The following is a 67,579-nucleotide window of genomic DNA, read 5'->3' on the forward strand; positions in this document are numbered from 1 at the left end:
CCATCTTTATTCCTGGAAGGCAAACCCTGACTCTGCAGCCTCATGGTGGTGCCTGGCTACACCTTTCCCCAGTTTAATAACCAGAATCGTAATGTGAACAGTGCTACGGGTTGACCTTGAGGAGTGGTGCTCTTCGTGGAAATTACAGCCGAGCAAACGACACTGCAGTGCACTAGATTTTGACTAATTGATAGTTCTTCTGTGTTTTGTTTATTTTGGTTGGGCCATTACAACTCTTCTTGGCGACTTTATTTGTTACGGGCTGCCTTCCCATCATAGTGTAATATTTGCAGGCTTGAATACGCAGTAAATAAGATGGACCCAGGCCTGCACAAAGCCTGTATTGAATTGGAGGTCCCCGAGACTTCGTGTACATTTGAGAAGGAGATATCAGTCCCTGACCTGTAATGATTGGACCCACTGCTTTTACTGAGGCCATAACAAGTTTAATGATTTAAATCATATGAAAATTATTACATGGAATGTTATAAGATTTAAAGACATCTGTTACATTGACTTTTGACTGATTAATTTATAAGTAATGAACTAGACTTGTTAAGGGTCTTCGAAACCGGTCTCCCAGGATTGGAGAACATACAATTAGGGGATATAGAATTTAGTTATTAGGGTAGGAAAGATGGGTATGTACAGTAGCATCAATTAGGTGTCCCTCGCCCCACCACCTACTCTCTAGGTTTTCAGAAACACCCTTTTTGGTATTCTCATTGAAAAATACTCCTTTTGGGATTAAAAAAAAAAAATCGGAAAAAAGATTGCTCCTCCCAACCCCTAGATTCTTAAACATAAATCCCCCCCAACATTTCGTTATTTACAGCCATTGGTTATATAGGTAGGCATTAAGAGTCCTGGTTAAGCAGGAAGTTTTAAGTCTTGTTTAGGTGAGGAATGTGTTAATAATAGAATTGCATTTGCTCATTTTGATCAAAAGTGCAAGGTTGCCTAATAGATACCATCTATCATAGGACAATCTAGCTGAAACACTTGTAATTCAGGTAAATGCTGTTACAGGAATGAATGCACAACATCCCCGGTATAAATATAAACAAATTCCATAGAAGCATTAGAATTTTAGATAGCAGGTGAGGCAGAAACCGCCTGGTCTTGCTGCTATTAAAACGCAAGTAGCCAACCATAATATATAGAAGAAAGGTTAAAGAAAAAGAGAGAAAGATTTGCAAAGAATCAAATCAGAGGGGTGCTACAAGACCATTGCTGCACCTTTCCCCATGGAACGAGCATCGTGTTGCACCTCCCAAAAGGGTCCTCGACTCAACAGAAAGAATATGGTTTATTTCATGATATATGTAGTTTCAAACCAAATACATATACCCGGGAAAATGCTGCTAAAACGCAAAATTTGAGTAGGAAAAGCTAACTAGAGATTATTCTCCGTGGTAATGGAGGCCAAGTACAGAAATAATACAGTTTATTTTAAAATATATATAATTTCAAACCAGATACATATACCTGAAAAAAAGACTGCTAAAACACAAATTTCAGTGGGGTAAAACTAACTAGAGATCATTCTTCGTGAAAATAGAGGCTGGGTAAAAAAAACGTATTTACATAGGAACAAAGTGCCTAGTTGACACGAACAGTTTCACCAATCATCAATAGAAGGGGAACTGAATATAGCCTAGAAAAGAAAAAGAGATTAATGAGCCGTTCTAGCTGAATGGTTAGCGCCCTGAACTTGTAATCTTGAGAACAGGGGTTCGAGTACTGGTGTCGCTAGCTATTTGGTGTGTAACGGGAATCAATGGTATGACTCTGTAAGTTCAGCCAGAATCAACCAAGCTTTTAAATGGATACCTGGAGAAATTTGAGGGGAAAATACAGGATGCGTCGGATGATTTGCCCCCAACCACGCATTGCAATCCCTGCAGAAGGCAGTGAATCAGGAGATCGGTACCTGCGCAACGCAGACCATTGCTCAGCATGCAAAAAGTTTTGATTTGAAATCGAGGTGATTAAGAGTTGAGTAGAATACTAGTACGAGAAATAATCAAATTATACAGAAGATCATATGGTAACGAAACGATTGCTATAGAATTTATCGAATTTTAAATTTTTAATCATACATTGTAAATTTTTTAATTCTAGTTTTTATGTTTTCTTAATTTAAATCCTTGAACAAAAAACTGTTCCCACGAAAATTACGAAAACCTTGATTCCTCCTATCAGTGAAAAAACGAAAACGCCAAATACTGTATTTTGATTCAACACGACAATAAACTACTCCTACGCGTAAAGCATTAAGGTGCACAAAACCAAAGGATAAATTTCAAACTTCCATAATTCTACGAGACACTGAAAGTAAAGTTTTCAAGTTTTGCACGGGAAAAGTTTTTAAGAATCTAAATACTATCTGTTGGTTTTTAAAGTCATTATTCCCACGACAAATATGAAAATGGATTATTATGAAAAATATGAAATTTTACATGCTATATTTGTTTTTGGGCATGACAATATAAGATGTAAACTGTCTGTATTGGGAACAGCAATTTTTTTAGAAGCTTGAAATTTTCTAGACAATACGAATATCTCAGAGGCCCGTCATGAATTTTGGCAGATAAGACCCAAAACTATTGTTGCAAAAAATTACGTGGGCATATTCCACAAAAGGGAATATACCCACGAACAGAAATATTATCTTTAGATACTGATAAGATTTTTACAAAAATCAGTCCTATTATAAGCTGAAAAGTTTCTGGCGCCCGATGCTTACGACATACTATACAATATTTCACACTTTTATTATCAACATACAACGATTTCTTTGCAATTACTGCAAAATCTGGATTTCCAGACAGGTTCTCTATCTGCAATTCAGTCATTAACAACGTATAACGAGGGACCGTCATGACAATTCATGGAAAAGAGCAAAAAATAAGCCACGATAAAAATGCAGCGAAAAATGGTAGTATAAGCACGATTCACAAAAACAGATAAATCCATGGCTATTTGCAAACATCAGCACTGCCATAGTACTCAGTGTGCTTTTTAATTCAGCACGACTTGTGAACGCCAGGGTTTTATGGGGTAGTTTTACCTTTCTACTATTTCTACCATAAACTACCATAATTTGCTATAAGCGTACTATTCTTCGAAATTTATGATTTTTCGTCTCCAGGGTCACCAGTTCACGAAAATGTAGGGAGGGGAAACAAGTTTTTCATGAAGATACAAGAAAAGTAATTTTTCAAAACCTACCGAGGGGGAAGAGTTTTTTTTTTCATATTTTTCAGTGAAAATACCATAAAACGTGTTTTTCAAAGGGGAGGAGAATTAATCAAGGGGAAATTGTCCCTCCGCCCTACCAAGTTGGCACTCTCGTCTCCATCAATCTTATAATTGTTGTTACAATCAACTTAATACAGTCAACTACAGCTTATCAAGGTAACATACTACTGGTGTAACCAAAGTCTTTGAAAAGAAATTAGAAGCCGGCTTTCGATGCCTTTTAACCAGCTTTCGATACTATGGTGTAACCGAAGTTTTTGAAAAGAAACTAGAAGCCAGCTTTCGATGTCGAGTTAATGACAATTTAGGCGCATCTGGTCTCGCACATTTAGTTTCGTCATTTAACCCAAAACCTGTTGAAAGCTAAAATCAAAAGCTAACAGCTTTCCACCTGCGGACCAGAAGTTTTATAAAAAGCACATAGACATGAGCACTAGCCTTTAAATGAGCCTTTCTAACATTACTCTAAGACCTTGCGGTTGTCTGCTAGCCTTGGCGAAAAAAAAGGAGACATCAGTGCTCCTCATGCAAAAAAAACATGCAAAAAAGCATTTTAAGATGGAGGGAGGTGGAGGCACAAAACCTCCCGTTAAGGTTTTTTTTTACCCAAGTCTTACGCTTTTCATTTCGGTTCACCACCACTTTTTAGGGATTTCAAACTTTTTTCCAAAATTACTGAAAATTTGTTTTCAGAATAAACTTTTACGATAAAGATAAACTTACATAATAACCATAAATCCTGAAACACTTTCGACTTAAAAATTTTCCGCACTGGACAGCTTTTTTCAAAACTGATTTTTAAACTTTCGGTTACCATGGGGCGGAGTCTGCTCTTTAGTAAGTTCAACCTGAAAGTGGTCTGGTGGTCAAAAGTAGAAACAGCAAGTAGGTTACACCTTTTTAATAACGGTAATTATGAAAATAAAAAAGAAGAAAGGTTCTGTTCTCTAATTATATCATATTCTAGCGGCCGAGCATCCTGGTAATACGCACAAAATTATGGGTTCGAATTCGTCTAATGACAGATTTTGGATAGCAAATAGTCACTATTTTTATGAAGGGACTTGATAATAAAAATTCCTATGCATAAAACTGTTTTAAATCTATTTTCTTTATATTAGTTAGGGATTCAAGAGTTTCTTGTTTATATGGCGAGAATAGAAGAATTATAGTCCTGTACCCCTTCTTTTGATATACCCCTCAATCCTTCACAGATCTCGTTGGAGGAAATTGTCAGTTTAAGATGAACTAAGCTGAAAACATGAACTTTAATAGGTAACTTTAAATCATCATTTAAGCCTTTAGAATGAAATTCAGCTGTTTAATTTTTTTATCCCAACTTATAGTTCCTTAGTGAATTCTAAACATATTACGTTTCAAACAGCTCATGGTAACGACCTATCAATAATGAGCATCACGTGCTAATAAAACTAAAATAAAAAGTAACAAAAAAACTAAAAAAAGGAGTTTAAATAAAAAATTTAAATATTCAATTAAAAAATATAAAAATATTCCACGTTTTTGCAGATAGGAACATGAAACCTCCACAGTAGAAATCTCTGATATGCCAAATCTGATGGCATGACTTTCATTAAGATCACTTGACCTTTTGGGGGTGTTTTCCCCATTTTCTGAAAACCAGCAAAAAAAATTCAGGCTCTTAGCTCGTGAGTATTCTCAACCATGGACATAGGTTAGGGTAAGTACGCACACGGACATTTTCTCAAATTCATCAAAACAACAGAAACATGAAAATTGAAAGAAAACTAGAGGATTGAGAAAACTATTTTGGCAAGATTTGGCCAAATATTTTGGCAAGAGGGCTCTTTCCTAGCATATCTGCTTGTAGGATGTGTATAACGGCTGAATCGGTAAAATTTTCAACTTTCTAGCGGGTGACTTAGCAATATATGAAGTGCAAAAATATATTGAGAGAAAACTATGAGACTGCCAGGCAATTTAAAGCTGCACAAAAACTATAATGGCTTCCTAGTTTCAGAGGCCATAATGGCACACGGTGACGATGCACGTAGCCCATACAAAATAAACAGTTATTTTGTTAACCGACCATTATTTTGAAGTTTCATTTAACTGAGTTAATTCATTTGAAACTTTATAAAATTATGTAGTGCATAATTGCTACGCACGCTCCTTCTCCATCCCAATCTACTCAAAGCCTCTCTCTTTACACTCTCCCAGGAAGTTCTTATTTCCTTTAAATCTTTCTTTATGACATCCTCCCACCCCAGACGAAGACGACCTCCTTTCCATTTAGCCCTAGACGGTTGGCCAAAAAGGACAATCCTCGGCACTCTGTCATCCTTCATCCACAGGACGTGCCCTAGCAATCTCAACCTATCTCTCATTATAGCCCTAGAAAGCGGGATTGAACCACATTTTTCGTACAGCCTACTGTTTGAAATACAGTCAGTCAGTCGTGTACTCAAACCGATCCGTTGGCAAATTATTTTGGAAACATCTAGCAAATCTTCACTATCCATTAAAAAATGCTATTTTATTTTTATGTTCTAGGAACGGGAGAGGGCTGCGTACTTCCAATTAACAGTTTTCAACAATGAAGATTTTAGTGGTGTATTAATTTTATTTCAATTTGACATTATTTTGAGAGGTTTCAAGATCTCTTGAGGGGGTCTCTAAGTAAACAGTTAGTTGCAAAATACGGAAATAGTTTCCTCGTCACACACATTTCTGGTATGACTGAGGGGGCATTACAACACTATCTTCCAATATAGACGCCCGTACAGCTTACTCTCAGACAAGTTTAAGCATATATATACAACTCTTTTTTAGTCCGATTACAAAGAGGGTGAGTATACTCAACCGCGGACATAGGTTATGGTAAGTATGTACAAGTCAAGCACACGTGCAAGACATTTTTTTCAAATTTGTCAAAGCAATGAAGACAGGTAAATTGAAAGAAAACTGCACATAACTGGGGGATTGTGAAAACTACTTTGACAAGAGGGCTTCTTACTACATATCTGCTTGTAGGAGGTGTATAACGGCCGAATCAAAAGGTTTATCAGCTTTCAAGGGGACGACTTTACAATACATAACCTATTTTATTTCTCAAAGAAATGATCTCACTTTTGAGTCATAAGTCATGCCAAAAGTTCTCGGCAAGCGGTGGGGGGGGGGGCGACCATGAGCTTTGTTTTACCAGTATTTGAACGGGACTATATGTCATTTTTCTATTTGTATGTATTTTTTAATATGTTCTTGTCTCGTTCCCAGGGGGAGGGACATTATGGGTTACACGAAAAAAACTTTTAAAGACGTATCAAATTTTGTTTATATCCATTTTTACGAGTCGAACAAACATTTCGGGATGGGTGAAGGGGTTCGACCCCACTAGCCCTCCTTCTATATGCTAATCCCTCATCTTTTATTTAGAAGTCATGGGATTGGTATCAATAACGAACTTACCGTTGGAAAGGAATTATTTGCGTCTGTAGCATTTTCCTCCTTCTTTTTCTTTCTCTTTGGGGAAAAAAATTTCAATGGAGATGTTCCCGGGCACGAAACAGGGAAAAACTTTGGCAACTGCACAGGAGATTCAGGTCTCTTTAGTTTTTCTTCTTCACTTACTATCCTAGGAGATGCAAACTCTTCCCTCCGAGGGTCCGTGTTTGATTGCTTTGAAAGTTCATCCAAGCCCTGAAAAAAAATGTAATCAAAATATTTATTGATTAATAATTTTTTTTAAGACAATTTGATCAATATATTATATGAAATATATAATCAATAAATTTTGATAATTTATTGATTGATTAATAATTAAAAAAAATAAATCGATATATTTATGCCTGCATAAGACCCTAACTCAAATTAGGCATAAGAAAAACAGAAACCAAGGTCAGAAGACCAAGTTGACAATTAGATAAAAAAAAAGATAGATAGACAGATAGATTGGAAGAAAAATTAATAAGCGAAAACGAAGAGAGTTCCAAAAATTCATGAAAAATGATATTTAATAGAAATAGCCACTTCGCCTTTTTTCATTGACGTTCGGCATAAAGATTCTGAATAGACCAGTAGTTTTACAGCTAGTTGCATGAACTTATATTTTATGGAGTTGCTAAACCTTTACTTCAAAGAAACCTTCTTTTAATGTTGTTTCCTCTTTCGCTTTGATTAAATGTTTCCCTAATGTGCAAATATATACCCAGAATTGCATCCTGAATCTAAATATAACATTCATTTGCATGCCAAAGCTGCCCCAGAGGCCGTGACTGAAGGTGCGGCCGTGGCTGAGGGGATGTCATGGCTGGGGCTTTTTTACTTATGCTTGAGTCGGGACGGGGTACCGTAATTAATTTTGTCCCAAACGCCACCAACCCTAGGAACGGCTCTGATTACAAGTGCTCAAATAAGGAAAAACCTCTATATATGTCAATTATCCCTGGGCAACCCCGTACCTGAATGTACGGTAGGGATAATAGGCGGCTTTAACGGAATAAACTTCTCATGAAGACTACTTTGGATTATGTGTACGTGATCAAACAAGGCTATTTTTCAAGTATCACCTTACTTATTCCAATTCCAGGTGGTTAAAGTTATCAGTCTGCCTACATATTTATTTATTTTATCACTTTATATTCATTATATAAAGATAATCATTAACACAACAGTAACCCCCCATTTAGAAGCAGAAATTTCTTTTAGTCTTATTACTTTTTTTGTTTTATATCATTTTTCTTCAATTTTTTTTATTAATATCTTCAGGGCAGGTTAGGGGAGTCCCACAGAAGAAAATATTTTTCGTCTGTGGGGTGGAGAAATAGCGTGTGCAGCTGTTTTGGTCCCAGGTTGTAATATGGTTGTCTTAATGCTGGTTATTAAAGTAGTAGTAGTAGTAGTTGGCTGATGTAAACTGTAATGGAAGTAACAACTGTTGAATGACGGGCCGCATCTTTTTTCCTCTTTTTTTCTAAGTTTTATTACGATTATATCATGTTATCTTTCTTTTCTCTCGTCCAATCCTGATTCCCAGTCCTGAAGAATTTCAAAGAATCTGAATCATTAAATCAAAACAGCTGTGAGCGACACATAAAAAATGCACTAAACGTCACTGTTGTAGTTTCAACTTTTCTTCTCAAACTCAAATCAAGCTCAAACAATTTTATTATCAAACGCCTTACACGGTCATGTCCACCAGTGGCAATTGTCGTCAAATTAAAAGATTAAGAACTAAACATATAATAATAAACAGCCATAGCCATCGTCATACAAATTCATACGCAAATGAACAAAAAATATTAACTAAATAATTGAATACGAAATAAAATAAATAGAGCCAAACTAAAACCTGCAATATTCAAAATTCTAACTTTCTGGATAAAAAAGTTCAAATTAGTTTTTTTTTTTATTAAAAAATGAATAAAAGGAATAATAAACATATATATATATATATATATATATATATATATATATATATATATATATATATATATATATATATATATATATATATATATATATATATATATATATATATATATATATATATATATATATATATATATATATATATATATATATATATATATATATATATATATATATATAAGATTTATTGCTGAGAAACGGCTATCACAAGCCCAAAAGGGCCGAATTCGCACTTTAGCGTCAAATAAAGCGAAAAAAGAACAACAAAAACAAACAATCAAACAACAACAGAAAATTATAAAAGGGTCAATGTCAAATACGTAAAAATGTTAAAAACAAATAAACTCATAAAATTAGAAGGCCAATGTCAGGTCAGCAAAAATGCCAAAAAAACGAAAACTCGTAAAATTAACAAGGAGATAACGTACAATTAAAACAAAAACATAATTTAGTTAGTGACAAAAACCATAAATAAAAAACCTCCAAATTTGTAAAATGGGCATTAAAATTAATAACTATGAGGTAAAACGTGAGTGAGGGGGGGGGGGCTGCGGAGATTCACTGATTGAAAATGCCAACTATGTAAGGGATAAAAGTTCTTCTATATCTTTCAGTGCAAACTCTTATAGGGGCAAGAAGGGGGATTTTTGTTGACACAACGCGGGAGGCGGGGTCGAAGGAGTGAATATTGACCAGGGAAAAGGGAAGTTGATCGAGGGTTATGAAGGTCATTGTTAGCAAAACGCAAGGTAATTTTTGCTCTCCTTTCTTTAAGGGTGACAAGATTAGCTCTCTTAAGAAGGGAAATATAAGGTACTTTACCCTCATTGAAGATAATTCTTAGGCACCTTTTTTGGACTGCCTCTATTCTGTTCAACCATTCAATGGAAATGCCTGGATGCCAAACTGGATAGGCTTACTCATGGTTTGAGCGTACAAATGAGAAGAAAATCTTCAAACAGTGCGATTTAGGACATTTAAATTTTTTAAGGAGTTTAGGAAGGGAAAATGCGGCATCTGCACGCTTTAAAATATCATTAATGTGGCAATCTCATTTTAAGTCGCTAGAGATGGTAACGCCCAGTAATTTCATAGTGGTAACGGACTTTTCAGGGGGGATTGGACAGGACAAAGAAGGGGGAGTATATCATTTTTTTAGAATTACTGTATTTAGCTGAATTTATGGAAATTGATTGTTATAGCCGTCCGTCCTCAGAGCTTTGTTTCTTCTTACTTGTTAAATGATTAAATGTTGTATTGTTTTTTTTTGTTTTTTTTTTTGTGGTAGTAATGGTAGTCATGGCTGTAGTAGCCAAGGCAAGGAGTAGTTGTGGTATTATTAGTATCGGAAACAGGAATGAAACCGTTAACACTTGCATACCGTAAACAATTTAGATAATTAGAAGAAGTCTAGGAGAGACAGAATTGAAAAACAAAGAGAACTAACCTCACTGAAGAAGCTTAGCCGGCTTACACTCGTTGCCATCAGACTGGAAGGTCGTGGACTTTCAACGCTATTCCGTGTTCTGGCCGGTGAGAAGTGGAAAGAGTGTCTGAGAACAACTTCTGCTGCACGTTTAACTGACTTCAAGTTCTCATTTCTTAAGGGTTCTGTGAAGCTATCGTCTTTCAATAAGGTTCTGCTCTTCTCATATACCTAAAACGTGAATTGTAGCTCAAATTTAACAAAATTTGGGTTTGAAACTTGAAAATACGTTAGAAATAATAATTCAGTATTTTCACTCACTATACAAAACTGTATAGGAGCAGAATAGGAAAAGAAACAAAGACAAACAAAAAATGCAAAAGCAGAACAAGCAAAATTGCAAAAAATAGCACAAAGGAAAGACTACGAATAAAGAAATAATGAAAAAGCGAAGATCAAGACTTGGGGAAAACACAGAGACTGAGTTTTTATATAAGTGTAAATTTGAAAGCTGCATCCCCTAGCAGTTCCTTCAGCTAAGTCTATCGAGGGGTTCCCACTCTCCGTCACGTGGTGTACATATTGGAGTGTCACTTGCTCCACCACGCAAGACACGCTTCGCGTCACGCACGGGCCCATTCCTGCCACATCACATCTCCTCCGCTACAGCCACGTGCAGTACGTGCCGTATAGTCTACACGATTTTTCAATGTGGGCAACCTTTCAAATTATACTGACAGAGAGCGCATTCTACTCTTCAAAATTTAAACCCACCAGCGGACCCACTGAAGTGCCCATTCGAACAGCCTCCCTGCCCAGTTTTTTTTTTTTTTTTTTTTTTTTTTTTTTTTTTTTTTTTTTTTAGTTTACCAGTTCTGAAAATTTAATTGGCTTGTTTTTGGGTTTCAGAGAATAAAATACATAAAATTTTTTTTTTTGCATTATAATTTTCGAGTTGCCAAGTTATGATATTTTTAAATATTAGGAGCTTAATGGTGTTAATTCACCGAAATTGCGGAGAGGGGAATGTATTGTTTCTCAAGAGGCAAATAAATATTTTTGAAAACTAGTGGGAGGGCAATGTTTTTTTTTTATTATTACTTTTATTTCAATGAAAGTACCAAAAGTGCCATTTTTTAACGGAAATACCTAAAACGATATTTCTTCAAAACTAGGGGAAGGACAAAAAAGCCTTCGGGAAATGCCCCCTTCCCACAATTGGTGCAAATGATGGAGACTGCAGTGCAAACATCTTCTCCTAATAATTACTGAAACAAAAATAATCCAGAAACACGAATGAGAATGGCATAATGATTGCGTCATGGGAGGTAGGAGAGAGGGAGGGGGTGAGCACGTTTATGTACCGGGGTAACAATCTTACACATGGCTTCTTCTGGACAAAACACTGGAATAACAAAAAAGTAGTGCCATTCGATTCCCATAACATGCACAGAGACAAGGTGAAAACACTACTCAATTACCTTTTCTTATGATCTTACCAAGTATAATATTAAATTCACTCGCAAATGCCCCCCCCCCTAATAGTGCTAGGTCCAACATATATCCCTAGGAATATATATAAAAAAATGGGTTGGAGGTGCCCGGACAAAAAGTAAGTAAAGCGACCCCTCCCGACTCAAATATAAGCAAAAAGCCGGATCAAAGTAACAATTTCGTCAAAGTGGGCAACCCCCCAGACACGGCGCCCCTTCAGCCTTCCAACCTTCCAATAATGGAAGGCTTCCATTATTATCCACTTTTTTAAATCATTTCAAATAATCTTTTGGTAAATTACACACTCACTCACACATGGAGATAAATTCCAGACTGACTAAACTGAAGTAAACTGATAAAAACCTGTAAAGTCTGGTTAATGCTAATGAAATAAAACAAAATATGATGAAAATATAATAGTTTAGAAACAAATTTCGGCTGTATATTTGCACATCAGGGGATGGAGAGGGGGGGGGGGTAAAGCATAGCATAAATTAAATACGTAACCTAAACTAACCTAGGTACCTTTTTCGCCCCTTCGACCCCAAAAACTAAATTTTGAATATTGTAAACGGAGAGATAAACCACTGTTTGTAATGCTCGGCAATCGGCATGAACTCTCCTTCGATGGAATCTGTTTGACTAGTTTCTTTTATCATCTTCCGGATATGAAATATCGCGTGTCTTACAGCTGATAGAACAGTACCAATTTGGGCTATATATTTTCACATCCGGGGGGGGGGGGGGTAAATAAAGTATAGCGATTCTGCATGCAAAATGTTTTAACTATGATTATTCTGGGTAAATTTTTACCAAATCATATTATTGAGTTTCAAATAAAGTGAATATACGATTCGATGCCTTTTTTTATGATGATTAAGAATATAAAAATAATTTATATAGGAAATGAATTTTAGCCCCCCCCCTATATATGTCAATTCAGGATATATATTTGCACATATGGGGGTGGGGGTTAGGTTAGGTTAGGGGGGAAATCCATTTCCGATAGAAATAATTGTTATATTCGTAATCAGCATAAAAAAAGGCATCGAATGGTGTATTCACTTTATTCCTAACTCAATAATATGATTTGGTAGAAATTTACCTTATTCTGTTTTTTTAACATGTTTCCTGTTCTCCAGTTACTTTTCTAGGTAAATACCCCTGCCTGTATCCGAAATCTCAGTTAACAAAGATTTGTTTTGGCAAAGAGCGTGTCTGAATTTCGGAAGGAAGTATTTTATAAATAGAAATATTTTATATATTGCTCGTTCTTACAAGTCCCATATGGTCTAGTGGCTAGGATAGCTGGCTTTCACCCAGCAGGCCCGGGTTCGATTCCCGGTATGGGAAAATTTTTGAGAATTGAGATTAGAATCTACTAAACGGTTAAAAAATGTTTTTCTTTTCTGGACACCTATTCCAGAGATGTTAATTTGACAGTAATATGGATTTCTACTAAATAGAAACCTGAAGAAAGAAGTATTAGACGGGAAATATAAGCACTGTTACAAAATGCTACGTAAATAGTTTACAGCAGACCCAAACGCAATAACTTATCGATTGAGACAGGATTCATGTCTCATTTTCATTCTGTCTTACCCTGTCTTACCCTGTCACAGGAATATAACACTCAACAAAGCGTAAAAAAAGAAAATTATATAAAACTAGGGAGAACCACAGAGTTTCCTAGTAGGAAACCTGGTCAACTATTCCTGCCCCCCTCCCTTACCAGACATGCTACTTAACAAACACGAACGTAATAAATATCCTTCTAAGGTTTAGTAAATCATGAGAATTTTTTACTATATTTTGTTGTCAAATAGATAGAAACAAGAATAGACCAAAGAAAGGCTTTTTGTTTGACAAATTGGCATTTGACTTTTGGTAGCTAAAGAGCGTTTACAGAAGACAAAATAATACACAGATGTAAGTTAAAGTGGCGGTAGTTAAGTCAGAATTTCATATATACTATTTAATCTGATTATATCAGATTTGTACAAACAAATCCTAGCTTTTGTGTTTCAAAACTGGCACAAGAAGAGTTTGGCACTGATATAAGATAACCCACCCCTCCTTCCTAGGGGGCGCCAATTAACCAAAATGTAGTGGGGACAAGGACTTGCTTGTTTGTTTTTTTTATGAAGATACGAAAAAGGTTTTTCTTTCAACATCAAGAGCTTTTTTAGTTTCTTTCAGTATTTTTGAAACAAAATAACAAAACAAATATATTCTTCAAAATTCAACGGGGAGGGGGGGGGGGGGAATTGCACCCCTTCTTTCCATCGGGACTGGTACTCCCTCCCCCGTTTCCGCATCGTCATCAGGAATTCCAAAATTCCTGTATTTGAAGTTTACACTCTTTGGGCCAGTACTAAGGAAAAAATCAACTATTCTTTAATCAAAACACTGAAGTTTTCAGGTTTTGGACATAAAATAGGTCTTTGGTTACGCGAATTAATTATTTAAGTTTTATAACTAATGATGGTAGCTAGTAAACATCTGGAAAAGCCAACAATACTCCACGCTCTGTTTTGGCTCGTAAACATGGCACTTAGACCAACAACTGATTCGCATGGCCGAAATCCGACTTCCCAAGACCATTCTTCAGTAGCAGCCGCGAAGCTATAAAAAAAAGAGGACATCCCAAAAACAAACTAAGACGCAGCTACCAAGCTGATACACAAAATATCAACGCCTCACTTCAGCTCGACTGGAAATACATATGGACGGTCGAATCGATGAGAGATGACTAGCGACTCTTCTTCGATTTCCTAAGCACCGCTGGAGGCACAGGAGAAGGTTTAAAAAGGTTAAGAAGGTTTAATAACCGAATTTAAATACAAACCCTAGAAGAAGAAAAAACGCGGGAAATATAATCTCTGGTAAAATAAGTTTCTTCTAGAGAGGTTTTAAAGAAATAAACAATGAGCATAAAAAGAGCATAAAAATGAGCAAAATCTCTGATATTTCGCTCAAAAATTATTGCCATCTTTCGTCAACTTATATCCTAAGAAAAGCAGATTGAGAGTTACTGAACAAAGAAGAACGGAAAACGAAAAACAACCAAGCTCATAAACAATTAGAGAGAAAGGATGACAGGAAGCAAGAGCAAGAAAGAGAGAGCGAGAGGCGAATTTTAAAGAGAGTGAGATTGTTTTGGAAAATTTAGGACGATTATTACAAAAACAATTTTATAATGCTTAAGGCTAGTCGTATGCACTAAAGAAAAATTCTAGGGATCCCAATCAAGGTTTCCATTAATGTTGCTTGACCCCTCAGATGCACGCGGGAGCAAGTTCTTTCTACTTGTAGCATTGTCAACGGCTGTACCTGATTGGGTTGTTGTGACCCAAAATTAATTAAATTAGTTTACTTTCAGTCCCTATCCCAACAAAATTTTATTAATTGAATTCAAAAAGGGACTTACTTGATCAATAGCAATTTGTATTTGTTTAATCCATTCAATGGCATCTTCAGACTTTTCTGGGAGGAATATTAGAGTCTCGTCTTTGCATTGTACCTGTAGAGTAGACGAATTGAAAATAAAACTAAAGAGTTGAAGAAAAACATGCGTGGCTTCATAGTTGCGTTAGGGCGGACCTTTCATGAGTTTGCCTAACCAGAACCGTGACTGCAAACGGCGATGCAGGGCGACCATGAGGAGTGGCGCCCCTCGAGGAAAGTATGCCCTAGTAGCTGACAAGGCATTTGCACAAGATTCTGATTGATGGGTAGTTCTTGTGGGCTTTGTTTATTTCGGTGGGCTTTTTTGAGCTGTTTGTTTCGGAGCTAAAAAATAGGAGGAGGATTTGTTGGATATTTTCAGAGGGATTGTCTACAGATTCTTTGGAAACCCGTCTGACCTACCATATTTGAAACACTAAGCTGTACGAAAAATTTGTCTACCGCTATAATGAGGAAAACGTTGAGATGGCTAGGACACGTTCTACGGGTGAAGCATGAAATATTGCCAAAGATCATCCTTTTGGCAAACCATCTAGGTCCAAACAAGAAGCATGTCATCCCCGAATGGGGTGGAAGGAGATCGTAAGGAAAGAATTAAGGGAAGAACATCTTGGCAGGGTGCAAAGAGGGAGGTTTAGAATAGATTAGGACGGAGGAGGAGCGTGTGTAGCTGTGTTGACCTCAGGCGGCTTGGCGGTGACGTGAGCTATTAGTAGTAGCATATTTACTTGGGAATATTTTGCATTGAAGAATCTTAGTTAAAACTGACTTTACAACTTTCTTCTAAGATCAATTTTTCAAATCCTGCATCTAATAAATGGTGCTATTGTTCTTCCAGTAAGACTTGAGAATTTATATTCCTCTACAATTACTCTATATTCAAATCATAATGTTGTTATGTTATTTATAATATTAAATAATTCTGAATACTATGCATCTTAAGAATACTGAGCTTTTCAGAATATTGTAATTACACTTGAAGCAAAATCAAGCGTTTGAGGGAAAATTAATTTTTCACTAAAATATCAATGGCAGCGAAATGAAATCAGATTTTTACATCTAATTAAATGAAAACTTCCGCTGTCTTATAGAAACAGCCTTATAGCAGCGTTAAAAAAACGATAAGTGAACTACATGATATAACAAATTGCAGGATAAATCACAAAAATCTTCAGTTTTTCGGGGAGGGGCTTGAGCCCTATTTCCCTGGCAGTAATTACCTAGATAGCTACCTGCAGATAAGGAAACATGTTAAGAAAATAATTCTTACTTCATAATATGCAGAATAATCATAGTTAAGACATTTTGCATGCAGCCTCGCTACACTTTACCCTCCCCCTAATGTGCAAACACATAGCCCAAATTACAAATTTTTCAATGCATTATGCCACCTGTAACTCGTTTTTCCAGTTTTTGTTCCATCACATTTGATTCAATTTACAGGTGGCCTACACGAGTTGAAACAACTGAAACGCTTTCTGAGAATAAATAGGAAATATATAATTTGGGCTATATATTTGCACATTAGGGGGGGGAGGGGTAAAGTATAGCGAGGGTATATACAAAATGTGTTAACTATGATTTTTCTGCATATTATGAAGCAGGAATTGTTTTCTTAACATGTTATAATATATGCACATACCGTAATTTTTCTATTCCATTATTATTATTTATATTGTATTATTTATATCATATTTAGTTCATTTTATTGTGTGTTACATTTTCTTGACGTGTGACATCCGCGGCTAGAGATGTGCTATTATGGCAATAAAGAGTATTTATTTATTTACTTATTCCACACAAATAAAACAATTTACATATTACAATAATTTATTATATTTTGTTATAGAAAGTCAGCACTTTATAATTAATTAAGTCCAGCTTAAGTAACCTACGCAAGCTAAATATAGGATATATCATAACCAAGACTGTACCCAGGATTTTGTTTTGGAGGGGGTGTTACTCAAAGATTTTTTTTCGGGGGCGGGGGGGGGGTTACACGAAAAAACTTCAAAAAACGCATACAAAATTTGATTATATCCATTTTTGTTACGTTTTTTACGAGCTAAAAGAAAATTTAGGGAGGGGTTCAAACCCCCCCCCCTCTGGGTACGGCCTTGATCATAACCTATAGGGTATATAACTTTGAATTATTTGTCAAAATAAAAAAGTTTCTTGATCAGCAGAGATTAGATCGAACACTTTATTTTGTCTTTGAAAGACCACACAAACATCAATAAAGATAAACATAACTGTCACACAGAATTCAAAACCATGATTTTTACATTTTTTTAGAGATTAGAGGGACTGTATTGTATGAGATTGCAAGGGGAGGAGGTACAAAATAATGCTTTCTCTGGTAGAAATTTCACGGGAGGTTTTCGGATCGACTTTATGGGAGAATTTCTTTCAAATCTACTTTTGACTCTTTGTAATGTCAACTAAGCTCTTAAAAAAGATTATTTGATAGATAAAATATATATTATAAAGTTAAATATATATATATATGCATGTATTATAAAATATGTTATATTATTTTATATACCATATTTAATTTATGTAAATATTCACACTTTTCTGTGTTTATTAATGTCATACATTATACATATATATATTATTATTCAATACATTAGCTTAAAATAAACATATTACAACAAAAAATAATATAAAAATATTTAGCAAAGTAAAAAGTAAAGTGATATATTCAAACAACAAAATGTAGCTGATTTTATTTATCATGTCTTACAAAGGATACAGAAAAGATCTTTAGTAATAAATTTGTTTACTTAAATCCCCTTAAATCTAATGCTAAACTTGATAAAACAAACATTCGTTACACCTAAGTAGCTTCTGAAATAATTACGAGTTGTCCTACGGACAAAATACCAAAATTAAGCTTAAATTTAATTACAAAATTCAAAGTTAAATTTAATATTAAGATTGAGTTTAAAACTTACGTTATGTGAAAAAAAATTGACTAACTTTGACAGTTTTTAAATATCAATGAATGACATTATCATTCAGTATTGCATTTCAAAACAATTTAAGTGGTTAGTGTTTTTTCTTTCCTTTTTTGAAATCTGACAAGTAAACTTGTCGACTCGGATTTCTTCTTCTTACCTTGAATATTGATCCAGCATGTTTCTCAACTGTGCACTCTTTCAGGGGCAATAAACAACAACATTCAAGGCAATTATTCTGCTTCTTCTTAGCATACATTAGAACATCATTGAAAAGGTATAAATACCTCTCCTGCTTACCACAGCCAGTCTTAGAAATCTGAAAATAAGCACAATTTCAGTTCACAGTACCAGTTTTAGACTCAGCCCTCTGATATTTCTATGTTACTTTGTTATGTGACTATGTTACTTTTTTCTTTTATATTTCTTTATTCTTTCAATCACATTCTTTATTTTTCAGGCTCGGTCGAATCAGCCTGTGAACAGGTCATAAATAACAAGTCTGTCTAGCAAAAGGCATAAAAGAAAAATGTACTATACATGATGACAGGAAAAAAAATATTAGTTTACCCTCTGCACCCAAATTCCTAAACAGCCTAACCCCCCCCCACCCTCAAAAAAGGAAAGTAGAACGTTCAGTTTCAATCCAAGCCCTGACACAGAACGGGTATACTTACCAAGTTACGTATAAAATCCATCCATTTTTAATGAAACATACTGACTACACTCAATTTCTGCAATGAGATATACTGGCTTGCCTTTAGGCATAAAAAGAAAGCAAAAAAACATAGTCTCTTGTGAAAATCCCAAAACCAACTGACTGATCTAATCAAAGAGCAGGGACGTCTTTATGGGAGGGGGACAGTTGCCCCTCCCCACCCGAATAATTTTGAGAAAAAAATATTATACAGCCCATGCCCCTTGACTATCCAGATATGGACCGCTATTACCCCCCCCCCCCCCTTTAAAAATGCTGGAGCTACGCCCCTATCACAGAAGATGGGTAAGGTATAACAGTGGAAACTAACGCTAGGGTCCACAAAAAATATCAACACTATCTACTGTTTGGCAACACTTGGCATTTTTAGAAAGATCTATAAACGTTTTTTCACGCTAATTTCAAAAACTAAACAAATTAAATTAATCATTCTTATCGTTGCATTGATCATTTTTTAGATTTGTGTTTTTAAATATCACTGAGTCAACTTGAAGGATGTAGTCAGGTGACAACAAGAACACAACATACAACCAAGCAAAACAAGAATACAACATAAATACAAAAAGAAAACAGACCAAGTGCCGAGGTCTTAATACTTTTGTATCTCACCTTGTCTTTTAAACTTTTAATGAATTTGGAAATGAATATCCTTGAAACGGTTTTTTTTCTCGGAGGGGTTTGATTTTACGGATTGTTATTAATACTCTTCTTTAAAAGAGAATCATATACTCATCAGTTGATAAGTTTTATTCAATCCACAAAATGTGACAACGATCCTTCACTGAAGTTTCTTATAAAAAGTTTCTTTTTAGGAGGTGAGGAGTTATAGAATGTAGCAACAATTCCTCATTGAATCTAATAGAAGAAGAAGAAGAATATAATTTTGTTTTAAAAATTTCTATCACAGTATGGTTGCCAAATTTAAATTTTACGTCAAAAAAGCACTAGTATATATATATATATATATATATATATATATATATATATATATATATATATATATATATATATATATATACACATATATATATATTATTCCCCCTCCCCTCTACCCCTTTCCCTGCAGAAGGAAAAAATTGTTGGTGACTTCAGTTTAAATAATCCTGTTGCTGCTCCAGTCGCGATAGGGGGCAAGAAATTCCAAAATAAACCTTTTTCCCGGGAGTTTCACGGCAAACGTTACGTATTTCCTTCCTTCCTGTACAGCAACGCCGAAAGTTTAAATCTAGAGAAATTTACTGAACTTCAGACCACGGCTCAAATTGTTGGCTCTTCAGTTATCTGTGCTTCCAAGGTCCACTGGCAAGATCTTAATTTATTGAGGGTTCCTAGCTTTTCTTCTTTTATTAAACTTTGGCCTGATGACCATCCTCTTGGGAAAAAAGGAGGAGGAATTATGACCCTCGTGCACGAATATTTTAAACCTCAGCTTTTAATTATACCTTTTTTTGAATATAATTATTAATTTATTGGGGAAAAACCCAAATAAAAGCGACTCCCTAGGCCGCTCTCTGCCATAGCAGTGTGCGTTTTCTATTATTCCCCTGGTCAGCCAGCTGCGGCAAGATAGGCTTTTTGGGAGAAGCTGCAGGAATCGACAGATTACGTCCAGAGAACTCGCCCATATTTTGGAGTAGTAGTGCTAGGAGATGCTAACGAACTCGATAGCAAATCGCTGGCCAGGTCACTTAACCTTAAAATTCTAGTCGATTTCCCAACAACTAAGAGAAATACTTCTTTGGATGTAATCCTGACAAATCTTTCGGAATATTACCAGAATCCAAGTAAACTAGCACCACTTGGTGGAAGTTACCGTTATATGTTACAGTGGAACCCCTTGGAAAAAGTAAAAATTAAATATTCAGTAACCAAAGTTAATTCAAGGCCGATCACTGACCATGGTTTGCTACAATTAGGTGACTGGATAACGGGAGAAAACTGGGTCGCGGTCTCTTCAGCTAAAGACTTGGTCCCAAGTAAAAGAATTCCATAATAAGGTAAACTCAAAATTTCTCGAGTGCTTTCCCGAAGGTAAGACTAAATTTTTTTCTAGTGATAAACCATACGTAAATTCAAAAATAAAGCAACTGATAAAACATAAATTGTACCTAATACGAGAGGTCAAGAGAACCAAGCAAAACAGTTGGCAAACCAAATAAAATGGAAAATCAAAAAGGCACAAGCAAATTACTATGAAAATGAAGTTGACCATCTTTTGGAGTCCAAGCCGTCGCAGTTTTTCAGTAAAGTCTGACTGGCAAAAGTTCTCAACCAGTTGACTTCATGAAGGAGGAGCCTCTAGAGAAAACTCCGAATGGTTTAAATGCCCATTTTGCTTCAATTGTGCAATCTTACCCCCTCTTCCACTTGAGGATCCTCCAGTAAATTTAACTACTCCTTCAGATGATATTTTAATTGCTGATACTTCATCGGCAATTATAATCCGTAAACTCTCTTCGTTAAAAAGAACTTCCGTTGCCCCTTTTGACATTCCAGTTACTCTCATTAAAGCATTTTCTAAAGAATTATCAGTTCCCCTTCAGATAATTTTCAATAGTATAATAAAAACAGGATTTTTTCCAAAGAAATTGAAGAAAGGGTTTATTACCCCCATTCCAAAGAAAGGAGCAGCTAATGATTTCTCTGGTGTCCGGCCGATCACAATTACGTCAGTTTTTAGCAGAATATACGAAAGCTTTGTTGCCGCATGGCTGAAAAAATATCTTTTGAAAGTAACTGATCGAAAGCAATTTGGTAACATCCCTAAGTGTTCGACAGCTGATTACCTCGTTAATTTAATTGATTTTATTTTAAAACACCTGGATGAACCGGGAAAATGGATAAATTTCATTGCAATTGATTTCAGAAAAGCATTTGACCTTGTTGATCATAAAATCCTTTTAGAAAAAATGGCAGAAAAAAATATACCCAGCTTTATTATCAAAATCATCAAGAGCTTCTAAACAAATAGAGAGCAAACTGTGAAGTTTAAAGACCAATTTTCCACTCCTCTGCCAGTTTTTTGTGGAATTCCACAAGGAACTGTGATCGGGCCGCTGGGCTTCCTCCTCATGATAAATGAAATCGCTGCTAAGCTGGAGGACAGATGGATATACGTTGACGACTTGTCCTTAACAGAGGTCGTATCTGAGGATTCGAAGAGCAATGCTGCTAGTTTCGTCGACCAAGTTACCTCAGAGGCGGCTGAACTAAACATGGTCGTGAATAACGACAAATGCTCGGTCACGACATTTTCTTTTCTTCGGAATACTCAACCGTCTTTCGAACTTCCTATCGCTTCCGAGCTAATAAGTCATACAATAACTTTACTTGGTGTGGTGATTTCTTCTGACCACTCATGGCAGGAGAATACAAAAACAATTGTAAAAAAAGCTAAAGACGCAATCCAAATGCTAAAAACACTGAAAAAATTTCGAGTTCCTAAGGACAAGCTGAAACTAATATTTTGCACTTTCATCTGCCCCTTAGTTAAACATGCTTGTCAGGTTTGGCACTTTGCCCTTACCCAGGATGAAAGTGATAAAATAGAACAAGTTCAGAAGAGATCACTGCAAATCTTTTAGGACGTTTACCCTCTACCTTACTCCTTTTACCTAAGAGAATTTAAACTTGAATCCCTTTCTTCCCGCCGAGAAAAATTATGCTAAAGATTTGGCTCCTCCCTCCTCCACCATCCCATCTACCGATGATTCCTTCCCCAACATTTTGTCCCTATAAGATTTTGTCCCCCCAGGAAACTGGCTGAGAAGGTTCCAAAACTGACCCCAGTTCACTGTAACACCATATGCTACAGTAAAAGCTTTGTGCCAAGCTTTGTGAAATATTACAATGATCTCTAGTGTTTTTATTCTTACTTTATTTTATCCCACAGTATATATAATATAGCAGTATGACCTTTCCCTATCTCAACCATTATAAAAACCCTGACCGAGGTGCGAGTGCTCCAGAGAACGTATAAACATAAGCGACATAAGATCTTTTCACGGGTAGACAAGTCAGATCTCTGTTGAACGCGAAACTTGGCTTCAATGTTGGAACACTAATTTTGAAGAAACTAATTTTGAATTAATTTATTCCAATACATACATGAAAATCGGTAATTGGTAGTGCAATGTTATTGTTAGATGTTTTTAGGAATTAAAAACAGGTTTCGAAGTCTCAAGTTGGTTTCAAAGGCATTTTGAGAAAGTTTCTGCCAAAATACGCGTTCCAGGGTAATTGGACCGCTAATGGCAGATCAAATGAGAGGAGCTGTTTGTACGCGCCGATATATATATATATATATATATATATATATATATATATATATATATATATATATATATATATATATATATATATATATATATATATATATATATATATATATATATATATATATATAATATAAATTAGCAAACAATAATTAGAACCCAAGTCCTAATATTGGTCTCAATCAGGAGCCCTTATCGTTATCTAAATTCACAAAGTGCAAAGATTTTTAAACAGAGGTGTTTATTGTATAAAGTTCAGGAAAGGTCTGCCCATTTCATACGAAAACATTGATTGAAAACGAAACTAGTCTTATCTCGGCTCTCCGCCAAATCAGGTAATTAGCCTTTTCAAGTTACACAGGAACTACAAACAGAGAAAATAAATATCACGACGTGAAAAAAAAATGACACCCGATCCAGGGGCAGATCCAGAGGAGGGAGGCGAGGAATGCCCCCTACCATAGTCTGATTGTGTGTAGTTTATCAAACTACCGCAAGTTTTTATCGATTAAAACTGATCATAGCGCCAGTTATTGGCCCACTCTATTTTGCCCCCCCCCCCCCCCCGAAAAAAATAATCCTGGATCCACCCCTGAAACCATCACACCTATTCCACCAGTTATTAGAAGAAGAAAAAAAATTCCTTATTTTCACGAATTTCATCAACCCCCGCCCCCATTTTTATAAAATCCTAAATAGGCCAATCAGTTGAGTCCACTGTATATAAATAATATATTAATTCATAATTCGTATATAAATTAAGTAATACCTGTGACATGGGACAGTTTGCAAACCACTTGGCCGGCTCACCAAGTTTTTTTCTGCTTTCGGAATTACGAATAATGTAATTTCTAACCATTTCTCATTGATTGACGCATATACACTAACCCGCTAATGCATAAATAAGTGGGAGGAGCTTTTTGTTCGCACCGAGAATGAAGAGCCAGAAATCATCTGCGGTAAACTTACTGCCTAATTATATAAACTGTGATTTTATCCTGACGAAGTTTTATCAGACAATTTTATTTTGCTATTTATGACTAAGAGACATCATATTTGGGCTTTGCCCACAAGAGCTATGTCTTGTTTTTGAATTAAATGAATTTGGATTTGAATAAATATATATATATATATATATATATATATATATATATATATATATATATATATATATATATTTTATATATTTTATATATATATATATATATATATATATATATATATATATATATATATATATATATATATATATATATATATATATATATATATATATATATATATATATATATATATATATATATATAAATATATATATATATATATATATATATATATATATATATATAATATATATATATATATATATATATATATATATATATATATATATATATATATATATATATATATATATATATACACACACACACACACACACACATATATATATATATATATATATATATATATATATATATATATATATCATCGAAAGAACTTGAATTTCACGTCGAACATAATTCATTGTAAAAAAAAAAATAGTCAACACTTACCATAGTTAAAAAGTCAAAAATAAAAATAAATAGATAACAATAAAATTAATGAAAATTAATAAAAAAATATGATGGGTCGAAATTTAGTTAAAAATTCAAAAAGTCAAAAAGAAAAAATAAATAGATAACAATAAAATTAATGACTAATTTTCCTGGCTATTATATAACTAAAAAAAAACTCGGAACAAAACTCTTCCGATGTCTTTCATGTTTAGCGGGGATAAGAGTCAGTTTGGGAACTTTTTGGGATTCTATACGGGGCAGTCTGTTGCGGGCGGGAAGGTAGGGTTCGGGGATGATGGAACGTAATCCAGGAACAGACAGGGTCTTGGTACCGAAACGAAGGCACAGGAGGTTTCTTCTCTCGGCCAACGTGGTGAGCTTGAACTTACCTAGTAGATAATGATACGGAACCTTCCTTTCACTATTTATGATTCTAAGTGCATGTTTTTGGACATTTTTCAATTTTATAAACATGCTCTGAAGAAAGACCAAAATGCCACATTGGACAAGCAAACTCCAGTATTGGCCGAATAAAAGAACAATAAAGTTGGAGAAGATCCTTAGGGGGACAAGAAAATTTTAACAAATGTTTTAGAAGGGAAACCGAGGGGGAAGCTTGTTTGAGGATGTTTTGAACAGGGGCATCTCACTTCAAGTCAGCAGTAATTGTCACCCCAATTAGTTTAATACATGTGACGGATATTTTGGGAGGAATGGGGTTTGTAAAAGCAGTGGATGATTTTAAAAAATTAATTGTTATAACAGACGATTTATTAGCGTTAACTTTTATCTCCGAGCCAAAAACCTCCAGTGCGATGTCGTCAAGTTATGTCATAGTTGCATTTTTAATACTTAGTCGACAAACCTCAAGTGCAGACAAATCGTCCACATACTTCTCTCAATTTGTGTGGTCAGTCTTGGGACTATTAATCAATATAAGTAATATAATGGGACACTTCAGGGTTCCCTGGGGGACCCCACAAAAGATAGGAAGGGGATCGGATTAAACATTTCTAAATTTAAGCACTCAAGAACGATTTGTTAAAAAGGAGGCAACAATTCTAACTAGAAAGGGACTCACTTGAAACCCCGTCAGCAGTTTATTTACAAGGCTATTGTGGTCAATTAGGTCGAACGCTTTCTAGAGATTAATTAATATAAGATTCAACTAAGTATCAGGGTTTTCAAGATTTTTCAGAATGGTGTCAAGAAGACTAACAAGGTAATGTGAAGTAGATGTCTCCTTCAGGTTACCAAACTGTTGTAAATCAATAAGTTCAAGAATCAATTGGCTAAGAAACCTTCGTACACTTTTGAAAAAACTGGGGTTAATGTGATTGGTCGTACTCCAGTAAAATCGTTCAGGCCTCCCTTCTTTTGGATTGGAGTAAAGTAGCCCAGCTAATGATGGCTTCTCCTTCCAAAGCATGTCATTTGAGAATGGCAGCGTTTAGTTAAAAGCTGAGTCTAAGAAGCGGAGGGGTTTCCTTTTAGAAAGTTTCTAAAACATCGTTTCTTCTCCTCACAAAAGCATAATATTTGCGACCTGAGTTCTTAAATAATTAAAGAAGTCATTATTTCTGAAGCAACCCGAATGTCAGCTAATCGAAACAACAATAATACGAGGAACAATCAAGGGCTCCGAAAAACAAAACTGATTGGGGGGGGGGGTTAAAATTTTTCGATTTTGTTTTCTTAAACAAAGATACAAAACAAAGTATTTTTCAGAATTTAGGGGGAAGAATGTAATTTGACTTTTTGCCACTTTTCTTCAATGGAAATACCAAAAGGGCTAGGGCAATTTTTCAAAATCTATCGGGTAATTGCCTCCATCCCACAACTGGAGCGCCTGGTACAAATTGTGACATCTGCACTGACTTTACGATACTTTTTGTGAAAGCCTATGTAATTTAAGCATTGATGAATCAAATCTGATGTCATATCCAAATGCCCAGCGGGTGATTTCGAGAAGCCAGGCATATGTATTGAATGATATAAGATTTCTAGTGAATAAATAGAATAAAATAAAAAAATTCACTTACTTTGAGGACTTTCCCTTCACAGACGATTTTTCTTCCAGGAGCAATAATCTGGGGACCGTCATCCTGTAGTCGTTTTTGTAGTTCAACCATTCTCTTAATATCGTCGAGCCGACATATCGACAAATTTAAATGATTAGCTACAGTCTCGATGTTGCTAAGAGCGGCTATAATACAGAGGAAGAAAGATTAACTAAGAATTGAGGGGTACAGTTACCAAAATAACAAACGGCCAAAAGTTCCAAAAACATGAGCAGTTTCTTTTCTTCAGGATTGCTTTATTTCTTACTTTTAATACGTTTTAGAATATCAAAAATAAGACTATTTCAATGCGGAACAAATTAGGTATGTTTTTAAGAAAATATATATAAAACAACTCGTGGTAAGGCACAGTAAGTAAGGAGCGACTCGGCCCCATAGTAACTGTGAACAACTAAAAAAACGGAATTTTGTCATAAATTAATGCATCAAAAGAATTGTATTTTTACACTGATTGCAAATACATGATATTCATTAGGTTTAATGTTACTCACTAAAAGCTAAGCGCCTAAGAAAATTTGCCTGATTTTCGAAAAAGGGGGAAAACACCCCCAAAAAGTCAAGCCATTTAATGAAAATCACACCATCAGATATAGCCTATCAGAGGACCCTGCTATAGATGTTTCAGGCTCCCGTCTAAAGAAAATGGGAATTTTGTATTTTTGGCCAAAAGAAAGGTCACATATGCTTGTTTGTTTTTTCCCATGGGTGAGGGGAGAGGGCTGATTCGAACGTAAGATATTCCAGTGCTTTTTATCAAGTGACGAAAAAGATTGGAGCGCAACTAACCCCCCTCCCACGCCCCTTTTTCCGCAAAGACATCCCATAGCTACTTGATTCAGCTTAGTTAAAAGGTCCAACAACTATGCCATTGGGGATGACATGACCCCCCCCCCCTAGTCCCTGGGGAAAGGGCTGTAAGTTATACAATTTGCCCATTGTTTACATTTTCCGGCATGGGTGATCGTATCGAGCCAATGGTCTGATAAGTTTGGGAGAGGGCTCATTCAAACGTAAATTAGATATTCTAGTGCCTTTTTTAAGTGACGAAAAAGATTGGAGCGAATTAGCCGCCCTCTCATACCCCTTTTCCCTCAAAGACATCCGATCAAAATTTTCATACAGCTACTGGATTCAATTTAGTTAAAAGGTCCAACAACTATACCATTGGGGAAGAGATGACCCCCCCCCCTAGACCCTGGTGAAATGGTTGTAAGTTATACAATTTGCCTATTGTTAAAATTTTCCCCAATGGGTGATCATATCGAGCCAATGGTCTGATAAGTTTGGGAGAGGGCTCATTCAAACGTAAATTAGATATTCTAGTGCCTTTTTTAAGTGACGAAAAAGATTGGAGCGCAACTAACCCCCCTCCCACGCCCCTTTTTCCTCAAAGACATCCGATCAAAATTTTTATATAGCTACTTCATTCAGCTTAGTTAAAAGTTCAAACAACTATGCCATTGGGGATGACATGACCCCCCCCCCCTCTAGCCCCTGGGGAAAGGGTTGTAAGTTATACAATGTGCCCTTTGTTTACATTTTCCCCCATGGGTGATCATATCGAGCTAATGGTCTTAGAAGTTTGGGAGAGGGCTCATTCAAACCTATATTAGATATTCTAGTGCCTTTTTTAAGTGACGAAAAAGATTGGAGGGCAATTAACCCCCCTCCCTCATGCCCCTTTAACCTCAAAGACATCCGATCAAAATTTTACTATAGCTACTTGATTCAGCTTAGTTAAAAGGTCCAATAACTGTGCCATTGGGGATGATATGACCTTCCCCCCCTATCCCTGGGGAAACGGCTGTAAGCTATACAATTTGACCATTGTTTACATTTTCCCCCATGGGTGATTATATCGAGGCAATGGTCTTAGAAGTTTGGAAGAGGGCTCATTCAAACGTAAATTAGATATTCTAGTGTCTTTTTAAAGTGACCAAAAAGATTGAAGCGCAGCAACTAGCCCCCCTCCCAGGCCCCTTTTTCCTCAAAGACATCCGACCAAAATTTTCATTTAGATACTTGATTCAGCTAAGTTAAAAGGTCCAACAACTATGCCATTGGGGATGACATGACCCCCCCCCCCCTAGCCCCTGGGGAAAGGGATGTAAGTTATACAATTTGCCCATTGTTTACATTTTCCCCCATGGGTGATTATATCGAGGCAATGGTCTTAGAAGTTTGGGAGAGGGCTCATTCAAACGTAAATTAGATATTCTGGTGCCTTTTTTAAGTGATTTAATTATAAAAATTTCCACAAAATAAGTTTTTCAAAGAAAAGTAATGAACTCCATTAAACAAAAAATGAGCAAAAATAAAATCAAATAATCTACATATCGTGAGATTATCACAAATCAGCATCTATAAATAAATGAAACCCAAAACGAACAGAAATTACAATAAATAACCGAGTCAAACTCAAAACGAGCAGAAATTAACATAAGTTGGGCTCAAAATAAAAAAAAAGAACATAAATTGCACTTTACTGAGAAAAATATAAATATTTTTACTTTTATAACTTTAATAAATCAAATAATATTAACATTTTGATTGCTAAATATCAGTATATGTATAAATAACAATGTACATTCATTTGTATTTTTTTCAATGAAGTGCAAATTACGTTCTGGCCTTTGAAAGGCATAGGGGTTTTGAGCCCAACTTATGTTAATTTATGCTCGTTTTGAGTTTGACTCGGTTATTTATTGTAATTTCTGTTCGTTTTGGGTTTCATTCATTTATCAATTCTGATTTGTGGTAGTTTCACGCTTGGTGGATTATTTGATTTTATTTTTGCTCATTTTTTATTTAATGAAGTTCTTTACTTTTCTTTGAAAAACTTATTTTGTGAAAATTTTTTTTTAATTAATTTTTGTTCGTTTTATATTGACTAGTCTTTGCAGGGAAAAAGAAAATAATACTTTAAATCATTTCGTTTTTTTAAGAATTTATAGTTTGGCCTGCTATTTGTATGCTGGAGAAAAATATTCAGCAATTTTTAACAACATACATTCTTTTAAAAATCTGGACAAGAACAGTAGTGCTTAATTTAGTTTCATACCTTCTGTAGGTGACCCGAAATGGAAAACTTTATATCATTTGCAAAAAAAATCTGTTTACTTTATTTGATAACTAAGATACACTTACGCTATTTTGATTTGGTTAAATTTTAAACGCAGAAGTAGCCCCGAAAGTTTTAACATAACACCCTCAGTCGTCCTTGGGATACTGCTGAGATACCTTATTGGGAATTAGCATTAACACAGTGCATTTTGATTTAATCTTATGGCGACATTTAGCTTTTGAGCATAAAGGCAAATGGGAGGGTAGGCGTGGGAGGGGGATTAGTTTCCCTCCAACTACTTTCGACTATTAAAAAGGGCATCAGCCCTTTCTATTTTCAATCGAATGAGCCCTTTTCGAAGTTCCTACGACAACTCCTTCGATACAAAGTGCGCTGGTCTAAACAACAACAACAACAACAAAAAATATAGTAAACATCGATGTTTACTATAAAGATGTCAATCCTTCCAATCACTTTCGACTATTAAAAAGGACACTAGACCTTTCAATTTCCAATCGAATGAGCCCTTTTTGAGTTTCTACGACAACAAATTCTATAAACACCTTATATGCCCCCAGGGCATAAATTACAACCTTTACCCTAAGGGCTGTGAGAGTGGTTGTCATCCTCTAAGACCTAATATTCAGAATTTCCAACTACGTTAAACAAATTGGCTATCTCAAAACTTTGATTGGATGTATCTGGGAAAATGGTGGGCGTGAGAGGGGCGTTAGTTGCTCTCCAATCACTTTCAACTATTAAAAAAGGCACTATTAGCCCTTTCAATTTCCAATCAAATGAGCCCTTTTGAAGTTTTGACAACAACGCTTTCAATAAAAACCTAATATGCCCCCAGGGCATAACTTAAAACCCATGCCCTGAGAGCTGGGGAGGGGGGGGGTTGTCATCCTCAAAGACCTAATTTCTAGAACTTTCTGCAACGTTGAACAAAATGGCTATCTGAAAATTCTGATTGTATGTGTTTGGGGAAATGATGGGCGTGAGAGGGGGGGTTAGTTACCCTTTAATCAGTTTCGATTATTAAAAATGGCAATAACCCTTTCAATATACAGTCTAATGTGTCGCCTTTCAAGTCCCTATGATAAATGTAACTATAAAAACTTTGTATGCCCCCAAGGCATACTTTACAACCTTTGCCCTGGGGGCTAAAGGGGGTTTGCTACTCTTAGATACACAACTTTTAGAACATTACTATACGTCGTCCAATATGGATAATCCATAAGCTCCATTTGAGTGTTTTTGGTGAAATGGTGGGCGTGAAGGGGGTTAATTACTCTCCACTCACTTTCAACTATTAAAAAGGGCAATTTCAATTTCCTATCAAATGAGCCCCTTTTGAAATTTCTACATCAACTATCTATATAAACTTTATATGCCCCCAGGGCATAACTTACAACCCTTGCACTGAGGGCACAGATGGGGATATCATCCTAAAAGACCTAATTTCAAGAACTTTCGATTACGTTGAACAAAATGGATATCTCAAAATTTTGATTGGATGTCTTTGAGGAAATAGTGGGCGTGAGAGGGGGGTTAGTTGCCCTTCAATCAATTTCGACTATTATAAGGGCACTAGCCTTTTCAATTTTCAATCGAATGAGCCCTTCTTCAAGTTTCTGCAACAAAGATTTCAATAAAAACTTATATGCCCCCAGGGAATAACTTATAACCCTAGCCCTGAAGACTGTGGGGGGAGTGTTCTAATCAAAGTTATAATTTACTGAATTTTAAACTGCGTGGAACAAAATGGCTATCTCAAAATTTTCATTGGATGAGTCTGGGGAAATGGTGGGCGTGGAAGGGGTGTTAGTTGCCTTCCAATCACTTTCGACTATTAAAAAAGAAGGGCGCTAGCTATTTCAATGTCCAATCAAACGAGCCCTTTTTGAAGTTTTTACGACAAGGCGTTCTATAAAAAGCCCTATGTACACCAATGGGATAGCTTAAAACCCTTGCCATGAGGGCTGTGGGGGGTTGTCCTCCTGAAATACCTAATTCCCAGAAATTCCCACTACGTGGAACAAAATGGCTATCTCAAAATTTTAATTGGATGCTTTTGGGGAAAAGGTGGCCGTTAGAGGGGGGTTAGTTGCCCTCCAATCACTTTCGACTATTACAAAGGGCACTAGCCCTTTCAATTTCCAATCGAATGAGCCTGTTTTTGAAGTTTCTACGACAACATTTTCTATAAAAACCTTATATAACCCTAGGGCATTACTTACAACCCGTATCCTGATGGCTATAGTGGAGTTTCCTCCTCAGAAACATTATTTATATTTGAAAATTGACTACGCTAAACAAAATAGTTATTTCAAATTTTGATTGAACGTGTTTGGGGTAATTGTGAGTGTTGAAGGGGCGTTGGGTGCCTGCCAATCACTTTTGACTATTAAAAAGGGGACAAGCCACTCCAATTTCCAATTGAATGAGCCCTTTTCAAAGTTTCTACGACAACTTTTTCGATACGAAGTGCCCTGCTCTAAAGGAAAAAAACAATGAAAAATACATTGTGCCAACATTGTTCTTATATGCCCTCAGGGCATAACTTAAAACCCTTGGGCCGAGGGTTGTGGGGGAGTGTCCTCCTCAAAAACATATATTCTATGTGGAAATCAACTACGCTGAACAAAATGGCTATCTAAAAATTTTGATTGGATGTGTTTTGGGGGATGATGGGCGTGGGGGGGGGGGGGGTAGTTGCCTTCCAATCACTTTCGACAATTAAAAAGGACACTAGCCACTCCAATTTCCAATCGAATGAGCCCTTTTCGAAGTTTCTATGATAGCTCATTCGATACGAAGTGCCCGGGTATGAAAAAAAAATAAAATAATACATTGTGCAAACATCGTTCTTTACTTAGGCAGCGCTATTGCGCTGCCTATGACGAAAAAGATTGGAGCGCAACTAGCCCCCCTCCCACCCCCCCCCTTTTTCCTCAAAGACATCCGATCAAAATTTTCATATAGCTACTTGATTCAGCTTAGTTAAAAGGTCCAACAACTATGCCATTGGGGATGACATGACCCCCCCCTAGCCCCTGGGAAAAGGGCTTTAAGTTATACGATTTGCCCATTGGTTACATTTTCCCCCATGGGTGATCATATCGAGCCAATGGTCTTAGAAGTTTGGGAGAGGGCTCATTCAAACGTAAATTATATATTCTAGTGCCTTTTTTAAGTGACGAAAAAGATTGGAGCGCAACTAACCCCCCTCCCACGCCCCTTTTTCCTCAAAGACATCCGATCAAAATTTTCATACAGCTACTGGATTCAGCTTAGTTAAAAGGTCCAATAACTATGCCTTCGGGGATTATATGACCCCCCCCCCCACAACCCCTGGGGAAGGGCCGTAAGTTACGCAATTTCCCCATTGTTTACACATAGTATCTGTCATCACAAAATATACACATTTTTTGGGGAGGAATTTTTTGAGGGAGGGGGGATTTTCCATGGGGCAAATTTTCTGTGGGCAAGGAGGTTTCCGAGGGGAATTTTCTAGGGCAAATTTTAAACAGGGTGGGAGGGGGATATCCCGGCATGCTTTAAAAAATGATTAGAAATTAAGGACTTTAAGACTTTTGCAACACACCGCAGGGCCGACGCAAGGACCTTAGTAGTCAAGAAACATCGTTAATCCGATAGAAGGCAATTTACTTTAAGACTTTAGCGTAAAGAGGCAGGATTGAAGAAGGGGCAGCCCCCCTCATATACGGAATAATTTCTTTTTGTTGTAAGTTTTAATGTTGCTCCTCACTTTCAGTTGAAAAAACAATTTTCTTTTTTTATTTAATACATATCCAGGTCAAAGTGAACTTGTCTAAGACCAAAATAATGCCTGTGGACAAGGCATCCTCCAGCCTCCCGACATCTATAGAAGTGTGTGGCCAGAATGTTGAGATAGTCAAGCAGTTCATCTGCCTTGGATCAATTGTCTGCTCAAATAGAAATCTAGATGCAGAGATATCAGCAAGGTTGGAAAAGGCGAATGCCGCCTTCCGAGAACAATAAATCAGAAACCCCAGATGATCCGGCTGACGAAAGCACGAATCTACTCTGCCTCGGCAGCTAGGGTTATGCTGTACTCGTCAGACACTTGACCTATGACTCAGACACAGATGATCAAGGTAGATGCTGTCGAGACGAAACACTTCCGCAAAATCGAACGCGTTTGATGTTTTGGTAGAGAACCCAGAGATTGTCCGGTCTTTTGAATTGTCATCCTTGTCTGAGCATCTCAAGTCTTCTTCGCTGTGTTGACACGGTCATCTACCCCACCTGCTAACACACACGCCCGCTCGACTCATCTTCAACTTCAATCCAACTACAAATAGGTGGAAACACCCCAGAGGTAAGCCACGCACAAGATGGGCGGACGTCATCCGCGGTCGACTCTCTCTATCAGGAACGTCAACCCCGACGAGGATCCAACCCTAGCCCAGGACAGAACACTCTGGGGACGATAAACGGCACTGACGTCTGGTTCCCTTTACGCTGACAACGTTGCCAAGCAAGAATTTTAAGTCAAAGTAATTCAAGTCAGGTCTATGTAAATGAGGATAGACGGTAAACTATTTCAGGCAGATTGCGCATACAGAAGGGAAATAGAAAAGGTAATAGACCATTACAATTTTATAGGTACACTAATCTTATTATAATCAATTCAGTATTTTATTATAAAATAGCCCTTAAGTATTGTGAATAAGCCATGAAACAGTTTCTTAAAATCTAGTAGCCTTTACGCCAGTCAATAATCATTTCACAGTTGTCATGTGATATGGTAATTCCACCCTAGTTCCTGGTTTAGAAATTAGAATCCAAATTTGTCATTTGAATTCTGCATCACGCAAGGTTTTCATGTTATTAAATTTTAATAGGTACTCCCAAAATTTTTGGGGTGTCTGCGAGACAATCTGCGACACAATTTCCGATGTAGGTAGAATTTGTGGTAAAATCTGAATCAGGCTTTACAAATGCTGTGCTAAATACCAATCTAAATTTCAAGGTTCGGATTCCAGTAGGCACTTGAAATAGTAATAGACACAAATAGAGTTACGTAATAGATACAGCTCCAGCAATCTTAAAGTACTAAAGACAAGGCCGTATCCAAGGGGAGGGGGGTAGTTAGTTTGACCCCCCTCCTCCCGAAATGTTTGTGACTCGAAAAACCTCTCGGACTCGTTAGCCCCCCCCCCCAAAAAAAAAAAATCCAGGATATGGCCAAGACTAAGGACATCAAAATAAAAAGAATTTTGGCCCTGGATCCATCTTAGGTTAATTCAGGCCTGAAAACCACGATTTACTTTTCTTTTGGTTGTTTCAAAACTATGAAGCTTTTGGGCAGTACCGCATTCTCGACAGTGTTGCCACGTTGAACAGTGGAAACAAAGATAAAGATGCAGATAAAATTTGAGAGCGCCTTTCGTACGTAAAAATTCGATCATTAACGATCTCTTGATTCTAAGTATTATATCACCTTCAAAGATCTTTAATGATCTATGTGGAGTTTCACCTAATATTGTTGATTCAATAAACAGTGGAGACCCAAATGTGATCCCTGTAAAAGCGTTAGTTTTATTTCCTGATGATACTAGTCTTACGGTATGCGCGAGAACTGAAAAAGAGTTGATCCAAGCAGTTGAACATTATATAAGTTTGATTGAAAAGTGGACTAGGTTGAATAAGCTGAAAATAAATTTTAAGAAGTCTAATTTTGTGTTGTTTGCTCGTTCTAAAACTTATTATCCTTGGATGGATAAGTTGAGGTGTGGAAATTCGTTTATTAATAGAGTGCACTCGACTAGTTATTTAGGCTTTATTGCGGATGAGACACTTAGTTTTTCAGATCATATAAATTTTATAACATCTAAAATTGCCCGTAATGTTGGATTTATTAGGAAATCGAAGCACATTTGGCCGAAAATTGTCCTTAGACTTTTGTAATTTTCACTTGTCAATTGTTACCTTTTATATTGCTGTTCGGTATGGTCTTCAACTTTTCAATCCCATCTTAAACGACTTAGAGCTTTGCAGAATTCTACCATTAGGATTTTAGCAAATTATGGACCGAGAGATTCAGTGAGAAATGTTTATTTGAAACTGAATATTCTTCCTGTTGCAGGTATATTCCTTTTTTATCGATCTATGCTAATGTTTGATATTATTAATAACTTTACCTCAGAGTGTTTTAATGGCATGTTTATAGCTGGTGTGGATCTTCACAATTATAATACAAGATATGCAGATGCATTCCGCCGGCCGTAGTTTGAAACAACCCAGTCTAATTTTACTTCTCCTCATGTTTTGCCGATCTCCTGGAGTTATTCACAAATAGGGGCTGTGCGCGAGAATAACCGTAGTAGTTTCTAGGGGAAAGTGAGGGATTCATGTAAGAATATTTATCAGTTTGTTTGATTTTTTTATTTTTGGTTTTTTTAGTAGTTGCGTTGTTTTGTTTGCCCGTCGGCGGGGGATAATGTTTTGTTTTTGTTTATTTATATTGAATTATGTGTTGGAAGTTGGAGTTGGCCTAACGAACCGAAAGGTTCCTTGGCGTTTGTTTTTTGTAATTTATGTTTAAATAAAATTATGCTCCTGAAAAAAAAAAAAAAAAAGGAAAGCTACTTCTTCTTAAGCGGTTTGGTGCCATATGTTCTTAAGTTTTTCTTTTTTTTCTGATTTATTACACATGTTTCATTTTCTTTTTTTGGCAGCCGTACAACACAGTATGATAACCAAATATAGTCGTCTAAGTTTTCACTTAACCAATTAAAAAATCAGACTTCATTTTCATAGTCCATGGTACTCCCACCTATACAAACGTCATTACAAAGTTATTATAAGGCTCATATATAGGTTCTTGAAGTCGCTAGTATTCTATAGTTAAAGTTAGACGACTGGCTGACATGCTACTCTGAGTGATTAAAATATTTTGATTTTATTATTAAATTCAAAAGGAAAGGTCGCACCAAGAAATTAATGAAAGGCTTTAAAATATACAAATTGTCCCTAGCAAAGAACATTTCCTTCGAGCGGCACCAACAATTTCCCAGGAGACATATTTTGAAAGAAAAAAATATTTCAAACAAATGTTGCTCATGGAAATACTTTTATCAAATATTTACAAATACCATACAAAACTGCATTGGATGTACAATAGCCAATAAAGATAATAAGGAGTTTAACTCTAAACAGAATAAACGTCGAAAATGCAGTGAAAATGAAGGCAAAAGTCCTCAAGTTTCTACAACAACTAAATTGAAAAATTGAATGGAAATAGCAACCATGATTGTAATAACAACCAAGAATGATATGCAATAAACGATTTATGGACCGGTTATACATAGTCGACAGCAAAACAAGTTTAACCAATTTCAACTTACAAGGTAAAGAAAAAAAGATATTGGCCTTTACAGTCCCTACCGGCAGTGTTGATTTCTGATTCTTGACTCTTCAGCCAGGAAGTGCAATGGGAGATTGGGGGTCCGTCATCCTGTGATTTCAAGCTGGGTCGGCTCTGGCTGAGCTTACAAAGTCATGCCACCAACCCCCGTTCCAAACTAAATAATCAGCGACACCAGGACTCGAACCCTCGTCCGCACAGACAGAGCATTTCAAGACTAGCGCGCTATCTACTCGGCTAGAACGGCTTTGGGATGGAACATAAAATTTGTGACCATGATAGTCCATGAGAGTACTGAGATTGATCGGAACCGATATACCTAGAGGTATTAGACACCTACAACTGACAAGACAGGGAAGAAAGGGGAGGAGGAGGCTTTGGTCCTGTAGCTTTCAAAATCTCAGTAATTAATTGTTGGACCTTCAATTTCTTATATTTTCAGTAGCTAACTTACCCATTCGCATATATTCTGTTCTGCTCTTTCCAAAGTAACCATTATCTTCTTCACAAACCAATTTTCAGTCAAAAATCTTACCTTTGAGTTCGTGGCAATAACCTCTGTCGTCCTCCTTGCAGAGAGACAGGAGCTCACTGAGAAGTAGCTTGTAGCGGGGTATTCTCTGGATTGGTGTTATCAATAGAGACTCAAGCTTGCAGCCCACTTCTGGACGAGATTCTTGACGCAGTAAAAAGCATAAAAAGTCTTTTCTTGTCTTCTTTAAGGCCTAAAAGGAAAGGAAACTAATTTTACGAATAAAAATTTTCTTTTTTGCAGTTTACCTTCGGATTCTTTTGTTGCACAAGTCTAGTCCACATTTTTCGTTACTATTTTTGGTTCTTAGTTCATATATTCTTAGCATAGGGGTGATTAATGTGGTAAAGGAAGAGACGATGGACCTATTCAACTAGAAAATATATCAAACGGTGCAACAGATAAACTACAGTTCAAGATCATTTTTTAAAAATAGACCTCCAGGAAAAGCATAGTTCCATCTCCTCTTACTCCAACACAATCACGACCCTAATCGCCTCCACCCTTAGCACCTAACAAATTATAATCACTACTTCCATCACAAACACTAGTGATGGTAGAACCCACCTTTGAACCTCTACCACCATTATTGTCATTTAACACGATCAGTTACTCCACAATCAGCATGACCAACATAACCACCATCATTAATCTAATACTAGCGAATAAGTTGCTTCTTACCAAAGTAGCACTATCATTGAGACTAGTAAAGCGATTTATGTTTTTTCTCAACTGAATTTAGTGCGAGGCTGTCAAACTTTCTCATGCTGAAAATTACTGATGGCATAGATTCCTTCAGGAAGGCAAGAAGACAGTACGGGTTGGGTTTTCAGCCTTTAGGCAAACCTCACCATGAAAAATTGAATATTTCTCTCCTCAGTTGAAAGCCATGTCCAATGTTTGTGCAAACATGTTTGCATAAACATATTTGTGCACGACACTTTATTACGACAACATATTTCACGACACTACTGGCAAAACCTGAATGCTCCAAAAAAAATAAAAAAAGAGAGAAAAAGGAATACTTTGGTAAGAAAAGCACATCTGTTTTTAACAAAATATATATCAAGTTGGGAAATATAAATGTTTACTGAATCAAATTGTTTATCAAGTTTACTGAAAAAATATAAATGTTTTTACTTTTATAACTTTAATAAATCAGGTAATATTAACATTACTAAATATCAGTATGTGTATATTAAACTGACAATGCACATTCATTTGTATTTTTTTTTCAGTAAAGTGCAAATTATGTTCTGGCCTTGGGAAAGCATAGGGGTTTTGAGCAATACTCATGTTAATTTCTGCTCGTTTTGAGTTTGACTCGGTTATTTATTGTAATTTCTGTTCGTTTTGGGTTTCATTTATTTATCGATGCTGATTTGTGGTAGTTTCACTCTTGGTAGATTATTTGATTTGAATTTTGCTCATTTGGTTTAATGGAGCTCATTACTTTTCTTTGAAAAACTTATTTTGTGGAAAAAGTTTTTTTTAAATTAATTTCTGTTCGTCTTATATTGACATAGTCTTTTCAGGGAAAAAGAAAATAATTCTTTATATATTTTCGTTTTTTTTTAAACTTTATAGTTTGGCCTGCTATTTGTATTCTGGAGAAAAATGTTCAGCAATTTTTAACAACATGCACTCTTTTAAAAATCTGGACACAAATAGTAGTGTTTAATTTAGTTTCATACCTCCTCTAGTTGACATGAGATAGAAAACTTGATACCATTCGCAAAAAAAAAAAAAATGTTTACTTTCTTAGATAGCTTGGATACACTTACGCTATCATGATTTGGTTAAATTTTAAGAGCAGAAGTAGCCCCAAAAGATTGAACATAATAGCCTCAGTCGTTCTTGGGATACTGCTGAGATGCCTTATTGGGAATTAGCATTAACACAGTGCATTCTGATTTAATCTTAAGGCAACATTTAGTTTTTAAACATAATGGGTAAATGGGATAGTGGGCGTGGGAGGAGTACTAGTTACCCTCCAATTACTTTTGACTATCGAAAAAGGGATTAGCAATTTCTGTTTTTAACCAAGTGAGCCCTTTTTGGAGTTCACAAGACAGCTTCATTGATCTAAAGTGCCCTAGTCTAAACAAAAAAAAAAAGGGAAAAAGAATAATATACTGTACCCACATTGATCTTTACTATAAAAATGTCAAGCCTTCCAATCTCTTTCGACTATTAAATAGGGCACTAGCCCTTTCAATTTCCAATCTAATGAGCCCTTTTTGAGTTTCTACGACAACGCTGTCTTTGAACACCTTATATGCCCCCAGGGCATAAATTACAACTCTTGCCCCGAGGCCTATGAGGGGGTTGTCATCCTAAAAGACCTAATTTACAGAACTTTCAACTACGGTGAACAAAATAGCTATCTCATAATTTTGATTGGATGTGTTTGGGGAAATGGTGGGTGTGAGAGGGGCGTTAGTTGCTTTCTAATCACTATCAACTATTAAAAAAGGCACTAGCCCTTTCTTTTGGAATGATTCCTTTTGGAAGTTTGAACGCTTTCTATAAAAGAAAAAATATATGCCTCCAGGGCATAACTTACAACCCTTGCCTTGAGGGCTGTGGGGGGAGTGTCATCCTCAAAGACATAATTTCCAGACATTTTAACTACGTGGAACAAATGACTATCTCAAAATTTTGATTAGATGTGTTTGGGGAAATGGTCTGTGTGAGAGGGGTGTTAGTTATCCTCCAATAACTTTCAACTATTAAAAAGGGCACAAGCCCCTTCTAATTTCCAATCGAATTAGCCCTTTTTGAAGTTTCTACAACATCACTATCTATATAAACCTTATATGCCCCCAGGGCATAACTTACAACCCTTACCCTGAGGGCTATGAGGGGGTTATCATCCTCAAAGACCTAATTTCCAAAACTTTTAACTACGTTGAACAAAACGGCTATCTGAAAATTTTGATAGGATGTGTTTGGGGGAAAGGTCGGTGTGAGAGGGGGGTTAGTTGCCCTCCAATCACTTTCGACTATTAAAAAGGGCACTAACCCTTTAAATTTCCAATCGAATGAGCCGTTTTTCAAGTTTCTAAGACAAAGCTTTTAATAAAACCTTAAATGCCCCCAGGGCATAACTTACAACCCTTATCCTGAGGGCTGTGGGGGAGTGTCATCCTCTTAGTTATAATTTCCGGACCTTTCAACTACTTTGAACAAAATGTCTATCTCAAAATTTTGATTGGATGTGTTTGGATAAATGGTGGGCGTGGAAGCAGTGTTAGTTGCCTTCCAATCACTTTCGACTATTAAAAATGGCACTAGCCATTTCAATTTCCCATTAAATGACCCCTTTTTGAAGTTTCTACGACAACACTTTCTATAAAAAACCTTATTCGCCACTAGAGCATAACTTACAACCCTTGCCCTGAGGGCTGTGGGGGGTTGTCATCCTCAAAGACCTAATTTCCAGAACTTTTAACGGCGTTGAACAAAATGGCTCAAAATCTCAAAATCAATCTCAAAATTTTGATTGTATGGGTTTGGGGAAAAGGTCGGCGTGAGAGGGGGGTTAGTTGCTCTCCAATCACTTTCGACTATCAAAAAGGGCACTAGCCCTTTGAATTTCTAATCGAACGAGTCTTTTTTGAAGTTTCTACGACCGCGCTTTCTATAAAAAACCGATTATGACCCCAGGACATAAGTTACAACCCTTGCCCTGAGGTCTGTGGGGGAGTGTCCTCTTCAAAACATAATTTCTGTCTGGAAATCAACTACGCTTAACAAAATGGCTATCTCAAAATTTTGATTAGATGTGTTTGGAGAACAGGTGGGCGTGAAAGGGGTGTTAGTTGCCTTCCAATCACTTTTGACAATTAAAAAAGGCACAAGCCACTCCAATTTTCAATCGAATGAACCTTTTTCTAAGTTTCTACAACAACTCCTTCGGTACGAAGTACCCTGGTCTAAGACCAAGAAACCAAAAAAAAATAAAAAATAATACATTGTACCAACATCCTTTTTTACTTAGACAGCGCTATTGCGCTGCCTATGATTGCGTCCACGGCACATGGAAATATGTCCTTTTGAAATAAAATGTGTCCAGTTGGCAACCCTGATATTTACACAAACATGTGCAACCCTGTTTGTGCAAATATTATAAGTGGTTAGTTTCTGGCAGGATCCAGGGGAGCCGCTCGCTTCTCATGAAGTCTTAATGCTTTCAATAGTTTAAATAATAAGAAAATTGCAACATGGTATGCAGCGATATTGAAGGACTTTGTGGTTCAAGAGTTTCGTTCCAGAGCTAAAAAAAAGGAATTTGATGATACAAAATTCATATACGAGAGCAAAACGCCAATGTCCGGTTTTCTCTGGAGCCTAGACAGTGTCCGAGGTGTCCTGTTTCCTCTTGAACCACCTATGTCCAGCGTTTCTTGCACCGGAAACGAAGCGCCAATCCATGTATTGGAAGAGCCCAACTTCACCAAGAGCCAAAAAAGTTCAAATGAGCAAATCAAAATTTAAAGCAATGATGATTGTATTTTATATCTATGGGATTGTGCACCTTCACTGGGTTCCTCAAGTTAAAACAATTAATCAATATTAGTTTAGTTCAATTCAATTAATTCAAATAAAAATAAAACACAACACCAATAATAATAAAGATCCTGGAAGCGAACTTGGAAGTTCCTTGAGTACTTTCTAAACTAAGTGAAAAAGTAAGGAAAAAACGACAAAAAAACGTGAAGGGGCAAATCACGGGTTTTCCACAAGCAAATGCGCCAGCTCAATCCAAGGTATCTATCAACGGGTTCCTAGCCAAGAACAACATTCCACTGTTAGGACATCCACCTTATTCACCAAATGTTGTACCGTATGACTTTTTCTGTTCCCTAAGGTGGAATCTACATTCAAAGGGACAATACTCAAGCCTGTTGAAGCTTTAAAAGAGAAAACGGCACGTGTCCTGAAGGAGCTGACTTCTACCACTGTTTCCAACAATGAAATATTCACATGGAGCGTTGTATGGATAGATAAGGAGTTTATATTGAGATAGAGAAAGAGAATAGAGAAGGAGGAGAGAAGGAGATAGAGAAGGAGTAGTATATTATACATTACACAAAAAAGATATATCTGAAAGATCTGAAAACTGCAAAGATGGGATCCGGTTAAGTACTTTGAATTGACAGGCTTTCAAAATATGCCGAGATATGTCAAAATATACACCCTTTTGGAGGACTTGCAATCTAAAGCAAACATTATCTACAACTCGCAATCCCATCTTCAGGGGGACAAGATAATTTTTATACCAAAAACTTGGAACATATAATTATTAATTTTGAGTTGTGTTAGAGAATAGCAGGCATGGAAAATGCAAAAACTAATTTTTGTTAAATTTATAATTGGGTTTATTCATAAAAAAAAATACATTCATTACAACAATACCCAGAGGTTATAGCCTGTACTAAACACAATGTAATATTAACAAAAGCAAATAGGCTAAAACAAGAAGAGAAGAGGAAGGAGAGAAAAAAAGATAAACAAACTCGACTTACACGGTCTCAGACATATGACTGGATCGAGTTAAGAAGGGGAAAACTAGGTAATAAATGTGGAAAATACAAAAATTATACAGGAACAATCCCGGGATCTTGGAGTGCACAAGCAAAGCATATAGCACAAAGGTACCATGCATAAAGCGAGAAAAATTTCTCTCGCTTTGTCCTGTGTATATGCCTGAATGTGGCACCCTATTAAATATATTCTTTTTCTAAGTAAACTGTTAAATTGCATGTTATTGCTCAAGATTTATAATGCTTGTCAAAAAAGGAATTTTGAATTTTCCGATTCTGTGTCCATAATGCCAGAGCAAAACTTAAAAAATTCAAAAATTCATAATAAAAATTCCATAATGAACCTTCAAAACTTTACTTTGAAGAGCAAAACTTCCTAATGGTAGAGAAGAACTTAGCTTCTGTGAAACGAGTTTATTATTATTTTTTAATTTAAAAAAAATTCTTGTTTTTCTCTTAATTTTTCCTTTTTTTCAAATGAGTCAATATGAGTGCAACAATCTTAAGCAATGTTCTCAGAGAATTTTTGCATAAAAACGTTGTCATATAGGCAGAGCCGTTCACAGGAGGGGGGACAATCTAGGCAGCTGCCCTGGCACCATGTCAGCGGGGGGGGGGGGGTGACACAGTGGCTGGGAAGTTGCCAACTTTGACCACACTTTTCACTTTGATTCAGCTTTTTTTGCTTATATCCAAGTCCGGAGGGGCGTTGTAAATAATTTTCCACAGGGCACCACCAATCCTAGGAGCAGCTCTGCATGCAGGCAAGTATCTAGTTTACTACAGTTTTGGATCAGATATTTAAATGAGTATCTTTAGTTAATAGAATTTTACTTAAATAGAGAAAAGATTCTTATTTAGCCACTGGTAAAAATGTATTATAGTTATTCTAAAGAGACATCCTTTTTTTAATTCTCTTTAAAGTTTTTTTCTTCTTCAGGGGATTTTGCTTTCATTCAGATATTAACAAGAAATTCCATCACGAATTCTCTTGGTCATTTTAGCTCTAAAAAAGTGACTCTCTTCTCACAAAACATAGCTTGGCTCTCCTGGGATAATACCCCTGATGTTCGTGTTCCATGATCAATAAGAGAAAAGCGTTTTACGGGTACAAACAATATTGAAGAGTCAAAAACCATTATCTTACTTCTAAACGACCAATTATCCTTTCATAGTCTTGTGCATATGCTGAATATAGCTTCAAAAAGGGTCCAGTTGATATGAAGGCCTTAGAAATGCCTTCAATGGTGTTGTCTATAGCATGAATCAATACAGCATTAGTTTGGTATATTGGATCTAAGTGACCAAATATCAACAAATGATCTTTCTTATCCAAGATATCTGATGAGGGCTCAGCAAAAAACTAGAAAAAAAATAATAATTAATTCTGGAATTATATGGTAATGCAGAGTCAAAAGCTCTAATTAGAAAGGAATTACATAGCAACCTCTAGCCCGATGTTTCATGTAGACACAGTCACAATTCCAAGTAGTCACACGTATTCGCAGTCCCAAGTAGTCACAGGTATTCGCAGTCCCAGTCACTGTTTCAAGTATTCGTAGTCACAGTAGCAAGTAGTTGCAGTCGACGTCATAAGTAGCTGCAGACGCAAAACGTTGGTACAGTCAAAATCTTATGTAGTTGTAATCGCTGTTCCCAGCAGTCACAGTCGCAGTCACAAGCATTTGGAGTCACAGTTTCAAGGAGTCAGAGTCACAATTAGTTGCAGTCGCAAATATTCGTAGTCACAAACGCAAGCAGTTACAGCCTTAAATAGTCGTAGAAGCATTAGGAGAAATATTATTAGCATAGGTAACATTTGTAGCATCCCTGAAAGACTAATTTAATACCTCAGCCATCCCTGAAATATTGTTGATACGCCCTTTTGACAAACTGAATGCATATAATGCGTTTTGATTTCCTTTTTTTCAACACGCACCCTAACATCCCCCGAGAGTTTCACCTTAATACCCTTAGCCATTCAACAGATATTGCAGATACGCCATTCTAAAATCCTTATTTAATTAAAGTTTACTTCAACATGACCTGAAAGTTTGAGCTTAATTACTTTATCAGTTCCTAAGATATTGCAAATACATCCTTATGACAAACTTGGATGGACATAGTGTCTTTTGATTCAGTTTAATATCCCCAGTAACATGCTTTGAAAGTTCCAACGTAACACCCATAGCTGTCCCTAGGATATTGCCCATGTACCCTTTTGACTATCTGGACATGCTTTTGATTTATTTTTAAACCCCCTCAACTTTCCCAGAAGATAAAAACTTAAAAACCTTTTCAGTTCCTTGGACATTGTATTTATGCAGCTTTTACAACCTGGATTCACTTAAACCCTTCAATTTAGTTCAGCAGTAGCAGCAGCAGTAGTAGTGAGAACGGTAGTAGTATGAGCCCATAGAGTTTCAATTAAATACACACAGCGGTTCCCGAGATATTCCTGATACATCTTTTTGATAACCAGCATGCACATAGTGCATTTTGATTTACTTGTATAGCAACATACAACTTCCCTGAAATTTTCTACTTTATACCCTATTCCAGTCATAAAATATCCAGCCTATGCCATTTTCACAACCTGGATGCACTTAAACTATTATGATTTAGTTCAGTAGTACCAATAGTAATAGTAGAAGTAGTAGCAAAAGTGGTAGTAATATTAGTAGCCTTGAAAGTTTAGCTTAATACCCTAAGGCATGGCTGGCCAGGCTGGGATATTGTTGATACAGCCCTTTAATAGCCTCCATGTATATAGTGTGTTTTAATTTAGTTCAACATCCCTTTCAAGTTTCCCTGAAAGCTTCAACTTATTCCTTTAAGCTGCTCCTGAGATATCACTGATATGCCTTTTTGACAACCTGCATGCACATAGTGTGTTTTCATTTAGCACAACACTGCAATCACCATTCCATGAAAGTTTTATCTTAATGTCCTTAGCATTAGCAATAGTAGTAATCATAGTAGCAGTAGGAACAAGGGGAGTGGGAGTAGTAGTAGCAATAGAAGTATTAGTATTCACATAGTCCCTTTTTGGTTAGTTCAACATCCCCTGATTGCTTCAACTTAATAGCCTAAGCTAATCCTGAGATATTGCTGATACGCCCTCTTAATAACCAGCATGCACATAATGTTTTTACTTAGTTCAACGTCCCCCGCAACAATCCCCGAAAGTTTTCACCTTAATACCATTAGCCTAAGTAATAGCAGTACCATTAGAAGCAGCAGCAGTAGTAGTAGCATTCACATAATGCCTTTTGGTTAGTTCAACTTCTTTCCTACAAATGCCCTGAAAGTGTCAACTTAATACTCTAAGCTGTTCTTGAGATATTGCAGATGCCTCCTTTTGACAACCTGCATACACATAGTGTGTCTTGATCAGTTCATTCCCTAAACATTCATATAAACATTTCCAGAAAATGTCTCCATAATACCCTTGCCCTTAGTAAACGAAGCAGAATAGCAGTAGAAGTAGTAGTAGTAGCATGGACATAGTGCCTATTGGTTAGTTCGACATCCCCCCTAATATGTCCTGAAAGTTTCAACTTTATATTACAAGCTGTTCCTGAGATATTACTGATACACCCTTTTGACAACCCACAACACATAGTGTGTTTTGATTTAGTTCAATTTCTTTCTCAATATACCCTAAAATTTTCATCTTAATGCACTTAGCCATAGAAACAGTAGCAGCAATAGTAGTAGTAGCGGTGGTAATAATAGTAGTAGCAGCAGTAGTAGTAGCAGTTGAAAGTTTCAACTTAATACTCTAAACCATCCCAATGATATTGCTGATATGCCCTTTTTAAAACCCGTATGCACATAATGTGTTTTTATTTAGTTTAACTTCCTCCTCGACTTTCCCTGAAATTATCGCCTTAGTACTTTTAGCCTTAGTTGTAGTCACAGCAGAAGTAGTAGTTGAAGTAGAACTAACATGCACATTTTGCCTTTTGGTCAGTTAATCACCCCTCATCAGTCTCTCAAAGTTCCAAATTAATACAACACGCTGTTCCTGAGATATTCCCCTTTGACAACCTGCATGCATATAGCGCATTTTGATTTGGTTCAACTCTCCCCACAACATTCCCTGAAAGATCCACCTTAATCTCCTTAAATGCCTTTTTTGACACCAAGGGTCAAAAGTTGAAGGGAATATTGTTCCCTTCCCAATAACAAATACTAGCCTATTTGTAAACTATGGGGGATTTGCATAACTTACAGCTCTTGCCCTAAGGACAGGGGGGAGGGGTTGTAATCCCAAGAGGCATAGTTATTGGACGTTTCAACTATGCTGAACAAATGGTTATCTCAAAAATAAATTATGTCTTTGGGGTAATAAGGGGTTCAAGGAAGGGGGTGGGGACTGGTTGCCCTTCAATGTGGCTGGGCAAGCCCAGGACTTCCGTCCCTCCTGAAGGGAACATTATGACATAGTCCTCAGGAATCTTGTGTAGGGGTAAAAATTTCTTTAGTTAATCAAATTGTCAAACTTAGTTTGATGAGTTTTATTTTTAACCTCATTCAATTTGCATAGCTCTTAATATAACAAAGCTCATTTAGTATTTTTTTTTTTCGTCAGGGAATATTTCATTTTGGCCCTTTTTACAATCTTTTAATACCTGCAAAGATCTTAGTTACTGTCTATTAAACCAGAATTTGAGAATTTAGTATTCATGGAGGATTTTGTACAATTAGAACAACTTTTTAAAATTAGGATGTAAAGTTTTATTGTTGTATGTCTTTAAACCCTACTTAGTCTAAGGTTATATCTATGCTCAAGATCTTCGGATTTTAAAACCCTTCTGTATTCTATTTTCTACATTTTCAGTTTTCTGATTTAGTAGCATCCGTTGAGATGTGGGTGGTGGGTTGGAGAGGCATGTGTCCCCTGTTTTTTGTCCATGCCTAGATTTTGAAAAATACCTTTTTGGGGTATTCTCTTTGGAGAAGGGGTTTAAGCCCAACCCCCCCCCCCAAAAAAAAAAAGAAGAAGAAAAATCTAGCATTTTGACAACATTTGTATAATTCATGCTTTTTCTACATTCATCCATTCCATTTTCAATATTTGTGAATTTGTCGCTGGTGCTCCAAAAAATGTCACCCAAACCAAATTCATTACCACACATATTTGACATGCATACCTCACATGAACAAACTGTAATGGTTTTAAACAAAAATAAAATAATTTCACAGGGAAGTAAAGGGCAATGTGAAGATAAAGATAAATTATCCTAAATATCAAGAGGCCAATTTACCCTTAGCCCTAACTTTTTACACTGAAATTTAATAAGAGTTTTCATAAAAAAATACAGATTTTCAAACACGTAGTTTTTATTAATCCCAATTCTTTGGGAATGAACCATTTTATTTAGTTGTACTTGCTTTAATATATAGGATTTTTGGTAATGCTGTACTGAAAAGAATAAAATTTTCAGTTACAATGTTTTAAAAGGCAATGTAATACACAAATAATAGACTTGCAATTATAAGCCAGCTATACTTCTTGAAACCAAATTATGATCAAACAGAATATTGGATAGATTAGAATATTGAAAGCTATGGTGATGACGGTTCTAGGCGTTTACCCCCCAGAAAATACCCCTCCGTCGAAAATACCCCCCGCGGAAAATACTTCCTCGAGAAAAATCCCCCCCCTGCGGAAAATACCCCCATGAAAAATGAGGCTTTCTAAATTTGAGAATTTTATTTAAGTTTTTTTTTTTTTTTTTTCTGTAGGGAGAAGAAATTTTGGTACTTATGTATTATACACCACTCATTCAAGTTTACATGGTGTAAAACTAAAAAAAAAACCGGTTTCTTTGTCAGTTTCTTTCAGCTTGGCGTGAGACAAGACAAAGACAAGTGGACAGAATAGATGGAAAATATATAATTTGGGCTATATATTTGCACATAATATATTTGCACCCCCCCCCCCCTAATGTGCATATATATAGACCAAATTTGTTTTTAAATTAACATAGAAACTAACAAAAAAAACTGTTTGTTCTCTAGTTTTGCAAATTGTAAACTTGAGTGAAAAGTGTATAATACACAAGCACCAAAATTCCTTCTCCCCTACTCTGGCCACCGTTGATGACAGTGGTCAAGTATGGTTCTGAACCGTGGGCACTCTGAAAAAATGGAGGAGGAGTTGCTAGATGTTTTCCAGAGAAATTGCTTATGGATTGTTTTGGGTACCTGACTGACTAACTGTATCTCAGACAGTAAGCTGTATAAAAAATGTGTTTCAACCCTGTTTTCTAGGGCTATGATGAGAGAAACAATAAGATGGCTAGGACACGTTCTGCATATGAAAGATGACAGATTGCCGAAGATTGACCTTGTTGGACAACTGTCTAAGGCCAAACAATCAAGAAGGTTGTCCCTCAATGGGATGAAAGGATGTTGTAAGGAAAAATTTAAGGCAAATAGAAACTTCTTAGAAGGGTGCACAGAGCCTTGAACAGATAGGAATGGAGGAAGAATGTGCATAGCTGTGCTGGCCTCGGGCAGCTTGGTGCCGTGGTGAATTGTTATTAGTAGTAGTAAGACTTGAACCAGTGACCCTTTGCTTGTGAATCTAGCATAGTAACCATTCAGCCAGGACAGGACATTTTTAAGCAAAAACACAACAAAACTTAATAAAGCCAACTTTAAATTTTTAACATATATAGGGCAGCTATAAATTTTACAGTTTTTTTTGTTTCTAGGCTATGCATACAGAGGCAGAATAAATTGTGCCAGAAATTGAACATTTATATTGCGTGTATTCCTTTGTATACCCCTGGCTTCCTGATACAACCTACACAAGTACCATTGCTGCATAAAAAATAAAATAAAACTAAAGTTTTTGTTTTAGTGTCACTCTTTACTTTCAATTAAAAAAAAAGAAATTTAAAGTGTTTTAGAGGCTAAATAAAATGTTTCAAGGTCTGCAATTTCAGCTATATAAGTCTAGACGATTTTTCCCAAAATTAAGGTAAAAGTTTACCAAAGTTTTCTGGATTTCATTAACCAGAATCCAAATGGAATTAGCAATAACTAGAATATTGATAACTAATGGTAGATTGTAAGACTTGATTTTATATTGTGAAGGTAGAAAAAAAACCTGAGACCTCATGATAAATTGGAAGGTATGGAAGCACTACAAGAAAAAGGCACTACTAAATCCAATACTGATTTACTTACACCCTGTACAAAATTTGGAATTGATCAAAGTTGTATTAAAAAAAAAGTTTTCTTAGTTTTTTTAATCAAAATTTTTTGCTAAATGGAGTTGGAGTTGGTATTTTGAAGATGTCTGGGTTTGGAGTTGGTTATAACTTATAAATAACTCCAAATCCCTGATTAAAAAAAAGTTTTTATTGAATTGAAAAAAATGAGCAGTCAAAAAATTGATGAAGGAATATACATGTCAAAAATAAGATAGGAATACAATTAGATTCTCAATCCAATGTATTTTTTTAAAATAATTATTGTCCTAGGCTATACTACTGTTTTATTTATTTTATTTAAAGATACAAAGAAACATTAATCCCCATCAGAGAGCAGAGCTCATAAAGTTTAGGTATAATCTAACAAATTTAAGAAAAAGAATATTGTTTTTGTTATGCATTTTCAAGTTTTGAAGGCTGATTATTAAGAAGAACAATTGAGCAGTAATTCAAATAAGAAGCAATTAAAGAGGGGTAAGGTATTTTTAATATGGAAAAATGTTTTTCACATAATACATTGAACCAATTTCTCGAGAGAACCCTTGAATGATCAATATGATTTTGAAATGACAAAAGGGGATCAAGAAAAACTCCTAAATACAATATGATTGGACCCTAAAGATTTTATGCTCACCAAACTGAAGCTCCTGACATATCCTGCACATTTCACAGATCATCATTAGTATAGATCAAAAATAAAAGCAGAACTAATACTGACCATGACAGACACTAATATCATTAAGGTTATTTAAATTAGATAGTTTTCTATCAACATGTGCTGTAATTTTATGTCCAAATGGGTATCCTTTTGTTATTTCTAGTCCTTTCTCTCTTATGCCTGAATTTTCTATTTTGTGGAAAAGAATTACATGGTTTAAAGTGTCAAATGCTTTTTCAAACATCTTAGAAAACAGTAGACATATGAAAAATTCCATCTAAACAATCATTTATTTCTAATAAAAGAGCTGTAACTGTATGTTTTGTTGAACAGCTTGCCCTAAATCCAAACTGACAATTGGTAAAAAATAAAAAATATCCAAATAATTAAAAATCCTTTCTTTTAATTTTTTTTAAACACTTTAGATAATGGAATTTTGCTTTAGATAACTAAATTACCCAGGCAATTTTCCACCTACTGGGAAATATACCTGAACTAATACATAAATTGAAAATATGAATAAGTGGTTCAAAAATTGCACCAGCAATACTCTATAGCAGCTTTGTTGAAAGCTCATCATATCCCACTGAAGTACTGCTTTTTATATTTTTAATAACCTTTTGGAATTCTACAAAAAAAAGATTATCCATTTTTTTATTAGCTTTACTGGGCAATATGCACAAAATGTTTGTTGGAAATGAGCAGAAAAACAATGCCAAACCTGGAAAATCAGCCAACTTTTACATAGGCTATAGCCTAGGTTCATAAATAGACTCTGTCTAGAGAGGCTAGGGGGAAGGGAGGAGGGCTGGCACACAATTATGATTGCAGCAGTTATTATATTTTGGGAAAAATCTAGTTGAGGGTATTCTTGCTATCTTGGGAAGCAGTTGAGTTTGGTGAATGAAACTGCCAGGGATGAATGCAGGCTCTAAAATATTACCTTAAATTACCTTAAATCGTATTGTCCGGGAAAATAAGGAAAGATTCTATAAAGTCGCTGATCAGTGATAATGAGGAGCCACTGTTTTGGCGACACCCCACTCTGTTTTCCAAGGTTTTGTGAACCATATATTATCAATGGCAATCTTGAATGCATTGACAGAGGGAGCGGTGACAGCTGTATTGGGAAGACTGTTCCAGGGGCCCACCACTCTATTCAAGAAGTAGTGGTTGCTGAGTCTGCTGTGAGCTCTCTTCCTGGGCAGCTTCTTACTATGTCCTCTTATCCTGAATGATTTATCAAGTTGTAAAGGACTGTGAGAAGACGAATCAGCATGCAGTAGCTTGTAAGCCATAATGACACTGCCCCTCCGCCGTCTGTAGATAAGTGTTGAGAGCTGTAGTTTGTTCAAGCTGGATGGATAGTCGAGGTTCTTGCATCCATCAATAGCTTTGGTTGAGCTCCTTTGAACAGACTCTATTTTCTGTTGGTCACTCTTATTCAGAGGCGTGGCAACACACATCCCAAACTCCAGCAATGGTCGTACAAGACCCTTGTACAGCTTTGTCATAACTTTGGATGATCTGCTATGTACTGTACGCTTAATTATTCTGAGGGTCTGAGATGCTTTGGCAACCGCTGTTTGGGTGTGTTTGTTGAATTTTAATTTTTCATCGACGACTATTCCCAAATCTCTTTCAGCTACCGAGGAACCAATCGATTGTCTAGAGCCATCCCCCCCACTCATATGGGGGGGATGGAATATACTACAGGAAGATGTTGTCAAGCTACTATCTCTACAGTTCCTTTATCTATATGGCTTAAAAAATTCTTTTGATGATAATACCTATCTAAGTTTTGACAAAAATGTTTTCTCTTACATTTAAATTTTTCGTTTGTTTTTCATTTATACAGTTTTGAAAATGTAACTGCCATTATAGGTCTTTCCTGGTGAACAAATTGTTGACAAACAATTGCAAGAACAGATAAGTTTATCAACAGTAATTTTCATGAGAACACAATTCATTATCATTGTTACAAATAAATGGCAATATTTTCAAAATCGTTTTAAAAATTGTTCTATAATTTTCAATCAAAACCATTTTTAAATCATTTACTGCAATTTTTACTGTCTATGCACTTTACTGTGTAAAGCATAGCATATATTATTATATAACCTAACCTAGGTACCTATTTCCCCCCCTAAACCCCAAGAAACGACATTTTAAATATAGTTCTTGCATTTGTTTATAGCCCACAAGCCAGCATAAACCTGTTTTCCATCATGCATCTTGGTCTATTTTGTGACTGGTTTGATAAAAGAGTCTATTTAACATAGGAGTACCAAATTTTATAATGAAATCCTTACATAATATATGTTTCTATTAACTAGATTGACAAGTTGCCTTCCATTTTTTCTGTACATCCAGATCATTTTAAAGCATAATTTAATTTTAATTGTTCAATTGTAATCTACAGGTGTTAGTATCCAATATCAGTTATAGGCAAAACTAGATATTGTCCAGCTTAGAATGTAGAAACCCATTGGTAAAGGTCTAGAGTAGAGCTTTTGAGAAGGAAAAATATTAAGAAAACAATTCTTACTTAGTAATATGCAGAATGATTGTAGGTAACACATTTTGACTGCAGCTCTGCCATACTCTACCCCAACCCTCATAGTGTACAAATATGTAGGCCAAATCATAGGCTCATACCTCTTATGCATTTGTCTACCCATCATCCTTGTTTTTCTGGTTCTTATTTTGTCATAGTTGATTCAATTCACAAGTAGCCAACACATGTTGAAACAAGAGAGATGCATTAGAGAAAGGTTGAGAATATATATTGTTTGGGCTATATATTTGCATATTAAAGGGGGGCTTGGAGTAAAATCAAGTAGAACTGCAGTCAAAATGCATTAGCTAAATTTATACTATATATAATGAAGTAAGGCTTATTTTCTTAACATGTTCCCTTCTCAATAGCCTCTGCTTACCACCCATTTGAATAAAGAGCTCATAATCCATCATAAGATTCAGTAAATAGATAAATACATTATTAGGGCTAGGCTACATGGATGACCATTGGGTTTGGGGGCTGTACCCATTTGAAGAATACAGAAAAAATCAAGGGAATCAATTTGTTGCCTGAATGAGAAATTGAGACAAAGAGAAAAAGGCCCTTTTAGAATCTTTAAAGAAGAAGGAGGGTAAATAATGTTAGCTATTAGTTGAAACAATACAAAATGATATAATACATCTCATATTTGGTCTTAGGAAACCCACAAGCACCAACTTTCTACTTATGGAGATTGGATTAACAACAATAAGGGAGAGGCATAGCTTTCTCTTGATAAAATATCTCACAAAAATTGAATCAAATTGCTCACACACCCTACATAACTGGTTAAGAAATCCAGCCATGTATATATGCATTGCAGATGAGTATGCCAATATTCAGAAGAAGTTCCCTGTATCTACAAAGTCTATTGCACCTAGTTTCCCCCAATCCCCTCCATGGAATTGGTCAATTCCCATAATAAATAGTGATTTCTCAAAGTGGACTAAAGATTTAATCCCCCATTGCTTTTGTCAAGGAAAAATTTGCTGAACTTGATAGAATTACATATAAAAGCCATTTCAAAATTTTTGTTGATGGGTCTAAACTGAATGAGAAGGTAACAAGTGGTGCTTTCCTTCCTCACCTGAATATTGCAATGGGTGAGAGATTGTATAATAATGTATCTATAATGTCTGCAGGGTTAAATGCCATAATCATGGTATTAGAACACCTTATGGAAAACCAACCTTTGATTGCTAATTCAAATAATATTATAGTCTATTCTGACTCTTTGTCAAGCCTTGAGTTGCTGTCTTCAGCTCCTCAGTATAATTTGGATATTGACACTTATCATTATCCTAGTATTATTGATAATCTTGCTTCAAGTGGTATAACAACTTATCTTCAGTATATTCCTAGCCACTCTGGTATAAGTGGTAATCATCAGGTTGATGAAATAGCAAAAAATGCTATAAATATTGACCAGCCAAGTGGGAGACCCATCCCCATTAGAGATATTTACAGATGGAGACTATCAGATATTATGTTTAATAAGAGTAATCCTAATCTTTCCCAATAAGGATTTCTCTAAAATTTATCATAGAATTCGTTCTGGAACAAATGGACTAAATTTTCTTGCATTCTCCTATCAGTTTCCTAATTCAAGTGGTTTAGTTCCCTTGTCCCATCTTTGCAGGTATTGTAATATGAATAATGAAACAGTTGGCCATTGCCTATTTGAATGTAATACGCTGACGTCTGCACAGCATACCTTGCATTGTAAACTGTTAAAGTGCTTCAAACACCACAAAATCTCACTATCAGCTAAGAGCCTAGCTGACTATACCTGTGCATAGAGCACAGAAATCAATATCTATCATCTTATATTTGAACTCCTGAGTCAAAAGATCTCCTGAAAGATATCTGAGGATATCTAATTGATAAGAGGCAACCAAGCCAGTAGCTCTGTCCAGCCCACAGAGTGAAGCAAAAGGAAAAGGGCTAAATAGTATCCACTGAACAGCCCGTCTGCTGTGAAATAGAAGAAGAAGAGTTGTTTCTTTTTTCAATAAATATAAATTTAATAAATATAAATCAATAAATATAAATCATCAGGTTGATGAAATAGCAAAAAATGCTATCAATATTGACCAGCCAAGTGGGAGACCAATCCCCATTAGAGATATTTACCAATGGAGACTATCAAATATTATGCTTAATAAGAAAAATCCTACTCTTTCCCCCTTTTTTGTTCTGGAACAAACAGACTAAAATTTCTTGCATTTTTGTATCAGTTTCCTAATTTAAGTGGTTCAGTTCCCCTGTCCCCTCTTTGCAGGTATTGTATTATGAATAATGAAACAATTGACCACTGCCTATTTGAATGTAATATGCTGACATCTGCACAGTATACTTTGCATTGTAAACTGTTAAAGTGCTTTAAACACCACAAAATCTCACTATCAACCAAGAGCCTAGCCAACTATACCTGCACACAGAGCACAGAAATTGATATCTATCATCTTATATTTGAACTCCTTGAGTTGAAAGATCTACTAAAAGATATCTCAGAATATCTAATAAATAAGAGACAACCAAGCCAGTAGCTCTGTAGCCCACAGAGTGAAGCAAAAGGAAAAGGGCTAAATAGTATCAACTGAAAAGCCCATCTGCTGTGAAATAGAAGAAGAATAAATTTGTTTTTGGTAAAACCTGGATGCCAGTTTAGTTTGTGACTACTGTTGTAGAAAACAAAAATTATATTTGAATTTGTTTAAAGAATCTCAAAGTTTAAAAGGAGTAAGAAAAAACACAATTTTTGCTAAAGTGCCAAGGAGAGTGAAAGTGAAGTCTGATTGTTTGAAATTATGAACAGAAAATGTAAACAACAAACACATGTTAAACAAAAATTTGAAAAAAGTATGAATTTACTTTTGAATGAGAAAAAGACCTCCTTCAAATGGGTTTCTGTAGCCTATTCTTTAAAAGCCTCCATGATATTTGGAAACAGCATAAAATAATGACTCTAGGCCTAATGGAACTAATTGTTTTCTTTAGATATGGCTAATCAATGAAAGTATAGGCTATCAATTTTAGTTTGATTAGCCCAGGCCTTCAAGTGCTCAAGTTTCTACTGTCTCCTATTAGCCCAGTAGCCTAACTGTTTGACAAGTTCTGAGCTATACTGAAATAGTCTTCATGTTTCTTAGTACTTTTTACACCTAAAAGAAGGTATATTACCCAAATATTGCCAGTTTATACTATTCCAAAAACAGGCTAGCCTACCATAACCTAACTGATAATTATTTATAGGCTCGCACCTAGCCCATTTCTATTACAAATTACGCTCTAATAGGTTTAACCAAAATTTACTGTTTTGAGTATCTTAAGCTGCTTTAAGTAGGCTTCTTCAGAATCACTAATTTCTTTTAAAACTCTTTGAATTTTGAAATTTCCTTCCATAACAGCACAATCATTATTTTTGGATTTGAATTTATTCTTATGTATAAATGTTGTTGCCAAAATTCATTTCATAGAAAAATAAACCCATCCACGGCGCAAGCTGCTTAAAATAATAGAAACATGGCCAAAATAAAAATAAATGGTTTATGATCGGTCAATTAAAAATAATACACCAATTATAACTGACTTATCATTTATATGTTTTGATAATTATTTTAAAACAATAGGCTTTAAAAATAATTTTTTTGTGATGAAAAAAAATTAAAAAATAGAAGAGCTTTAGCGAAGGTCTTATCCTTGTACGATATACCAGACAAATACATCACAGTAATTAGTGCTTTTTCTGAGAATAGCGCAGGTGCAGCAAAAGTATGAAATGAGGCTGGCAGCTGGTTACATATTCAATCTTGAGTTAAGAAGGATTGTGTTCTGTCCCCGTTTATATGGATCACTTCGATGGACTTTGTCATAAAGAGCATAGCAAAGGCAACCGGGGAACACGGAATCAAATAAAACTAAAACTGTCTGGATTAAGATTTTGCTGATGATTTAAGGATCCTAGATGTAAGTGTGAGCAAAATAAATGGAATTTATAAGTTTTGCAAGTTCAAGGCGCTCCAGTAAGTTTGAAAATTAATATTAAGAAGACCAATTCGCTAAGGCTAGGAATAAATGAAGTTTAAAAGTTGACCTTGGGTAGTAAAAAGAGTAAAAAGATCAATTTGCTGAGTACATACTGAGTCACATTCTCAGTAGGGACCCTCTCCAGGCCACTCAGTCCGTCCCCAGGTGGTGGATAGGGTGACGTCCTGCAAATATGTAAAGCACCCTCCATAAACGGAGGCACCAACAAAGGGGGGACCCAGCGCCTTGGGGCTCATAAATGGAAGCTGGGGTACCCTCGCCTGGAGACCATATATACAGGTGGAGGAGGAAGAAGGCCCATCTGATTCAGACTGAGCAGGACCTACCGGCGTTTGGACACGCTCCGTTAGTCGCAAGCCTTCTTCTAGCAATCGGTTAAATTGTGCGATACTGCGGGATACCATCGTGGGAGATCTTCTCCAGGAGGATAACTCTGAAATAGGGCAGAAAATCCAGATTTGGACAAAGGCCTCTGTATGTTGAGTATGCAGTGGTATGCTCCTGCAAACCACTCAGGGTTGGCGTCCCTGCCCGTAGAGATTGAGAGTGGTAGGCACAGCAAAAAAAAGTTCACAGCACAGAAAAAGTTTCACACTTGAAAAAGTTTGGAATAATAGGTAGAAAAGTTTGCAAAAAAGATTGGAATATTGGAAGCTACTGTGATGACAGTGGTTAAGTATGGCTCTAAAGTATGGGCGCTCTGAAAAACCGAAAAAGATTTTCTAGATGTTTTCCAGAGAAATTGCCTACGGATTGTTTTGGGTACCCGGCTCTCAACCATAAGGTACACTAATTACTTGCAGATTTTACACATTCTGTTTATTAATGACATTGGAAACAAAAAGGACAAACTTCAAACATAATCTCTAAGTAGCTTCGATCAGAGAACAAGCAGAATAACCTGCAAAAACCTTCCTACTGTCTGCTTTATGAAAGAGTACATTTGGTGAAACCTAATTCATGTAATTTGAATTTATATATCTCTGTACAAAAAAGTATCTCTCTCTCTCTCTCTCTCTCTCTCTCTCTCTCTCTCCTCTCTCTCTCTCTCTCTCTCTCTCTCTCTCTTTCTTAACAGAGGAGTTTTCTCTGATGTCTGGAGAGACACCTGCCTTCAAAAGTCTTATTATCTGCTCGGAGATTCTCCTTCTCCGCAGGAGAGCATCTTCCATGCAGAGAAGAATCCAGATGTCAAAGGCTCACTCACACCGATGCAGTACCTAGGACTGTAAGTAATTCGACCAATATCCTGTAAATAATACAGATTCTGAATTCAGTGACCCTTCATAAAATCAGAGATTTTTAGACAAGAGGGAAGATGTTGGTTCAGTTCTTCTGTGTGCAATGATTTCATAAATCTGTCGCACATTTAACATTTCAATCGTTTCGTCTGTTCTTGTTGAACCCCTCTCCTCAGTGAGAAGCGCCAATTTGACATGCAAGAGAAATGAACTTGGAGATTATATATTGTGGCAGTTTGTATTGTGGCAGAAAATCAAGTTTCTCTGCCACAATGATACATAGAATTTGATAGTCTCAATAGAAAGTATATTTTCATTATTTTTGCTTCTTTGACTTTGACATTTTGTAAAAGCTGATTATTAAAAACGAATGGACACTTAAAAGAGAATCCATATTTCAAAAATTTGTTTTACCTAAGAGCTGAACCAATGTTACCACGGAAAAATGAAAAAGCTGATACTACTAGGCTACAAAGCCTTGTGTAGAAAAGTTTGTTTTATGCCTTTTGCTGTTTTCAATCACCTGTTACTACATGGTAGAAATTTAACACAATTAGATAATTTAGACGTCAAAGCTTGTTTTACCATTTAATGCGTCTTTTTAATGATTTTTTTCTATTTTAGATCTATAAAAAAAAACTCTGAAATGATCAATATCTTTAAATAGAGTCTTTAAACATCTTTTTACTATGTTGCGGTTGCCTGCTAGATCAAGTGTCGTCATTTGAGAAGGGGAAAGGTAGGAGTGCCAGTGCTCCCTATTTTTTGCCCTCGCCTAGATTTTGAAAAATACTTTTCTGGATTATTCTCGTTGAAATATATCCCTTTTTGGTATTTTCATAAAAAAACTGAGCAAAAAAACAACAAATTTTCCACCCTTAGTTACTAAAATTAATTCTTTTCTCCCCCGTCCCCCTTTAAATTTCTCGTATAGTGGCACTACTAGTCTAGACAACTGAAATAGCCTAGTTCTGTTAGTCAGCGTATGATTTTTAAGCAATACTAACGGGATTGGTAGGGGAGTACACAACAAGGAGGATTCGGGTTCCTATCCACCTATAATTTTCGACCATAGAAATTATAACGGTAACCTTTTTATTCTTTCTAGCCGTTCTACTCCAGATATATCATTAAAAAGTGCCATTTTCGGTACCCTATGGCACTTTATGACGGCGTTATCAAGAAGAAGCTATTGAAAGAAAGTGGATATAAAAGTCATTTTTTAGGTGAGACCTTGAACAGCTCGCTCTGATGTTGCAGTAGCCTGATAGTTGTGTTAGTCAGTAGACGATTTATAAGAAATTATTTGAAAAAAACTACGTTTTCTAAAGAGTTAAAGAGGCTGAGTTACAAGGTCGAACCTTAAAACGTAGAGGGATTAGGAGGCACAGTTGGGGAGCTGCTGCCCCCTAAACCTCCCGCTTTCGCAACCGGTAAATAAATAATAAGCAGTTTTTTTAACTTAAAATAAGGAGTGACATTAAATCTCAAAACGAACAGAAATTATTCCATATATGAAAGAGGCTGTGCCCTCCTCAACGCCTCGCTCTTTACGCTAAAGTTTGACTTTCTCACAACTATTTTTTTTAAACAATAAAAACTTTAGCGTAAAGAGCGAGGCGTTGCGGAGGGCAAAGCCCATTTCATATACAGAATAATTTCTATTCGTTTTAAGATATAATGTCGCTCCTTACTTTCAGTTTAAAAAACTTTTTTTTTTATTTAAAGGCTGCGAAAGCGGGGGGTTTGGGGGCGGCAGCCCCCCAACTGTGCCTCCTAATCCCTGTACGTTTTAAGGTTCGACCTTGTTACTCAGCCTCTTTAACTCTTTAGAAAACGTAGTTTTTTTCAAATAATTTCTGCACGTTTTTGTACAGTTTATTACTTATATAAAAAAGAACCTCGAGTTTCTTTTTATAAATTCAAATTAACCATACAAAACTTCTTCTAGGGCGGTGAATCGACCCCGGGTTGTGCGTCCGAAAGTCCGGAGTCTTGACTGCTAGACTAAACAGACACAAGTAAAATTGTGTTTGGGTAAGGGGCATCTATTTTGACGCAAGCAAAACTTGATATTTGGTTTTTGGAAAACAGGGAAGGAATGATCAGATTGAGCTGAAATTTCGAGGGTAAGCTCTCAGGCCCTAGAAAACCTTATTCTCTTAATTTCAGCCCGATAAAACAACGGATCTGGTGGGGTGTTGTGGGAAAAATTAACATGGGCTCTTAAATGAAAACGAGGTGTTTAATAAATGTAAAGTTAGAGGATGGATCTTTTGGTCTGAAATTATCAAAAGACACTCACAGGTCGAATTCTGCTTCGAATGAGTCCTCATTCACCCGGATCCGTTGCCACCTGTGGCCTGTAGGCGTGGCTAAGAAAAAAAAAGAACTGAAGAATTTTCAGTGGCTATATTTGGTTTTTTGAAAACAGGGAAGGAGTGGTCTTACTGTGATGAGACTTTGCGGACACGCTATCAGGCTCTAGGAAAGCTTAACCTCTAAATTTCAGCCCAATCGGAAAAAGGTAAAGGGGAGCTGTGTTGGGAGGGTCGTAATTTCTGGACATGTTTGCCCCCGGAAAATAAAGTTAGGGGAGGATGAAATTTTACAAGTTTCTTAGTTTGAGCTTGGGCTACAAAATGCGATTACCGCCGTCTCTCTGCGATCTCTAGGACCTGAAATCGCTTAACACTGTGGTGGGTCGCCTCTTTATAGAGGCACAAGTGTGCCTCCTTGATAGTAAGGAGGCTGGGAGAGAGGATACACAAGAGGCGGGATTGTAAACCACAACTTTAAGGCTGCCAACCTCTGAGATTATGAAGATACCTTTTTAATTCTTTCACAGCATTTCCATTCAAAAACGACACACCAAAGTGCACATTATTGGTGCCATATTGATTTTTCTAATGGTCTTATCAAGACAAAATTTGTAAAAAACGAATAAGCATAAAAATTATCTTTCAAATAGGCCTTTTAAAAGCTCCCTATGATATTCTAGCACTCACTTGCCACGAGGAAAAAAAGAGGACGCATCAGTGCTACCAAATGAAAGGTGTGATTATCTTTGCTGATCAAGGTGGGGGCCTGTAATTTTTCTTAATTGGGTTTTCTATAATGGCAATTTCAATGGTGAACTTTTCGTTTCAACCCGACACCATGTTGAAGGGTTCCAGGCTCTTTTTCAAAATTCTTGCAAGTTTGTTTTCAGAATAACATTTGGCTATTAAAATCAATCAAAACAATAGTTATCATCCCTCCTTAAAATCAGAAGCAAATGGGATTTTTTACTAGGCAGTTTTTTTTAAACGTATGTTGAAACTTTTAGTTACTATTCGCCGTGGCTTGCTCTTTACTAGATTGCAGCTATCCCTTCAACCAAAATTCAGATGGTTAAAATTAAATTGGGGGACTATGTCAGAGTCAATCAAACGTTTTATTATAAGAATAAAAAATAAAACTTATCAATTGTATATTTCACAAGTTTTGTCTCAGTCGACGTCTCTTGGAACTCTGCCAAAAAATAAGAATTTTAAAACTACAATTACCAAAAGCTCCTTCAAGTTAGCAAAACTGAAGTATGACTTAGAAGAAAGAAGGTGAAATTTCACTTTGAATGCTGTTGGAATAGTAAATGTTCCCTTAGGTATTAAAAGGATGTTTAAAAGGGAAGGTATTAAAGGCTATAAAAGGGAATCCTTAGTAGCCTATTTATGATTTGGCTCATTCTAAAATTTTGTGTCTATTCTCTAAGCCTTGGAAAACGTCCTCGAACAAACTACCTTGAACCCTACCGCCATCTAACTTCACCAAGCATAACCTCACCTAACCTGACCTAATTTCTCACTATTTTTCTATCAATATGCGATAAGAGAAATAATTATATGGCACTGATGGTGTTTAATTTTTATTTGAAAAGTGAGAAAATGCTTATCGAATCCATGCTTATATTTCAGAAATTTGTTAGAAAAATTATACAACAATGAAAGAAGTGACGATAAAGGTTCTCCCTATGCAAAATGTGTTAACTATGATTATTCTGCATATTATGAAGTAAGAATTGTTTTCTCAACACGTTTCCTTCTGTGAAGGGGCTTATCTAAGCTTACACCTAGACTCCGGCGCCGCGCCGATAAGGGAAGACCGCGCCGCCGATGATTTATCCGCTCCGCCTCTGGTGAGATGTCGGGATACGTCGCCGGCGCGATCAATGTTGACCGCAAACATTAATGCTTTCATCAGTCTTTATCAAATCCCAGCTTGAATTTACAAGAGATTCGGACCTATTCATGAGTTAAAAACTTCGCAAGTCGCTGGCTGGACGCTGGTCTTCTTTGTCATTCATCAAGAGAAGTAGAAATATGGTAGAAACAAAATGGCTGTGGCGTTTTAGATCCCTTTTATAATAGTAGAAATAATTGCTAATAGATTTGCTGAGGCATTCAATAATATCCAAGGTATCTAATTAAGAGGGAACACACATAAATCGGATTGGATTTTTATGCTGATTTGAAATATTTAATTTTAATCAAGTTTAGTGTTACCCATCAAAAGTTACGAGCCTAAGAATATTTGCCTTATTTTCGAAAAAGGGGTAAAACATCCCCTAAAGTCATAAAATATTAAGGAAAATATCACCATCAGATTCAGCGTATCACATAACCCTAGAGTAGAGATTTAGAGCTTCTATATAAAAAAATGTGGAATTTTAATTTTTTTTCTGCCAGAAGAAAGGATGCGTTTTTATTTGTATTGGTTTTTTTCTTCCCAGGGATGATCGTATCAACCAAATGGTCCGAAAATATCGTGAGAGGGCTCATTCGAACGAAAATCAAAAGTTCTAGTGCCCTTTTTAAGTGACCAAAAAAATGGAGGGCAACTAGGCCCCCTTTCCAAGATCATTCTTTCCCAAAGTCATTGGATCAAAATTTTGAGATCTCCATTCTGTTCAGCATAGTCGGAAAATTTAATAACTATGTCTTTAGGTGTAAAATGACTCACCACAGTCCTCGGGAGAAAGGCTACAAGTTTTGAACTTTGCCCATTGTTTACATATAGCATTTGTTATTCGAAAGTATACAGCCATTTTTTTTTGGGGGGGGGGGGTTGCTTGGGGGGAATTTCTAAGGAGAGAATCCTCCTTTGGGAGAGAAACATCTGATGAGTGAATATTCTTGGGGAATGTTGCACTGGGGGGTTTTGACAGAATTACTATACAAAATTCTTTTTAATTGTCTTACATTCTCTTTGCCAAATTTTTTGTATTTAGATGTTTCGGGGGGAGTATCCGGGGGCTTTTTTGCGCGCGTTTCTTTTTGGGAAATAACTTCCATGGAAGGGGGCATTTCTGGAGTGACCGAGGAACCAATTATAGATTAAAGTCTTATTCCAATGAAAAAATGCTAAGGAGAATTTTTCAGGGTAAAATCGTTCACAAACAATTTTACAGAGAGGGGGGAGGATTCTGAGCGAGGAAGGAACTGTCTGGAGGTAATTTGACGGGGTTGCACTTTACGTTGGATGAAATTTCCACCGAGGAGGTCCTTGAGGGGGAGGGCTATATTTCATAGAGGGTGAGCCAGATTTAGCGGCATTATTTGAAAAACGAGCAAAAATTATGCCATATATGAAGGGTTGTCCCCTCCTCAATACTTTATTATTTACGTTAAAGTTTGACTGTTTGCTCAAATTGAAACAGAGGGGTTGTTTAATTAGAATAGGAAGCTTTTTTTAAGTGTTAACAGCTTTAGCGTAAAGAGCAAGATATTGAAAAGAGGGCGACCCTTCAAATTCGGATTAAATCTGCCAAAATGAATGTGCAAATTTTGTTTTAATCTTCATGCATGGTGAGCCAAAATCGAACCTGCATTAGTTGAAAAATATTCAGAAATTAAATAAAAAACAAGTTTTTTTACTGAAAGTAAGAAGCGGCATTAAAACTTAAAACTAACACAAATTATTCCGTGTTTGCTGTCCCCTCCTCAACGCCTCTCTCTTTGCGTTACAGTTTGACCTTTTTCACCGCTCTTCTTTTAAAAATAATAAAAAACTTTATCATAAAGAGCGATGCTTTGAGAAGGGGACAGCCCCTTCTATATACGGAATAATTGCTGTTCGTTTTAAGTTTTAATGTCACTCCTTACTTTCAGATTATTTGAAAAAAACTACGTTTTCTAAAGAGTTAAAGAGGCTGTGTCACAAGCTCGAACCTTAAAACGTACAGGGATTAGAAGGTACAGCTGGGGGGCTGCCACCCCCCAAACCCCGCGCTTTTCGCAGCCTTTAAATAAAAAAAAAAATTTTAAACTGAAAGTAAGGACCGACATTAAAACTTAAAACGAACAGAAATTATTCCGTATATGAAAGGGGCTGTGCCCTCCTCAACGCCTCGCTCTTTACGCTAAAGTTTTTATTGTTTAAAAAAAGAGTTTTGAGAAAGTCAAACTTTAGCGTAAAGAGCGAGGCGTTGAGGAGGGTACAGCCCCTTTCATATACGGAATAATTTCTGTTCGTTTTAAGCTTTAATGTCGGTCCTTACTTTCAGTTTAAAAAAAAATTTATTCAAAGGCTGCGAAAGCGGGGGTTTGGGGGCGGCAGCCCCCAACTGTACCTCCTAATCCCTGTACATTTTAAGGTTTGAACTTGTAACTCAGCCTCTTTAACTCTTTAGAAAACGTAGTTTTTTCAAATAATTTCTGCACGTTTTTGTACAGTTTATTACTTATTATTGCTTGACTAACTGTTAGATGATTGTGTATTATTCTTTTCTTTCTCGACAGGGTGTTTTAAGGGTCGATCTTGTAACTCAGCCTCTTTAACTCTTTAGAAAACGTAATTTTTTTTAAATAATTTAAAAAAGAAACTGAGTTTCCTTTTTAAACTTTAAATTCAGTATATAAAAAATTTCCTCTGACGGGGAATCGAACCCGGGTCTTCCGCCTGACAGTCAGGAATATCGACCACTGCACCAAAGACACACAATTGTAATTGTATTTTTAGTATGTGGAATCTATTTTTGACGCAAGCAAATCCCAACAAAACTTGATATTTGGTTTTTGGAAAACAGGGAAGGAGTGTTCAGATTGAGCTGAAATTTCGAGGATAAGTTCCCAGGCCCCAGGAAAACTTATCCTCTAAATTTCAGTCCGATCAGACAACGTTAAAGGGGGGCTGTGGTGGGAAAATTTAACATGGGCTCTTATAGGAAAACAAGGTTTTTCGTAAATGTAAATTCGGTGGATAATTTTTTCGGTCTGAAAATATCAAAAGGCCCTAACAGGTCGAATTCTGCTTCGAATGAGTCCTCATTCACCCGGAGCGGTTGCCAACTGTGGCCTGTAGGCGTGGCTAACAAAAAAAAATGAACTTTAAGTGGCTATATTTGTTTTTTGGAAAACAGAGAAGGAGTGATCGGATTGAGCTGAAATTTCGAGGATAAGCTCCCGGGCCCAATGAAAGCTTAACATCTAAATTTAAAGCTAATTAGATAACGTTAAAGAGGGGCTGTGGTTGGCAGTTTAAAACGACCTACAAACTTATACCCATTAAGATCAAGTCGGAGGGGGGGGGGGTGAAAATTTTCCCGGTTATAAGTTGGAGCGTGGGGTAAAAAATCCAATTAACGCTGTCTCTCTGCGACCGCTAGGACCGGAAATCACTTAACATTGTGGTGAGTCGCCTCTTTATAAAGGCACAAGTGTGCCTCCTTGATAAAAAAAACTTGTTTTTTTAAATTTAATTTCATAAAGACGATACTTTTGTCAACATATGAAGAACCGTGTGTATTGCAAATGTGTCAGTTTGGTTTATATGCAAAGTAACACAAGAGACGAATATTAACGAACAAAAAAGTAGTGAAGAATTATGTTATACAAAGTAATATTTGGCAGGGATAGCCACTTATGATAAATCAATAGGGGCAGCACCGTGATTGGGTGATTTTCGGGGATTCGGAGAACCAATTTTTTTTTTTTGGTGACAAATAGATTTTCGGGGAAATTCCCAAAAATTTGGTAATAGTACAAGCCCTGCTTGATTCCTAATCAGGAAAATTGAAATAAGTCACAACACGAGAAAAGAAAATCTCCGACTTTGCGGTTGACGCAATAAAGAATTTCCGCAAAATTAGTTCAAAGTCAACCGAACGCCGCCGCCTCTGCTGGCAGTGGCGTGCGTGTGGGGCGCCGATGGAATTACGACACTTCGGTGGCGGTCGACCTGGCCTCTCATTGGTGGCGTTCAGTCGATGAGCTGGCGTGACGCTAGGGTCCAGTTACACCCTTGCAGCCGAGAAACGGTCCTAGCTCACAAATGTGCTTTGTATCATTTGTTCAAGTACACATGATTGATAATTACAGAGATGAAAAAATAACAGAACTATAATAATATATGTAAAACAGTGTTGGCTACACTTTCAAGGCAAAAAAAATATATAATATCGATTAGAAAACTATCTAGTAACACTTTGGAGCAAGCAATATGCAATACCTCATAGCTTTATATGATTAAAAGTCATATGAAGTGGGGTATTTCCTTGAGGCTGTTTAAGTGTCATTAATCCTGATTCTCTCTAGAAAACCAAAAATGGAGGAAAATGTGCAAGCTTGTGTACTTTAAGAAA

General features: G+C 36.2%; 1 protein-coding gene and 1 non-coding gene across 3 annotated transcripts; one reads left to right on the forward strand and one right to left on the reverse strand.

Moving 5' to 3' along the window:
• Positions 1–1,443: 1,443 nt before the first annotated feature.
• On the reverse strand, positions 1,444–57,122 carry LOC148946434 (putative protein tag-52). 2 transcript variants are annotated; one of them, XM_089098457.1, is made up of 9 exons: positions 56,984–57,121; positions 44,366–44,581; positions 37,673–37,862; positions 26,615–26,778; positions 18,182–18,340; positions 15,024–15,116; positions 10,121–10,330; positions 6,712–6,942; positions 1,444–1,657 (listed from the first exon to the last, which is right to left on the reverse strand). In XM_089098457.1, the coding sequence occupies exons 1-9, from the start codon at positions 57,071–57,073 to the stop codon at positions 1,622–1,624; spliced, it is 1,389 nt and encodes a 462-aa protein (XP_088954583.1). In that variant the 5' UTR covers positions 57,074–57,121; the 3' UTR covers positions 1,444–1,621. The 2 variants fall into 2 exon arrangements, with proteins under 2 accessions (XP_088954583.1, XP_088954582.1); XM_089098456.1 differs by lacking the exon at positions 1,444–1,657 and adding an exon at positions 4,012–4,112 and having other exon boundaries at positions 56,984–57,122.
• On the forward strand, positions 12,875–12,946 carry TRNAE-UUC (transfer RNA glutamic acid (anticodon UUC)). The gene has a single exon. It is a non-coding gene; the product is annotated as a tRNA-Glu (tRNA).
• Positions 57,123–67,579: the final 10,457 nt, after the last annotated feature.

The sequence above is a fragment of the Artemia sp. Qi Xiang Cuo genome, chromosome 12, assembly GCF_049724085.1.
Source record: "Artemia sp. Qi Xiang Cuo chromosome 12, ASM4972408v1, whole genome shotgun sequence".
Taxonomy (NCBI): domain Eukaryota; kingdom Metazoa; phylum Arthropoda; class Branchiopoda; order Anostraca; family Artemiidae; genus Artemia; species Artemia sp. Qi Xiang Cuo.

What these genes read in the sequence shown, in the direction of transcription:
- LOC148946434 (XM_089098456.1), bottom strand. Translation starts at nt 57,073, where the DNA reads ATGGAAGGAAATTTCAAAATTCAAAGAGTTTTAAAAGAAATTAGTGAT. An exon ending in TTATTGCCACGAACTCAAAG is followed by an intron (nt 26,779 to 37,672) that starts GTAAGATTTTTG and finishes TCTGTATTATAG; the next exon opens with CCGCTCTTAGCAACATCGAG. An exon ending in TACAAATTGCTATTGATCAA is followed by an intron (nt 10,331 to 15,023) that starts GTAAGTCCCTTT and finishes TTCACGTTTTAG; the next exon opens with GTATATGAGAAGAGCAGAAC.